The following is a 72,089-nucleotide window of genomic DNA, read 5'->3' on the forward strand; positions in this document are numbered from 1 at the left end:
AAAAAATTGTTCAATATTTCTCCATCTCATACGGTTCCTGAAATAGTTCACTAGTCCCATCATCCAGTGGACCTATTCTATGTTTAACCTTCCTTTTTCTGTTCAAATATCTGAAAAAACCCTGAGGATTCACCTTTGCCTTATTAGCTATGGACACGTCATCCCTTCTTTTTGCCTTTCTAATTTCCCTCTTCAAGTTCTTAAGAGTATGTCAAAATGATCACTGGATCCGAAGTTCTCCCTAACGCTCACCTCTGTCACCTGCTCCATTGCATTCCCAAACAACAGATCGAACGCTGGTCCCACTCTAGTTGGCGTCTCAACATATTGAAGCGAAAAGCAATCCTGAACACAATGCATAAATACTAAGCCATCCTGCCATTTTACTGACTTTCCCAATCAATATTTGGAAAATTGAAATTCTCAACCAACACCACCCTATTTCACCTGCATATCTCACTTATTTCCTTGCACATTTGCTCTCCTCGTTCCCTTTCCCCATTTGGAGGCCTATAATATACCCCCATAATAGTAACCTCAAACTCAGCAATCCCTTGTCGGAACACAACTACCCCCTCCTTACCTACCTCTACCAGCCCTTAGTATCCTCATGACTTCTTATTTTTCAGCTCTAGCCGCACTGCCTCTCTTGACGAGCCCTCCAGTCTATCTTGCCTCAGCACTGCTGTAACATCCTCCCTGACATGTAATGCCACACCTCCCCCTCTTAATCCACCAACTCTGTCACATCTGAAGCAGCAAAATCGTGGAACATTCAACTGCCAGTCACAACCTACTTTCAACCATGTCTCGCTAATGGCCACACATCATAATGCCACATGTCAATCCACATTAATCCTCGCATTAAAATAAATACAACTCAGGGATCTCCTACATCCTACCTTCTGCATATCCTCCTATCTACCATTCTCACAATTTTCACTGCAGTATCTGTTTACTACTTCCTGCTTTTCCTCCCTCAAATTATCTAAACTTGTCTCTTTCCTTATCCTACTAACCCTCACCCTACCATCCTGCCTAACTTGAAACCCTGTCCCCAACCATACTAGTTTAAACCCCTCCTGACAGCCCTAGCAAATGTCCCCGCCAGGAGACTGGTCCCTCTGGGATTAAGATGTCACCCATCATTATGGTATAGGTCCCAGCTTCCCCAAAAAAGGTCCCAGTTGTCCAAGAATTAAAACCCAGTCTCTGACTCCACCCCTTGAGCCACATGTTTAACCTCCACCTAATCCTAGGTGCTCGCTGGAAGAGCTAGCTGCCTGATGTTACTCTCGGAATAAGTGAAACAGGAAGGACCACAATGCTAGCCTGAAAGAAAGAAGTTATCATCTGGAGAACCCTGATGGGCCAAGTTTTATCAGCGACACATTGAGCTGACTAATGGTGGTAGCTCAGTTGTGAAAATCCTGGAACAACAAATCTCTCTCTGCAAACCCTACAAAACTTTCCTGAGTGGCAAAGCCTGGTGAACTTTATACATGTTCAATTCCACGCACAGTATCACAATTGCCTACAACCAATGAATTTGGAAGAATGAGAAGTGAGATTGAACTGTGAACCAAAAAACTTTTCTTAAACTTACACACACATCATATACGTGCACTTAGACTTAGAAGGGGATTAAGGTTAGTTAAGTTAATAGAGATAAGTTAAAGTTTGATTCTGTTTTCATGTTTAAAGATAATTAAAAACAACTTATCTTTATATAACTACTCGTCCTGGTGAATGTCTATTGCTGCTGGGTTTTGGGGTCCTTTGGGCTCATAACACCATAGTCTGGTGACGTACATGAACCTCCTTCTCACTCCATCCATTTTGGATCCCCACATGAAGAGGGAAACTGCTCTGGTAATAGCCAGGGCAGAGGTGTGTGGGATGGGCCACGCCTGCATCACACGCAGCAGTACCGAGAGCACCTTGCACCTGATGACCAGGTTCTTCCCCATTACTGAGAGGGAATGTCATTCCCACAGACCCAGTTTCTGGTGGACCTTTACAATCGGCTCTGACCATTTTTTTGTTGCATGCCTCGACCTCTCCAAGCCAGATCCCCGACACCTTCAGCTAGTCAGATCTGACTGTGAAGAGGACAGCGGACTGATTTACCAAAGTGCATTCCTCGCTTTTGTTCCAGTTTACCCTGGAACATAGCATTGTATACTTCCGGGCCCAGCCACTTCCAGACTTGTGTTCAACTCAGCCGTTCTCCAAGAACTGGGGGTCTCGGTGCTGGTCCATGTCTCCTGGAGCTGGGGGTCTCTGCACTGTTCCCCATCTCGCAGAGCTGTGGGTCTCTACACTGCTCCCTGTCTCCTGATATTGCTGCTTTGTTCTCTACCAGTCCCACAACACAACCATGACACTTGGACGAAATGTAGAGGTACAGAGGGATCAGTGAAAATATGGGTAGTTTTGTCAGGGTGGGGTCCATACAGGAGCCTGATAACAGCAGGGAACCTGTGGAAGGGGGATGGAGGGCATTCGATGGTGCACCAGTAGGACATTGCTGAGGGTGCGGATTCCCTCGGGCTCTCGAGGGTAGAAGGCGCTGGTTATTCCAATATTTTAGGTGAGGCAGGGTCCAAATCAGAGCTGGCGCAGGTCATCTAGGGTCAACTTAACAGGTGCCTGGAACAGGTGCTGAGGATACTAAGGGCTGGTAGAGGTAGGTAAGGAGGGGGTACTTGTGTTCCGACGAGGGATTGCTGAGTGAGGGGCCACATGGATGGGACTTCGAGACAAGGGGCTTCTGATTGTCCAGGGATGGGGCCTGTAAATAGACCCGCAGACATCCAGCACACAGCATCTTTGACCCAGTACCATCAGGAAGGAGATATGGAGGAACAAAATCAGGCTGCCAGACAGGGAAATAACTTCTTCCCACAGGCCGTGAGATTGACAATGTAATGTGAGTTGAATGGGTCCTTGGAATGAAAAGGTTGAGAGGGATATGGACTGTTTGCAAGCAGTTTGGCCATCAGAAAAGAAGGGCCGAAAGGACTGTTTTGGACTTGTCTATCTGGACCACACTTTTGATTTGAATCCTTAAAAAAATTCATGACAGGCTGGACTATTATTTTAGATGGAGATTTTAGATTGACACATGCAGCCCGGGAACAGGCCCTTTCAGCCTCTGAGCCACAACCACTCAATTACACCAATGACCTACAACCCCCGGTACGTTTTAAATGGTGGAAGGACCAGGAGCACCTGGTGGAAACCCACGCAGACATGGGAATAACGTACAATTCCCCACAAACAGTGTCAAATTTGAACCCGGCTCGCTGGCCCCTTAACAGCGTTGTTCTAACCGCGGCACTAACCTCGCCACTCTCAATGATTCCCAGGGTTCTTCATCCTACTCTCCATGAGCTGTGATTGCTTCCAATACCAGTGCCCTTGTTTCCCTGAGGCTCTGACCCCTGCCCAGTGACTCTGTCCCCAGTGCATCTCCCTGGCCGGATCATCACCGCTCTCTTTCCCAGGTCTCACCCAAATTTTAATACCCCAATTCCACCACCTAATAAAACCCCTTGTCATGTCCACCCACTCATCCACAGGGCCAAGGGGAATGAGGAGGGGGCAGCTCCTGGCTGTGGTCACATAGCTCGTTGAAGGACGTGGGAGCAGGAGTCCTGGGGCAAGAGATGAAAGGCAGTGTGTACTGTAGCAACCAGCTGAACTGGGCTACATTCTCCGGGGTGGGGGAAGAGAGAGGACTGGCTCAGATGGGACAGATATCCCTGTGCCAAGGGTCAGGGGATTCCCTAGCTTGGTGAAGGTATGGGACACTGCCACCGGGAAGGAGATGGTCCACTGCCCTCCCCACTTCTCCACTGTCTGGGGGTCCCAGGAGCAGCTCAGATTCCAAGGCCTTTAGGTGGGGTAAGGGGAGGTTCAAGAACCGAGGTGGGGTAGTGTCGGACTCTGGCTTTACCCTACCCTTAATTTAGTCTATGTGTCGTCTGAGTCCAACGTGTTTGTTAAATGAAGTGATAGGAAAAGGTATTTGGTTCAACAATCAGTTTATTACACAGCACAAGAATAAAGCTTAACAGAGCTCTGGTTCAGTTGTTAGTTCATAGATCGCCTGCACAGTGAGCTATTCCCCAAGACTGACCCCTACTGTCCAGTCTCTTCTGTTTATATAGATCAACATTATTACACTGAAAAAAAGTTGGCTTTCTTTGATAGTCTCCTTGCATAAGATTTATCTCAACCAATTTCCTGCTCTGCAATTATCGATTGTGTAGACCTCCCATCTTAATCCTCAAGGCCAGAACATCCTGATGGCTTGATCAGAAATCAATTCATACCCCAGATATTTCTAATTATTTCTTTGTTCTTGTCTGGTCATCGTCTTCTCTTCTACTCAACACCTCCTCATGTCTTAGCATTCCTTCTAAATTGGTTCATACATTTTCTCTCTTTGTATTTGGAGGCAGCAAATTCTACACATACTATAATCAGCCAACTTTTCTACATACTGTGGCTGTTACTTAATTGCATTAATAATTCCCTTAAACAGAAAAATTGAAGTAAATAGTAAATTGTTACATAGTACTAGATTAATGAATACACAACAAATAGTACATAGGCATATTTTCTACTTAACCCCTTGGTTCCAACAGTAGTTGTGATGGGTGATAGATTGGAGAGGGTCCCAGTGAGGGAGCGGGTCTGGTGAGAGGACAGACCTGATGGGGATGGGCCTTTGGGTATAGGCCAATTGGGGTGGGGGTGCGGACAGGGACATTGGGCTGGGCATGTTGGGGGAGAGGGGCTTGTTGAACACCCTGGTGGGAGGCAGGAGCTCTTGGGATGGTCCAAGCAATGGGCAGAGCATTGGGGAAGGGCCCAGTGGGGGACAGAGGCTATGGGGATGGGATTGGTGGGGGAGAGGGTCTTTTTTGGCAGGCCCGGTGAACAGGGTCTTTTTTGGCAGGCCCGGTGAACAGGGTTTTGGAGATTATCTCAACAGGGGAGGAGTTTGGGGACAGGCCTAGTGGGAAATGGGGGCTTTGAGGATAGGCCTGGTGGGTGACAGGGGACAATATTGGGAATGGACCCAGAGGTCGGCGACCACCTTTGGAGCTCTGGTTCACCATCGTGTGAGAGATGAGTAAAATTAATATGAAAATATGAGAGATGAAGAAAGCTAGTATGGATATATGTGTAATGAATAAAGCCAGGATGAATAGGATAAGGGTAGATAATAGAATGTAGGGAAGTAAAGTTAGTCTGAATAAGGTAAGGGTCTTCTAGCCTGAGAGAGAGTCAGCAAGTTCCGCATATGTAATTAGTAAGCCTTAGACAGAATTAGCAAGTTCTGCATATAAGAGTTAGTAAGCCCTGAGGGTTGGGAAGGTGTGAATAAGGACAATGACATGATGGGACTGTAATGGAAGATTCTAACCTATTTTTTAACCTGTTTTTTTCTTAATTTCCAGCTCTTGGTTCTGCAGAGCTGAGAACCTTTTTTTAAAAACTTGCAGCTTTGGGTTCTGCAAGGCTGAGAACCTAATTGTTTTTAGACTCAGCAGACATAAGCAAAATTCCACCGAGGGGCCAGTGATGCTGTTATCTGAAGAAAGGACATCTGTGTACCAAGAACATTTAATCTTCCTGTTTGTTTTGGTCACAGACTGTCAGAGGCCTAGCCTTGATGTAGAATAAACCATTGTATTACAAATGATAAGCTGAAAATTATGTTATTCGTTAATTAACCTAACATGCTAGCTTACTCGCTTATCTTTCTTGCTGTGCTGGGAATAGGTGCTTGGGTAAGCAGTTTTTGTTTAATATAAGCCATGGTCCCACTGCTGAAGTTTGAGACTCTCCGAGAGGTGGCAACATCTCTCAGCAAGAAGAAGAACTTCTGGAGTCCAGCCAACGTCCCAGTCAGGGGAGGTGGAGAAGCTGCTACCGGCGTCCTGACAACCTACTACAAGTGTGCAGACGTTGCCTCGCTTCAGCAGTTGGGACCAGTCTAGGCGTTGATAAGTATAGTTGGGAAGGGCTTGTATATTGTAGTGTGAAATCAGCTTTTGAATTTGTAATAAACCTTTGTATAATCTGAACTGCTCTTGGTGTGGGTGTCTATTTTCTTTCGGTTGTTCAAACTGTTAGAAATTAAAGTACCTTTAAAGAAATTGCTCGAGACAAAAATTGAGAACAAAGAACATTTATTACAACAACAATGCAAAGTTGGGTGCTTCCCCTTACCCTGGGAATACACACATACACTGGGGCTCACCCAACTTTTATACAGTCAATTTCAGTATCAGAGTGCCCTCCCCCTTACATTCTTCTGCCCCCTGGATGGGTTTGGCATAGGTAATCCTTCCTGCCTACGTGCAGTTTCAGTATACTTGGAGGACCAGGGGGTATCCTGTGGGTGTCCCATCATGTCATTGTCCTTATTCACACCTTCCTGATTCTCGGGGCTACAATCTCTTGGTATGCGGAGTTGACTCATTCTATCTAGGGTTGGCTAATTTCATATGTATAAATCTGTGTATGGTTAGCTAATTAGATATGTAGGACTTGGTACTTCTGTCCAGGGCTAGGAGACCTTTATCTGATCCAGACTACCTCAACTTCCTACATTCTATTGTTCCTTACCACTCCTTATCTTAGTCTTATGGTCTTGTCACAAAGACTAGAAGATTCTTATGTTAATTGTGCTGACTCTGCTTTCCTGCATCCTAATCCCCAAGTTCATCCTGTTTGTACTGGTTACAGCCATTAACTGATGAACTTTAGTTTCTTCCATGTTCATAATTTTAGATCAATTTTCCCATCTCTCACAATCCTCACTTTTCTTTTAGATCAGTAATACTGATCTTTCAAGTGTAAGGTGTAGTTTTACCCAGCTGGTCAATAACCGAATTGTAATACCTGTGTAAAGTCTTTAGGTAGGGGAGCACCATGAAGGTCAGAGTAGCGAGTCCAGCTGCTTATTAGGGTTGCGAGTATCAGGCTGCAGTTCTCAGTAAAGAGTCTAGTCCATCCCACATCAGTCCGAAGTTGCCACGTCTGAACATGGGCATGGGCAGATTCACGTTGAAACATTGAAGCAGTGTCTTTTAACCACCCGACTTTTGTAAGCATTGTCCTGACGAAGTCTGTGAGAGACGCTGCCTTCAGCAGCGAACGAGTAGTCAGGCGGTTCCGTTGAATTGTGGCTAGTATCTGATGTCCTCTTCAGCCCCGAACCCTAGGGCCACCGATCTCCGAAGGCTGTCTGGAGCCTGATATTAAAGTGTCAAGCAGCTCACGTTGTTGGTAACTGGTGCTCCCCTTCACGGGATGATGAAAAGAGACCAAGCTGGGGGGGGGGGATTGTTTCTTGTGATTTAACTGTGTGTTGCAGCTTGTCTGATAACATTAGCATATGTATTAACTCTCTCTCTCTGCGACATGTACAATCCTGACTACCATTCTGTCTGTCTTTGTCCCACCATGTCCTTTGTGCTATCGCTTTAAAACTCCTGTCTTTAATACCTGTGTAGGCTAAGATACAAATTAGATGTACTCCACTAAAGCTGTTCAGTTCCCCTGGTCCGTATTGGAATCCCTTGTTAACCCATATCCCATTATGACTATACATTAAATCTATGCTCTGTCTACATTCTAAAGGAGCACAATTGTAACCTCTGCTGCCCCTATTCCAGGAGGACTTAAAACATAGCGAGTAATGAAGTGACATAAACAGTTAACAAACAATACCCTAATAAATGAATAAACAGTTAAAAAAATAAACAGTTAAAAATACAACAATAAATGTATAAACAGTTAAAAAAAATACAACAATAAATGTAACATTACGGCACTTTGTCACGGCGCAGTGTAAGTTTCAGGTCTGAAGGATGAGGAACTGCACGCCAGGTTGAGGGTTGAATCTGTGTGTCGTGATGTTGTGGTTCAGAATCTGGTTTAATTCTTTGAATGTGGGTCCAGCCTTTTTCTCTTGTTCGTACTGCGGTGTCTGTAATTAAAAGTACACAGAAGGGACCATCCCAGGCAGGTTTTAGTTGATCCTCTTGCCATGCTTTTACATATAACCAATCACTAGATTTTAATAAAATGAATAACAATCTGACTTTCCTTTGTGTTAGTGTAAAAATTGTAAAATGAAACACAAACCATATTTGCATGGGTTTTGAATATGTTAGACCTTATTAAAATGCAGTTGGAGCTGCTTGTCTGTATGGGGCACAACCCTCCAATTTGTTAGAGTACATAACAGACATTGTAGCACAAGAGCCTCTGCAAGAGAACTTGAAACATATTCAACCTTCAGTTCTGCCTTAAGTAAAATGCCTTGTGCCACAGCTCACAACCATATTCCATATAATAACCATATAGCAATAACAGTACGGAAACAGGCCATATTGGCCCTTCTAGTCCGCACCGATTTACATGAAACTCCAACTAGTTCCACCTACCTACTCCCTGACCATAACCCTCCAACCCCCTCACATCCATCTACTCATCACTGCCACTGTAATATAGTTGAACTAACCGCTGCACTACCCAAAGTGAGACAAGAGCCCATGCATTTTCTGACTAAAGGTCACAAGTGCAGCCAACAGATTACTTCAAGGCATTTTCAGCCTTGCTCCTCTGTGCAGCCATGTAATCTTTGAGAAGAGGCAAACATAACCAAGGGCATTAAAAGGGTAAAAATCTGGCAATTTTCTCTCCACAGAGAGCATTGGGGAGCCTGGAACCGATTGTTGATTTTGTAAAATGAAGTTGAACAGGCTTGTACACATTTTCAGACTGCTTGTGCAGTGAGTGCCATACACCATGGTCTCCTGATTCATTGGTGAGGAGGTGATCAGTAAGATGCAGCAGTGGAAGCGCTTGCTCAAAGGCTGGAGGAAAATTAGACTTAGACCTGGATTTGTCAGAATGATAAGAGTTTATCTAAAGCTGGCTGTAGATAGAAGAACATCACAGGTGCTCCTCAATTTACGATAGGGTTGCGTTCCAGCAGACCCAGCTTAAGTTGAAAAAAAATCTTAATTGGAGAGGTACCTTGTCTAACATTAACAGCACTGTATCAGTCCTCATACTGATCTCACTACCCTGCTCTCTCCCAACAGTCCCTGTAAGCTTTCCGAAAATGTGATTAACCAACGAGGCTACAAAAAATTCACCTTAGAGAAATTATCAAAGTTTATTGGAAAAATCAATGATGCTTGTGATGACCTTTAACACATTATATGAAAGTAAATGACAGTCATGCTATTGTGTCATCGTAAAATCATAAGTAGGGGAGCACCTGTATTACCTTTCATATTTTTGCAATGTTGATTGCACACACAATCATTTAAGTACCGGCTAGTTTCTATAATATTGCACTTAAAGTTTAGCTGCATGAATCCTGGAGCTTGTGGAGTCATTAGTGAATCAAGAAATATTGGTGCCATGCCAATTTCTCTGTACCATGCCAATTTCCCAGTCCTGAAGCCGGGACGTAGTGAATAGTATCAGGTACAAGATCTGTGAGTAATTAATGCTATTATTATTCCTATGCGCCCAATTGTTCTGAACGATGCCACCAATGTAAATCATATTCCACCTATTGCAGTACTCACACACCACCATAGACCAGTTCGCAGGTTTATTTCTCCATTAAGCTGAATCCAGTCGCGCAGGGTTTACCTCCGTGATTATTTACAATGTAACTTCCGCACTACCGGATTTAAATATAAACCTGATGAATGGGGAAAGTTATCATGAATTAAATAACAGCGGCAATACAGAGAAATTGTGCTGAGGCATTAATTTCACTCTGGAGGAAAATGCACCAGAGAAATGAATGATTAAACTTATAGGAATCCCCATAGGAATCCCCAGAGGTATCTTTATTCTCCAGAGGTGGGTGATCTTTAAACTCACGGACCTTGACTGCTGAATGTGTAGAAGAAATACCTCTAACTGCAAGACAAGAGCCTGGAGCCTCAGTTTCAAGTGCCACAGTGCACTTAAAGGGACATGCACACTCCCCCTTCAACTGGCTGATCCAGCCACTTTACACATCAGATCCTTTCTTTATCTCACATACACTTAAAGTTAAGATGTATAGAACTCATCCTATTTGTGCAAACATTTCTCCCTGCAAATGTTATAACATCACTCAACTCTCAGGTACTCCCTGTGCAAAATCACATTTGAATACAATTTATTTCATAAATTGGAATTAACTGGTAGTTAAATTCGCTAATTCTACACTATTGAAAAATGATCATTTATGACATTTAATTTTTAGCATGAATTTTAATCAATATTGGTCAGTGACTGAAGTGGGAAGTCGTGATTTATGAAATTATCTCTGGTCTCTACTCTCCCACTCCCGACGCTTCTCCCAACATTGAGGAGCTGGCACACAGTCCCTGCCTTTTTCATGTTACTCATCTACTATTCCTTTAACTGCTTGCATCAAAATGTTAGCCTTTGCTTTCTGCTTATCCTCAGATGTCTGGACAAATGCTTTTTGTGTGATCTGTAGAAGCTGGGTTATTCCCTGCTCATGCCAATTTTCTGTCTTTTGTAATTTTCTCCTAATGTCTGGGGCTGAGTTGGTAACAAAACCTGTTAGTACCAATTGTTCCCCTGCTGGGGATTCTATGTCGAGACCCCCATATTATATATATATTTGGTCCCAAAAATTGGTCTAACTGTTCGGCACATCCCTGGGGATCTTCTATCAGGGAGATTAATTCTTTCTTGAAATTACGTACTTCAGTGCTGGTCAGGGGCACATTTACGAACCCCAGACCTTCTCCCACGGGAACCTCCCGCAGGGGTCGCATCCAGCTAATTTCTGGTTTCTTAGATTTGTGTTCCTGTTCCCTGAGAAGTGAATCGCAGGGTTCTGCCACTTCTTCCTGAGGGATCTCACGCTGTTCTGAATTACAATGTTCTACCTCTACTGTCAACGGAGGTGGTAATCGAGCGCTTTGTGAGCGAGTCACCATACCACTCCGGTTCTCCTCTTTCTTCTCTAGTGGTGGGGGAGGAGGGGGAGGTGCAGAAGGGTAGGTCATAGGAGGGGAAGGAAAGATAGGAGCCGGCATAGGAGGAACATAAGGTGGAGGGAGGGAATGTAACACATCCCAACCCTGTGATTCAGGGACAAAAGGTTCCTCCTCTCTCTTATCCATGAATTCTTTCTCATTCAAAACCAGTTGTTCAATGGGTCCCTTGAGCCAGCAGGCTGCATATTCCCTGCTCTCAACATTGTCTTTCTGGTTTTGATAGAGCCAGATGTTCAAAGCTTGACACATCCATTCATCCTCGGATCCGAACTTTGGCCAGTACACGGAGCTCCCTTTAACCGGGTATTTAACCCATTCAATACAACAATACCCGACCATTGTCAGTTTGTCTTTCCCACGGGTCTTTCCCGTGCCCCACTCAGATAACATCAACCCAAGCGGGCTATACGTAGCTATCTGGTGTTCACATCCTGAACCAGGACTCTCTTCCTTGCTACTCATTATTCCCATACTTATAAACAAGTAAAATTACTCTTACCGTGTTCCAGTAGCAATGCTCTAGCGCGCTTCCTTCCGTCGTTTGTTCTCAATGCCTCTTCTCGGATATCACTCGCTTCTTCCACTGACCAGCCACCCGTCGCCCGTGAATCCAGCTGAATCAGCCGGGGTGCACCTACTCTCGTCGTCGGGGTACTCTGTCAGTGGAGGGAGTGTGATCCCGGACGAGACCCCATTTGTTAGAAATTAAAGTACCTTTAAAGAAATTGCTCGAGACAAAAATTGAGAACAAAGAACATTTATTACAACAACAATGCAAAGTTGGGTGCTTCCCCTTACCCTGGGAATACACACACATACTGGGGCTCACCCAACTTTTATACAGTCAATTTCAGTATCAGAGTGCCCTCCCCCTTACATTCTTCTGCCCCCTGGATGGGTTTGGCATAGGTAATCCTTCCTGCCTACGTGCAGTTTCAGTACACTTGGAGGACCAGGGGGTATCCTGTGGGTGCCCCATCATGTCATTGTCCTTATTCACACCTTCCTGATTCTCGGGGCTACAATCTCTTGGTATGCGGAGTTGACTCATTCTATCTAGGGTTGGCTAATTTCATATGTATAAATCTGTGTATGGTTAGCTAATTAGATATGTAGGACTTGGTACTTCTGTCCAGGGCTAGGAGACCTTTATCTGATCCAGACTACCTCAACTTCCTACATTCTATTGTTCCTTACCACTCCTTTTCTTAGTCTTATGGTGGCTCTTGTCACAAAGACTAGAAGATTCTTATGTTAATCGTGCTGACTCTGCTTTCCTGCATCCTAACCCCCAAGCTTATCCTGTTTGTACTGGTTACAGCCATTAACTGATGAATTTTAGTTTCTTCCATGTTCATAATTTTAGATCAATTTTCCCATCTCTCACACTACCCTAACCTAGGGGAAGGAGTGGTAGGGGAATGGGGGTAGGAGAAAGGGGGTAATGGAAGTGGGGTGAGTAAGGGGTAGGCTTGGGGGTGTGGGTATGGGATAGGGGTAAGGGGTATGTTTTGAGGAAGGAGTTAGGTGTAGGGGATAGGGGTAGGGTTTAGGCTTGGGTTGGATGAGAGTAAGGGCAAGGACCGGGATAGAGGTAACATTGTGAGAGATGAGGAAACTTGACATAAAATATGAAAGATGGGGAAACTAGTGCAGACATGTGGAGTGATGGATTAAACCAGTATGAACAGGCTAAGCATGGAAATTAGAATGCAGGAAGCAGAGTCAGCCTCTGTCAGATAAGAATCTTCTAGTCTTTTCGACAGGATCAGTGAGCCCACCGTATGAATAAGATAAGGAGAGGTAAGGAATAATAGAATGTAGGAAGTAGAGGTCGTCTGGATGAGATAAGGGTCTCCTAGCCCTAGACAGAAGTACCAAGTTCTACATATATAATTAGTTAACCTTACATAGATTTACAAAGTTATACATATTAAATTAGTCAACCCTAGACAGGATTAGCGAACTCTGCATATGAAGGGACTGTAGCTCCGAGAATCAGGAAGGTGTGAATAAGGACAATAACATGATGAGACACTGACAGGATACTCCAAGTGCACAGAAACAGCACGTAGGCAGGCAGGATTGCCTTATGCCAAACCCATCCAGGGGGCAGAAGAATGTAAGGGGGAGGGTATTCCTATACTGAAATTCACTGTATAAAAGTTGGGTGAGCCCCAGTGTGTGTGTGTATTCCCAGGATAAGGGGAAGCACACAACTTTGCATTGTTGTTATAATAAATGTTCTTTGTTCTCAATTTTTGTCTCGAGCAATTTCTGTTAAGGTACTTTTATTTCAAACAACATCATGGTTAGGGTTAGGAGACATGGGCTAGGATTAGGTCTAGGTTTAGGGTTAGGTTTAGAGTTCAGGGAAGTGGGTTTGTATTAGGTTTAGGGGAAGGGGGTAGGAGTAGGAGGTAGAGGTGGGGTGAGTGTTTGGGGTAGAGGAAGGTGGGTAGTATTAGGGTTGGGGTTAGGGGACGGAGTAGGGGTAGAGATAGAGTTAGGGGACGGGGTAGGGGTAGAGTTAAGGGACGTGGAGTAGTGATAGGGGGTATCGGTAGTGTTAAGGTTAGGGTTTGTTAGGGGTTAGAGTTAGGAGTAGGAGAATGGGAAGAGGGAGAGGAACCGGGAGGTGAGCGGGGGAAGGAAATGGGGAGGGGAATTGGGAGGGGAATGTAATGGAAGATTTAAACCGTGTTTTTTTTTTACTTTTGCAACCTTTGCTTCTGCAAGACTGAGAACCTGCTTGTTTTTTAGAATCAGCAGACTTAAGCTAAATTCCACCGAGGGGCCAGAGATGCAGTTATCTGACAAAAGGACATCTGTAGACCAAGAACATTTAATCTTCCTGCTTGTTTTGGTCACAGACTGTCAGAGGCCTAGCCTTGATGCAAAATAACCATTGTATTCAAAGTGATAAGCTGAAAATTATGTTATTTGCTAGAAGCCTAGCATGCTAGCTTGCTCGCTTATCTTTCTTACTGTGCTGGGAATAGGTGCTTGGGTAAGCAGTTTTTGGGTAATATAAGCCATGGTCCCGCTGCTGAAGAGAGAGACTCTCCGAGAGGTGGCAACATCTTTCAGCAAGAAGAACTTCTAGAGTCCAGCTAACGTCCCGGTCGAGGGAGGTGGAGAAGCTGCTATCGGTTCCCCGACAACCTATGACACGTGTGCAGTCATTGCCTTGCTTCGGCAGTTGGGACCAGTCCAGGCGTTGATAAGTATAATTGGGAAGGGCTTGCATAATTTAGTTTGAAATCAGCTTTTGAATTTGTAATAAACATTTGTTTAAACTGAACTGCTCTCAGTGTGGGTGTCTATTTTCTTATGGTAGCTCAAACACTGTGACCAATCTCAAACGAACAAAGTGAGAGGTACAAGTTTACCCAGGACAGGGAACAGGGTGGAGGAAAGGGGAGGTGAATGGAGGAAGGTATCTCTACCCCCTCCCTTCCCCACCCCTTCCCCTACATTATCCCTGCTTCTCCTCTCCTCCTTCTAGCAGAAGTCGGGCCTCATTCCAGCCAGAATCTCCCTGTGGTTTCAGAGCCTCCGTTTCAGAAAGTGCCTTCGATGCTTGCTGCTGGACAGACATCTTGTCTCTTGATTCATTCTGTACCATTATTATTAAATTAAAAAATGGTTGGGTTTTTTAAGCTTGAACTCAAAATGCTGGTCCAGATAGACAACACAGAAACAGGCCCTTCAGCCCCTCTCTCCTGCTGGCTGAGCTGTTGTAATCAGTCCATATTCCTCTCCCCCTTTTCATTCTTTGCTCCCAGCCAGCTCATGTTGCCTTGTCAATCTCATGGCCTGTGGGAGGAAGCTGCCTGGCTGTCCCGATTTTATTCCTCCATATCTCCTTCCTGATGGCAGGGGGACAAAGAGGCTCTGTGCTGGATATCTATTTACAAATCCCATCCTTGCAAACAATCAAGCGTCCCTTGCCTTGAGGTTCCACCCATGTTGCCTCTCCCTCAGCACTCTCTCGTCAGAATACTACTGCACCCTCCTTCCCCTCCTCTCCCAGGTCTCAGTAACCCGCTGACAATTCCAGTCAGCTGCCATGTCTATACCCTGCCCCACCTAAACCGATGGATCGATCCGCACCTTCTCCCCTCAAGAGTTCGAGGAATCCATTCTCTCACAATGTCCTGCTATCGAATGCCCTGCATCCTCCTTCCCACTTAGTTCTGACGTCTGTGGTGGGTAAGTTAATGGTAAGTGTTCTGAGGGATGGCATTTACAAATATTTGGAAAAACAGGGATTGATAGGTAGTAGTCAGCATGGTTTTGACAGGGGTAGATCATGCTTAACAAACCTTATAGAGTTTTTCTAGGGGCTTACAAAAAAGGTTGATGAAGGGAAAGCTGTGGATGTTGTCTACTTAGACTTTAGTAATGCTTTTGACAAAGTTCCCCACAGGAGGTTAGGTGAAAAGGTAGAGGCATTAGGTATAAATAAGGAGGTAGTGAAATGGATTCAGCAATGGTTGGATGGGAGGTGTCAGAGAGTAGTGGTAGAAAATTGTTTGTCAAATTGGAGGCCAGTGACTAGTGGAGTTCCTCAGGCATCGGTCCTGGGTCCACTATTGTTTGTTATATATATTAAAGATCTGGAAGAGGGGTGGTGAATTGGATAAGTAAGTTTGCAGATGATATAAAGATTAGTGGTATTGTGGACAGTGAGGAAGATTACCATAGCTTAAAAAGAGATGTAGGAAAGCTAGAGGAATGAGCTGAGAAATGGCTGATGGAATTTAATACAGATAAGTGTGAAGTGTTGCATTTTGGAAAGGCAAATCTAAATAGGTCATATACATTGAATGGTAGACAATTGAGGAGAGCAGAGCAACAAAGGGATTTAGGAGTTATGATAAATAGTACCCTCAAAGTTGATACTCGGGTAGATAGAGTGGTGAAGAAGGCATTTGGAATGTTGGCCTTCATAAATTGGAGTATTGAATTCAAGAGTTAGGAAGTTATGATGAAATTGTACAAAGCATTGGTGAGGCCAAGTTTGGAATACTGTGTGCAGTTTTGGTCACCAAATTATAGGAAGGATATAAACAAAATAGAGAGAGTGCAGAGAAGGTTCACGAGAATGTTGACAGGATGTCAGGGTTTGAGTTACAGAGAAAGGTTGAGCAGCCTGAGGCTTTTTTCTCTGGAGCATAGAAGATTGAAGGGGGGATTGATGGAGGTGTTCAAGATTTTAAAAGGGACAGAGTCAACATGGCAGATGGAATTTAATGTTGACAAGTGTGAGGTGCTGCATTCTGGAAAAAATAATATAAATAGAACATATGCAGTTAAGGGGAGGGGATCGAGGAATGAAGAGATCTTGGGGTTATGGTACAGAGTTCACTGAAGGTGGGTTCCCAGGTAGACAGGGTAGTTAAGAAGGCATATGACATGCTGGCCTTCATAAATCATAGCATAGGCTAGAGTGCAGCTTTTTAAAGCATTGTGTTCCGTTCTGGTCTCCAAATTATAGGAAGAATATAGATAAGGTGGAGAAGGTGCAGAGAAGATTTATAAGAATGTTGCCTGGCTTACAGCATCTAGATTACAGGGAGAGATTAAGGAGACTGGGACTTTATTCATTGGGACATAGACGAATGAGAGAGGACAATACAGGTATTTAAAATTATGAAAGGAATAGATAGACGAGACAGGGACAGACACTTTCCCGTGAGGGAAGGGAAGGTTGGAACAAGAGGCCATGAGTTAATGGTAAGGAGGAAAAACTTCTGGAGAAATTTTAGAGGATGCTTCTTCACTCAGAGAGTGGAGGCAGAATGGAATGATCTTCCAAATGAGCTAGTTGCGGCAGGGTCCCTCCTGTCATTTACGAGAAGGTTGGTTGTGTGCATGGAGGTGAGGGGGTTGGAGGGATATTGGCGGAAATCGGGAGGATTGAGCTAGTGGTCCCTCCTGTCATTTACGAGAAGGTTGGATGTGTACATGGAGGTGAGGGGGTTGGAGGGATATTGGCGGAAATCGGGAGGATTGAGCTAGTGGTCTCAAAAGGCCGACATGGCCTGTTTCCACTCTGTAAATGGTTATATGGTTACATGGTGACACAGTTTTAATTTCAATGTCCCATCTCTCGTTACACAACTCTCTGCTCTCCACATTCATGCTGCACATTTCTTCACTGCTGAATGGCTGGACTTAGAAAGTGTGTTTGATATTTATTCAACTTCAGTTTTGTATCTGCTTCATATCTCTGACCAAGCAGAAATATTCTCACATCCTTTTGTATTTTAATCTTCATAATTTGTCCTAATAATTTGTCCTCTGTTCATCGGCAATAACACATTTTGACATACTTGGCTTTCCCTCCTCCATTGTTGTCAGATTCGTGTGGGTCCCACAGATTAAGAACCAGACCAAAGCGGAGGTACAAAGCACACATTTATTTCGGGGATGGAAACAGGACAACAGGGTTGATATGTTAGGCAAGCCTCTACACTTCTAATTAGGAGGGAGAAACCGACAGAGACGGGGAAATTACATGAACATACACATTCAACATTCAGGATCAAGGTGATAAAAGGTGAGGAGGAATGCAGTGGTCATTGGGGAGTCCATTGTCAGAGGTACAGACAAGAGATTCTGTGAGCCAGATAGGTATACCCGCATGGCATGCTGCCTCCCTGGTGCAAGGGTACGGGAATATCTCAAATCGGGTCCAGAGTATTCTGAAAGGAGAGGGTAAGCAGCCTGATGTCTTGGTACATGCCTCATTGGGTACCAATGACATAGATAAAAAGAGGGAGGAGGTACTAAAAAAGGATTACAGCAAGCTGGGACGGAACCTAAGAAAAAGGAATGCCAGGGTGGTGATCTCTGGATTGCTACCTGTGTCAAGTGCAACTGAGGACAAAAATGGAAGGTTAAGATAAATGAATGTGTGGCTGAGGGGCTGGTGTAAAAGACAGGGTTTTGGCTTCTTGGATCATTGGGATCTCTTTTGGGGAAGGCATGACCTTTACAAGAAGGATGGGCTACACCTAAACCCAAAAGGGGTCAATATATTGGCAGCTAGGTTTGGTACAGCCATCGGATGTGGTTTAAACTAATTTGGCAGGGGGATGGGAACCTGTATGATAGGGCAAAGGACAGGAAAGATAAAATAGGAAAAGTTAGGTTGGGCAGTGAAAGTAAAAATATCAGAAAGAGCAGGGAAGGTAAAAAAAGTAAATTTGAAGGCTTTATTTCTTAATTCAAGAAGCATTCGGAACAAGGTAGATGAATTGGCTGTGGAAATTGAGACAAACAAATACGATTTGATTGGGATTACAAAAACATGGCTGCAAGGTGGGCAAGCCTGGGAACTTAACATCCCGGGGTATACAATATTTAGAAGGGATCGGCAAGAAAGAAAAGGGAGTGGGGTAGCATTGATGGTGAGAGAAGGGACCGACACGATTGACAGAAAGGATATTAACTCGGAAGATACCGAACCTATATGGGTAGAACTGAGGAATAGCAAGGGGCGGAAAACGTTGGTGAGGGTGGTATATAGGCCTCCAAATAGTAATGTAGAGGTGAGGGAAGGCATAAAAAGAGAAATTAGATAAGGGAACAGCTGTCGGAGACTTTAATTTACATATTGATTGGACTAGCCAAATTTGTAAAAATACTGAGGAGGAGGAGTTCCTTGAATGTTTACGGGACGGTTATCTAGACCAATATGTCGAGGAACCAGCTCGGGAGCAGGCCATTTTAGACTGGGTATTATGCAATGAAAAGGGGCTAATCAGCAATTTTGTTGTACGAGGTCCTTTGGGTAGGAGCGATCACAATATGATCGAATTCACACTCGACATGGAGAGTGAAGAAATTAAAACCGAGACTAAGGTCCTGAATTTAAATAAAGGGAATTATGATGGTATGTGATGGGAGTTGAGTAAGATTGATTGGGTGGTGTTTATGGGGGGGGGGGGGGGATTGACGGTGGATAGACAATGGAAAGCATTCACAGATCTAATGGAAGAATTGCAGAAATCGTTTATACCAGTTTGGCATAAAAATAAACCAAAAAAGGTGACTCAACCGTGTATAACAAGGGAAATTAGAGACAGCATTAGGTCCAAAGAGAGAGCATATCAATTGGCCAAAAAAGTACCAAATCCGAAGACTGGGAACAGTTCAAGATGCAGCAAAGGGGGACAAAGGGATTAATCAAGAGGGCAAAAATAAATTACGAGAGTAAGCTTGCGGCAAACATAAAAACCAACTGCAAAAGCTTTTATAGATATGTCAAGAGGAAAAGATTGGTGAAATCCAGAGTAGGTCCCTTGCAATCAGAATCAGGGGAATATATAATGGGGAATAAGGAAATGGCAGACCAATTAAATTCTTACTTTAGTTCTGTTTTCACAAGAGAGGATACAGATAACCTCCCAAGGATTTGGGAAACATAGAGCTGAAGGAAGGGAGGAGCTGAAAGAAATCAATATCTCTAAGGACATGGTCTTGGGGAAATTGAAGGGATTGAAGGCCGATAAATTCCAAGGGCCTGATAATCTACATCCTAGGGTTCTTAAGGAAGTGGACATTCAGATAGCAGATGCTTTAAGAATTATTTTACAGAACTCAGAAGACTCAGGATCAGTACCCATGGATTGGAGGGTAGCTAATGTTACCCCACTATTTAAAAAGAGGGGTAGAGAAAAAGCAGGGAATTATAGGCCAGTGAGGCTTACATCAGTAGTGGGCAAAATGATGGAATCCATTATTAAGGATGTAATAGCGGAGCATATGACTAGCAGAGAAGGGATCGGACAGAATCAACATGGATTTACAAAAGGTAAATCGTGCTTGACAAATCTATTGGAATTCTTTGAGATGGTGACAGGTAATATAGATGGGGGAGAGCCAGTGGATGTGGTGTACCTGGACTTCCAAAAGGCCTTCGATAAGGTCCCACATAAATGTCTGGCATGCAATATCAAGCCTCATGGGATTAGGGGAAAGGTATTGATGTGGAGTGAGAACTGGCTGGCAGATAGAAGACAGAGAGTTGGGATAAATGGCTCATTTTCTGAGTGGCAGGTGGTGACCAGTGGGGTGCCACAGGGATCTGTATTGGGACCCCAACTGTTCACAATTTACATTAATGATCTAGATGAGGGGATTGGATGTAATATCTCCAAATTTGCAGACGACTCCAAGCTAGTGTGCACTGAAGAGGGGGTCAGGAAGCTCCAGTGTGATTTGGATTAATTGGGGACTGGGCAGTTACATGGGAAATGCACTACAATGTGGATAAATGTGAGGTTATCCACTTTGGTAATACAAACCGGAGGGCAGATTACTATTTGAATGGCAATAGATTGGGAGATGGGGAAGTGCAGAGAGACCTAGGGGTTCTTGTGCACCAGTCACTGAAGGTGAGCATGCAGGTACAGCAGGTGGTTAAAAAGGCAAATGGTATGTTGGCCTTCCTATCAAGAGGGTTTGAGTATAGGAATAAGGATACCATACTGCAGCTGTACAGAGCCTTGGTGAGACAGCACCTGGAGTATTGTGTGCAGTTTTGGTCACCTTATCTAAGGAAGGATGTTCTTGCAATGGAGGGAGTGCAGAGGCGATTCACCAGGCTGATACCTGGAATGGCAGGAATAACTTATGAGGAAAGATTGCGCAATTTGGGATTGTACTCGCTGGAGTTTAGAAGATTGAGAGGGGATCTCATAGAGACATATAAAATTCTGGCAGGACTGGACAGAATGGATGCGGAAGGGATGTTTCAAATGGTGGGGGAGCCCAGAACCCGGGGCCATGGTTCGAGGATAATAGGCAAACCATTTATGACAGAGATGAGAAGGAATTTATTTACCAAGAGGGTGGTGAATCTGTGGAATTCATTGCCACAGAGGGCAGTAGAGGCAGGTTCATTGAATATATTTAAGAGGGAATTAGATATATTTCTTCAGTATAAGGGTATTAAAGGTTTCGGAGAGAATGCAGGGACGGGGTACTGAACTTTAAGATCAGCCATGATCTCGTTGAACGGCGGAGCAGGCTCGAAGGGCTGAATGACCCACTCCTGCTCCTATCTTCTATGTATCTATGTAAGCTATATGGGGAAAACACCACTGTCAACTCTTCCGCCTTAAAGGAGTAAATATATTGAAATGGGCAGTAGATCAAGAGATGGAAACAGTGAAATCAGACAGAGGTGAGTGGCTGCTTGAATTAGAAACATTCGTGTTCATGCTATAGAGTTTAAGGCTGCCCAGGAGGAATATAATGTGTTTTCTTTAAGATTGTTTGCCCTCACCTTGGCGACGGATGGGGCCAACAGACATGTTGCTGGAAGGGTTCGAGAATTGATATGGTAGGTCACAGGAAGCTCAAGTTTAGATCCACAGAGCACATGTATTTAGCAAAATGGCCACCCAGTCTGTATTTGGTCTTGCTGATATTGAGGTCAACTGAGTCTACTAAATGTATTAGATTAGGTTGGATGGGGTGCACATGAAGCTCTGCCTCACCTGGAAGGCCTGATTGTGGCCTTGGATGGAAGTGAGAGGAGATGTAGGAACAAGTTTGGCAATTTCTGCAGTTCCAATGGGGAGTGCGTTAGGTGGTGGTGGGTGGAGAGGGAAGTGCCGTTGAGGGAGTCACAGAAAGACGTGCACCTATGAAAAAAGGATATGAGTGGAGCGGGTTAGATGTAGCAGGTTAGAGGATGGTGCTGAAGTTGGAAGTGTCCAAGGATAACGTGTCAGATGTGGCAGCTGATGGGTGGTAAGTGAGAAACCTGAGGGATTCTGTCCGTGTTCTGCCGGAAAGGAGGTGGGTTAAAGGCAGAAAGAGAATTGGAGATATGGGTGCAGGTTTTATCAATGACAGTATGGGGGAATCAGCAATTATTGAAGAAATAAGACATTTTGGGTATCCTCGTATGAGGACCTAAACTTGGGGTTGTTACAGGCCCAGAGGACCCCAAAACCTAGCAGCAATAGAAAATCACCAAGATAAATGGATACTTCAACAAATGTCTTTTTAATTTCCTTGAAACAAAAAAACAGGATCAAACTTTAAACTATCACTATTAATGTAACTGCCTAACATTAACCCTTTCTAATTCTAAGCACAGGTGTATTTAATGTGTATAAAGTTCTTTGACACTCCTACAAGTTTACCGGTATCTATCAATTCTTATACTTTGCACAGAATTCAACATTTATGACTTTTCACCAAGCTCTGGTGCTTAAAAGTAAATGGTTACCCTCCAGGAAGGCTCTTGTTGGTTTCAGAGAGGGATTTCTTGCTTATTGGACAAGTAAAAACTGATTCCCTCTGATCAGCCACTTTGGTGTCTTGCCAAAGAAACTTTCACCATCAGAGTTTTCCAAATGATAACCTCTTCTGCAGGTCACCATTGAGTTCCTTTTGTTTCCCTTATTTCAGGTGAAACACCATTTCTAGCCAGCCATTTCCTCTTGTATGTAGAACAAGGTTTTTCAACAGGCTGAACTGAGAACTCACAACCCGTCTTCAAAATGGGGTTTCAACAAGATGCCAGCTTGCCATCTCTCTCTCTCTCTCTTTTAGCAAAAAGCCTATTTGGTGTCTCCTCTCTGCCTGCAAAAGCAGATGACCTTCTTAGAACAGTAAACTTCTGAGTACAATAATATGTTGTTTTAAAAACAATATTCCATTTTGCACCTGCTTTTGAAATTATTTAGCAAAACAGACTTTGCAAAGGCTCTCGACGGCTCTCGGCGCCTGCATGACTCACTCTTGGCAAAGCTCTTGCATTTTAAGTAAGAGCTGTTTTGCAAAGTGTTTGTATTTGTTTCTGACCTACACGACTCCTACAATCTATCCTTCAAAAACATATCTACATACAATATAACATATAGATAATCTGTCACAGGACAGATGCAGCAGAGGAGTTGTGATAAAATCAATGGTGTCCTTGCAAAAAAATAAGTGGGAAGCGGTATAATCCAGGTAGAACTGGTGAGTGGAGTTTGTAATAGTTAGAAACTTGAACCTCTCTCTCTATTTCAGGAGACAATTTACTGTCATGTATTTAAAATGTGTCAATTAAAAAATTGCTTTTTTCTTGCTGAAAGACAGACAGATTCGCCATTGGCAGAAATTGCCTGAAATGCCTCTTGCAGTCAGAGAAGGAAGGAAAAGAGAGTCACTCTCCCCCACCCCCACCATCCCGAATCCTGGGCCAAGTCACTGAGGGTCTGTGGATTCTCTTTCAATGCTCACAGACCAATCCAAGCCATTGGTAATGCGAGCTCCAGTTTTGAAACTCTGACACGATTAGGAACCCTTCAGCACTCATATCCCAGGTCTGACACCCTTTTAGCCAGTCTTGAACCAGTCTCTAGGAATCCACGGCCTGGTGTGAGTTCCTTGACTGCTTTATCCAGAAGCCCACAGCCTGCATGGGTTCCTCTCCTCAAGTCACCAACAGCCTGTCACCTGTGTGGGTCCTTCAGCTGCAGAACCCCTCATTGGTCTGATTCCATTGTCACTGACCTGTGGATTGACTCCTCTGCTTCTAAGATGTTGATGGGGTTTGGTCTTCTTGTTTTCTGGTGCCCTGCGCTAGTCCTGCGCTTCCCTAGAGTTTGCGGTGCCGAGGAAATTTAACACATCTAAATTAAAATTTTACAACTTAGAGGAGAATCTCCCATGTCTAGAGGGATGGAAAGGGCATTATTAGAAATTGAAGCCTAATATTTGAATATTCATGTGCCAAATTTTCAAAAGCATAGAGTATATATTTCTCAAGATATATGTAATTTTTTCCAAAAGAATACAAATTTGAATGTTTGCATGTCATCTTGGCATCCCTAAAAATATATCTGATTTCCAAGTAAGTGCAATACATTTCCTCATCACCACTAAGGCTAATTTAACAAATTTCAGTTGATATACTAATAGATTTAATTTGGGCCTTGTTCCTTCAATATTTTCTAATAAAAATAAAGTTTGATTTTGCAGAAAAACAACTCCTGTGGCTTGTTCCAAAAAATTTATAATTCTCCCTAAAAAGATCTTACATTAGGACAAAGATAAGTTGAATGCAAGAAAGTTGCTACATCTTCACCACACCTTAAACATTGATCTGATAATTCTGATTTTATTCTAATCAATTTCTCTAGTGTAAGAAGTAACTGTAGAAGAAAAACTAGTTGTGAATTCCTTCCTCACTGCTGCAGCGTGGAACTCTGGTCAATAGTTCCAGACTGCTGAGTTGAAGTGAATTAATACATCTCCCCTGGATCAGGTGATCTCTATTGCCAAATCAGCTTCCTAGAGTGCTTTTCATATCCAACTGCGTGAGTCACCTGATTCTAGGTGTACACTGTGCACCTGGAGTCACATTATCTCCCTCAACATACCATACATCACCGTTAAATCTGATCCCCCTGTGAACCTGGTGTCACAATATCTGACACAGTTCATAGTATATCACTGTTAAACCTTCTCACGAATGTGAATCCTACTATAAAATAATGCTTCCCTTCTAAGTCTCGCTGTATTCGAATCCCCACCTATTTTAAAAATTCCAAAAAAAAAGAGAAAAATCAATCCCAAAACAAGCTACTCAAAAGTAGTAGCCCCCTAAAAATCTGGGTGTGGTGAAGTCCACAAGTGACTAAAGGACTCAGTGTCACCCACCCCGTCAGACTTTCACAAAGTACTGAAACAAAAACATTCAACCCAATGATTCCAGTCCCAATTATTGTTCCGGATCTTCAATATCGAGAAGACTTTGCATCAATTCAACTTTTTTCTCATTCTTTCTATATTTTCCAATCCCATTCCCATTGACCCTTCTCTTCGGTGACAATGGTGACGATCGCCCATTTCCTTGTACATCTGGCAATGAATTAGCAAATATTAAAGCATCATGGTCATTTTCAAAAAACTGAGATTAAAAATTCCCATAAAAATCTTTCAATACTGCCGCATAACGAAAAGCAAATTTATATCCCTTTTGCCACAATACTTCTTAGGCTGAATTAAATTCTCGGTCTCTTCTGATAATTTCTTGACTCAGATCTGCATTTTAAAAAACCCTATTATTTTGAACCATCAGTGGAGCCCGATTTTGCCATGTTTTCTGCACCACCAATCGAAGGATCATCTCTCTGTCTTGATATTTAAAACAGCGAATCAAACCTGCTCGTGGTAATTGGCCTGGAAACGGTTTCTTCCTTAATGCTCTGTTCGCTCGATCTAATTCCAGTCCATCTGGAATGAATTACCTGCCCAACACTTCTGAGAATCATTTCTTCAAAACCTTCACCGGATCCGAACCTTGCATATCTTCCGGAAGACCTACTATCTTAACATTATTTCTATGACTTTAGTTTTCTAATGAGTCAAACTTCTTCAATAATTCCTTCTTCTGAATCCCCCAATCTACAAAAGGATCATCCACTATTTCCATTTTTTCTCTATTACGCTCCACTTGACTCTTGCATTAAAGAAAGCCTCGTCAATCTTTTTAAAATGATCTTGCACAGTATCCACTGATCGTGTCCATCTTGTAACATCACTCTTAACGACATTAATATCTTCCTTCATAAAAGTTATTTCTTCACACACAGTGTTCATTTGAGTTTTCATTTCCAGAAATCCTTGAGTCATCTGATGAGTCATCTGCATTGATTTATTTGCCATATCTTCCATGAGCTGAGCAATCCCTTCCAGAATTGGAAACACAGAATCCAGTCCAGGATCCATCACCTCCCTTTGAGGCCGACCGACTTTTGCCTCAGTCCCCAGTTCTTCAAACTCTAATGAAGTTGAGCTCTCTTCTTCCTCCAAAGCCGTAGGTCCTCTTCCAGTGCGGCTGTGGGTCTGGACACCCGACAACAGCATGCCTACCTCGTCAACTGGCCATCGTTCGGGTTCCCCCATAGCCCACACCTTCTCCAAAGGTTCGTGGACCTTCAACGCATGGCGCATGCCTGGTCGGGCCACCCACCGCGCAGGTGCATCTTCCGACGCTACACTGCGCACCCCCGGACCACCAGGCAAAGCTGCAGGCACGCAGGCCTGTCCTCACTCAGCTGGCCCGCCCTCATGCCCGAGTTAACGAGTGTATGAGTTGAAACCGGCCAAAGTCATCGCTGAGCCTGCACCATCTTGCGATTTCACAAGATGGCGGTGCTGTAATACTAAGCCGGGCAGGAGTCTTCTGTGGTTTGGGGACTCCAGTCAACGACTCCATTGCTTCAACTTGAACTTGGCCTCGATTCTTCAACACTTTTGTAAGGTAATTTCTTCTGTAACTGAGTTTTCACTTTTTTTCACATTTGCAGCTATTTCAATCCTCCACTATTCAAAAGTCTATAAACAGTATTTTTAATCACTTTTACAACTTTTTAAATTGAGCATTTAATAGTCTAACTGGGGAAGGGTCGAACCACACGTCTACCCTCTGCGCCATCTTGTCACAGTATCTGACACAGTTTATAGTATATCACTGTTAAACCTTCACATTACTGTGAATGCTGTCTCTCAGTTTCTGCCTCAGTCTACCTTTAATCAACATTAAACATTCTCCCCCTGTTAACTTGGTGTTAAAGTATCAGCCTAAGTTTACGACACATCACCATTAAACCTTCTCCCCAGTGTGAGACCGTTTTAACTGTATCTGCCATAGTTTATCGTAAATAACTATTATACCTTCTCACTACTGTGAACTTGGTGTTACAGAGTCTGCCAAAGTCTACTGTACATCATCAGTAAACCTTCTTCCCAAAGTGAGCCTGGTGTTATTGTATCTGCCACAATTTATTGTACATCACCGTTAAGCATTTTCCCCCATGTGAACCTGGTGTCACTGTGTTTGCCAAAGTTCCCCACTATGAACCCAGTGTCACAGTAACTGCCTCAATTTCCCATACATCACCAATAAACCTTCTTTTCCCACTCTGAGCCCAGTATCAACATATCTACGTAGTCTCCCGTACATCACCATTAACCCCCTCCCCATTGTGAACCAGATTTCACAGTATCTGCCACAGTTTATTGTACATAATTTTAAAACCTTCTCACCACTGTAAACCAGGAGTTATATTATCTGCCTTATTCTACCACACATCTCTGTTAACCCTTCTCAATACTGTGAACACGGTGTCACAGTATCTGCCAATGTCGATTGTACATCACCGTTAAACATTCTCCCCATGTTGACCAATTTTTCACTGTTTTTCCCACCATTTATCGTACATCAGAGTTCAACCTTCTCCCCACTGTAAACTTGGAGTCACAGTATATTCCACAGTTTTTTGTACATCACTGATATACCTTGTCCTCATTGTTAATGTGGTGTCACCGTATCTGCGTCAGTCTTCCATACATCACCATAAACTTCTCCCCAATGTGAACCTGGTGTCACTTTATCTGCCACAGTTAATATTTCATCACCTTAAAACCTTCTTCTAACTGTGTACCTGGTATCACGGTATCTACCACAGCTTATTGTGCATTACTGTTACACCTTCTTACTACTGTGAACTTGATGTCACAGTATCTGCCAAAGTCTAACGTATATCACTGTTAAATATTCTCCCCATTGTGAACCTCGTGTCATAATATCTGATACAGCTTATTGTACATTACTGTTAAACCTGCCGGATAAGCTCCAGATAGCGAAAGAGGAGTTCTCGCATCTACAGGAACTGGGGCCTCGCCACTCCACCTGGTCCAGAGCCTCTGGTGGCTGGTGCCCTTACAGAGATTATCGATGGCTTAATGACATGACAGTACCTGACCATTACCCCATCCTTCTCATTCAGGATTTTACGGCCAATCTGCATGGCGCGAGCGTATTCTCCAAGGTCGATCTGGTGCGCATATTTCATCAAATCCCATCGTAGCCTGAGGACATCCCCCTTCAGCTAGTTCAAATTTCTACGCATGCCTTTCGAGCTCAAGAACATCACCCAGACCTTCCAGCACGTCATGAATACGGTGCGCAGGGATTTGAATTTCATGTTCATTTATCTGGATGACATTCTTGTCACCAGCAGAGACTGGGCACAAATCAAGTCTCACCTGCACACCCTCTTCTCCCGACTGGCCGAATCTGGCCTAACAATCAACCTGGCCAAATGCCAGTTCCGGAAACAGTCCATGCAGTTTCAGGCCCACATCATCATGGCCGAAGGAGCTACACCAACTGCTATGAAGGTCACTGCAATCAGTGATTGTCCTTGCCCGGACAACCTCAAGGGGCTACAAGAGTTCGCAGGTATGGTCAACTTCTATAACCGATTCATTCCAGGAGCTGCACACATCATGCAGCCACTCTTCGCCAAGGACATGATACTCGCCTGGACTCCAGGGCATTCAAAGCCACGAAGGTTGCCCTCGTGAAGGCTACCCTGCTCCTCCACCCACGTACCGACCTTCCTATGGTGCTCTCCATCGATGCCTCTGCCACTGCCATTGGTACTGTCTTGGAGCAGCAGGTTAATGGACAGTGGAAACCACTGGAATTCTTTAGCCAACTTCTTCATCCGCCAGACCGCATGTATAGTGCTTTCAACCGTGAGTTGCTGGGCATGTACCTTGCTGTGCCTCATTTCCCCTCCCAGAAAGCCTTTCACCATTTAAACCGACCACAAACCCCTCACTCAGGCTCTCGCTATAGCTAGAGATCCCTGGTCGGCCCACTTACACCATCACCTGTCCTTTGTATCGGAGTTCACCACCCACATTCAGCACAAGGCAGGGAAAGACAATGTGGTCACTGAAGCCGTCTCCCAACCGGCCATTTGCTCGCTGATACCCAGCCTAGACTACAACCTGCTTGGCCCAGATCAGAAGTCCGACGAGGAGATGCAGGCCTTCAGGACTGCCATCTTGGGCCTGCGGTTCCAGATCCTCCCGAATCCTCTCAGTGATGAGTACCCTGCGTCCAGTGGTTCCCCAGCAGTGGCGCAGGCAAATCTTCACCATATCCATGACCTTTTCCAGCCTTCCATCAGCTCCAAGGTTCATATGGTGGCAGAATACTTCGTTTGGCACGGGCTTCGAAAGAAGATTGTGGACTGGGCCAGAACCTGCACCCATTGCCAGCTTTCCAAGGCACACAGCCACACCAGAATGCCCGTGCAGGATTTTGAACACGTCCGAGAACGTTTCAGCCACATACATGTGGACATTGCCAGCCCCTTACCCGTTTCCTGAAGTAACTGTTACCTTTTCACAGTGGTAGACTGCACCACTCGTTGGCCTGAGGTGATCTTGATGCCAGATGCCTCTACGGACTCCTACTCCCAAGCAGTTTTGGTCGGTTGGGTTACCTGGTTCGGCGTCCTGGCCCACCTCACCAGCGAATTTGGCACGCAGTTCACCTCTGCACTCTGGGCACAGCTCACCAACAGACTGGGAATTGGGCTGCATCACACAACGGCCTATCACCCACTTGCCAATGGACTGGTCGAACGATTGCATTGCCACCTTAAGTCGGCACTTATGGCCTGCCTCACCGGCCCCAACTCGGTGGATGAGCTGCCTTGTGTACTCCTGGGAATCTGCTCGACACCCAAAGAAGACCTGCAGATGTCATCTGCTGATCTGGTCTACGGTAAACCACTAGCCCTACCTGGTGAGTTTATCAATGCACCTCACAACCTGCAACAGTCACTGCACAGTTTACTTCTCCGCCTCTGGGCCCAGTTGGACTCCTTCACACCTTCATCACCGCCCAGACATGGCACACACGCCTCTTACATCCTCAGTGAGCTGTATTCCGCAGAGGATGTATTTATCAGATGAGGCCCTTCCACAGCACTCCTTCAAAGACCATATGAAGGGCCGTACAGAGTCATCTAGCATTCCGGATCCACCTTCACACCAGACATCAGTGGTAAGAGGGAACTGTTTACTGTGAACAGATTAAAGACAGCACACCTCGACCCAACGAGCCAGTGGTCACGGCTCAACCCAAGAAGCGAGGCCGCCCGGCAAAAAAGGCCATTGGCGCCGGTTCTGGGGGGGCTGTGTGGCGGCAAGCCATGAAGCAGGCGATCTAGCCCCTCATGTCACGCACATGGCGGGGCAGCCAGCCAAAATGGCACTGTCAGGGGATTCTCCCCGACCTCGGCACCAGACTCAGAAGCCCGCAACCTGCGGCCCACATGACCCCCCAACGAAGTCAGGGCCCCCAGTGTGCTTCTCAGCCAGGTCCGGGATGGGAGCATAAGACCAGCCAGACAGAACTGAATAAAGGAGTTTTTGCTCACTGAACTCAACCCGTCTGGTTGTGAGGTCATTCAGAAACAGAGTAGCCACCACGACAGTCGTATCTTAGTTTCTTTTCCTTTCTTTTCTTTTTTATATGTTATCAACATATATTTGTAAACACTGTAACATTGTGATTTGATATTAATTGTTATAATATTTGATTTAAAGAAGGCTGGTCCAAAAAAGGCATATAAAACATTTTAATATGGGGACAGGAATAAAAGAAAAACAGAGGGTACTCGTGTGAGGGAGGGAAGGGTAATATTGTTGTGGGGTTGGTTCAGATGGGTCAGCTGAAGGGACTCGACTGATCCATCCATGATTTGTCCAGCATCTTGCTGCCATGTAGTGGTGAACCAGGGTGTTGCCTGATGGGGACACGGTGCTCTGAGCTCTGCACAGATAGATTGTGCTTTTCTCAAAAACACACTTCCTCAGGCAAAGCAGAGGAAGTGGAAAGGCCCTAGTGTGTAGGGGTAGGGAGGGTGGTGATGTGGGAAGAGTTGGGACCCTCCAAAATCATTATGATCAGGCCTCGGAGACAGCATCTCTATCACTCGTATTTCTCTTCCCAGAAGGAGTGATCTCAGAGACAAGACACGAGTACTGAAGAACCTCGCATCCCAGCTGAACAGAGGATGGACAACATCATGATGGCCTGAATCTCTCCCCTTCTTCTCCCTCTGGCCCTGCCAACCCAATTCCCTGCATCTTCCATGCCCCCTTTCTCTCCCACACCTCCTCCATCCCAACCCCCTTACCTCACACCTATGCCCTAACCCCAACCCTCCTCCCTTCACCTCCCCTTCCCCCTCCCCCTTTCCCCTTCCTACCCTAACCTAGGGGAAGGAGTGGTAGGGGAAGGGGGATAGGAGAAAGGGGGTAATGGAAGCGGGGTGAGTAAGGGGTAGGCTTGGGGGTGTGGGTATGGGATAGGGGTAAGGGGTATGGTTTCGGGAAGGGGATATGTGTAGGGGATAGGGGTAGGGTTTAGGCTTGGGTTGGGTGAGAGTAAGGGTTAGGGCGGGGATAGAGATAACATCAAGGTTAGGGTTAGGAGACATGGGCTAGAATTAGGTCTAGGTTAGGGTTAGGTTTAGAGTTTGGGGAAGTGGGTTTGTATTAGGTTTAGTGGAAGGGGGTAGGAGTAGGAGATAGGGTTTGTTAGGGTTAGGTTGGGGAGGGGAGCGGGGGAGGCGAGCGGGGCACGGGAAATGGGGAGGTGATGGGGGAGTGGAATGGGCAGGGGAATTAGGAGGGGTACAGTGTAGAGGAAATGGGAGGTGAACGGAGGCAGGCATCTCTACCCCCTCCCTTCCCCACCCATTCCCCTACATTATCCCTGCTTCTCCTCTCCTCCTTCTAGCAGGTCAGACCTCATTCCGGCCAGAACCTCCCTGTGGTTTCAGAGCCTCCGTTTCAGGAAGTGCCTTCGACGCTTGCTGCTGGACAGACATCTTGTCTCTTGATTCATTCTGTACCGTTATTATTAAATTAAAAAATGGTTGGGTTTTTTTAAGCTTGAACTCAAAAGGCTGATCCAGATAGACAACACAGAAACTGGCCCTTTGGCCCCTCTCTCCTGCAGGCTGAGCTGTTGTAATCAGTCCATATTCCTCTCCCCCTTTTCATTCTTTGCTCCCAGCCAGCTCATGTTGCCTTGTCAATCTCATGGCCTGTGGGAAGAAGCTGTCTGGCTTTTATACCTCCATATCTCCTTCCTGATGGCAGGGGGACAAAGATGCTCTGTGCTGGATATCTATGAGTCTATTTACAAATCCCATCCCTGCAAACAATCAGGGGTCCCTTACCTTGAGGTTCCACCCATGTTGCCTCTCCCTCAGCACTCTCTCGTCAGAACACTACTGCACCCTCCCCTCCTCTCCCAAGTCTCAGTATCCCGCTGACAATTCCAGTCAGCTGCCATGTCTATACCCTGCCCCACCTAAACCGATGGATCGATCAGCACCTTCTCCCCTCAAGAGTTCGAGGAATCCACTCTCTCGCAATGTCCTGCTAATGAATGTCCTGCATCCTCCTTCCCCCTTGGTTTCCTCCTGTTATCAGGCACCTGGATGGACCCCTACCCGTGTTCTCACTGATCTCTCTGCACCTCTGCCCTCCATCCAAAGGTCTTGGTTGTCTTGTGGGGCTGGTGGAGAACAAAGCACCAACTCAAGGAGATGGGGAGCAGTACCGAATCCCCCAGATCCAGGAGACAGGGAGAAACTCAGAGATGCAATCAGGGGTCAATCGGATAAAACCTGATCATCAGTTGAAAGGTGCAAGGAACTCTCAGTACTGCTGCACGTGGGGCAGGTGTGGCCCATCCCCACACCTCCACCCTGGCAATTCCCAAAACAGTTTCCCTATTCATGCGGGGGTCCAAAATGGATAGAGTCTGGAGAAGGACCACGTACGTGGTCAATCACTGGGGGCAAGGGTGTAACCAGCATGGCCATCATTGTGTGTGGCTGTGCGTGAAACCAAAGTGCAAGGGCACCAAATGGCGCTATGTGCTGAGATTCTACCTGGCTCAGGTATTGCAAAAGATTGGTCTGGCTGTGGTGCCTCTCAATGACCCAGTCAGCAGGACTTTGCCCCATTACCTTCCTGGGAATGGTTTCATAGACAAATACTTTTGACCACAAGGCTGTCAGGCAGTGGTCAGCAGAGCATTGCTGACACAGAGACTCCAGGACTTGATGGGATACTGCGGGGTGGTCCACGGAGCAGAGCATCCAGACACAGACATCCAGAACTGCTGGAAGGCCAGAAACTCAGTGAAAGATGTCCTTCGGTCTGCCTGAAACCCAAATGGGAGTTGCAAACACTAGAAGGCATCTGACAAAAGCAAAGGGAGGAAGGATTAGGGCAATATGAGAGGTACTTGTTTTTACACAGAGTTGTGGGTGCCAGGAATGCCTTGCCAGGAGTGAAGGCCAAAACATTAAGGGCATTTAAGGGGCTCTTATTCACATTGACCAAGAAATATATTCTCCAACAGCAGAGGGTAGCAGTAACCACAAGATATCAAGCTGGTGGCAATGAAGCTAAACAGAGACCACCTAAGGCAACTGTGCGCCCGGCTGCAGGAATTTGGACTTACTATAAACCTTACTTAGTGCCAGTTCAGTCTGGAAATGTTTGATTTCCTGGGGCATCAAATCAACCGGCACGGAACTAAGCCCCTGCTTGAAAAGGTAGAGGCTGTTCAGTGCTTACCCAAACACACCATAAATTCACCAGTACAATTAATTTTTATAACCAATTCATACCAGTAGTGGCCCACATCATGCGGAGAAAGGTAAAGACATTACCTGGGACAATGAGGATTTGGAGGTGTTCCAGAGGGCCAAAGATGCACTGGCCAACACAATCCTTCTGGTAGACACCAGGCCAGAGACACCCACCACTCTCACAGTAGGTGCTTCCAGCACAGCAGTAGGGGGCGCAATGGAGCAATTCATTGAAGGGCAATGGCAGCCCCTGGCCTTCTTGAGCAGACACCTCTGGCCACACGGACTCAACTACAGCACCTTTGGCTGAGAGCAATTGGTGCTGTATCTGGCAGTCTGAGGCAGGTAAACTGACCCCAGCTTCACAGTGGGGAGAATGTTTCACAGAGATGTACGAAAAACTGTCACAAACACTGTGACACTGGGTTAACAGCAGTGAGAAGGTTTAACACTAATGCACGATAAACTGTGTCAGATAAAGTGACAGCAAGTTCACAGTCGGGAGAAGGTTTAATGATAATGAGATAGATACTGAGACAATGGGTTCACAGCAGTGAAAAGGTTTAACTGTGATGTACGATAAACTATGGCAGAAGCAGTGACAAATGGTTCACATTGGGGAGAACGTTTAACTTAATGTATGGTAGATATGGCAGATATTGTGACAATGAGTTCACAGTTGTGAGAAGGTTTAACGGCGATGTACGGTGGACTGTGATGGATATTGTGAAACCGGGTACACATTAGTGAGACAGTTTAATAGTGAGGTTCATTGAACTATGGTAGGTACTGTGACACCGGGTTCACAGGGGGGAGAAGATTTAACTTAATGTACGATAAACTGTGTCAGATACTGTGACACCAGGTTCACAGTGGGGAGAATGTTTAACGGTGATGAACAGTTGACTTAGGTAGGTACTGTAACACCAGTGTCACAGTGTCACAGTATCTGCCTCAGTCTACCGTACATCACTATTAAACCTTATTCCCCACTGTGCACCAGATGTCACAGTATCTATCTCAATTTACCGTACATCATCGTTAAATCATCTTTACTATCTTCTTCAGCATGATGCTGAAAGAAGCCATGAAAGACTTCAACAATGAAGACGCTGTTTACATCCGGTACCGCACGGATGGCAGTCTCTTCAATCTGAGGCGCCTGAAAGCTCACACCAAGACACAAAAGCAACTTGTCCGTGAACTACTCTTTGCAGATAATGCTGCTTTAGTTGCCCATTCAGAGCCAGCTCTTCAGCGCTTGACGTCCTGTTTTGCGGAAACTGCCAAAATGTTTGGCCTGGAAGTCAGCCTGAAGAAAACTGAGGTCCTCCATCAGCCAGATCCCCACAATGGCTACCAGCCCCCCACCCCCCCCACATCTCCATCGGGCACACAGAACTCAAAACGTTCAACCAGTTTACCTACCTCGGCTGCACCATTTCATCTGATGCAAGGATCGACAACGAGATAGACAACAGACTTGCCAAGGCAAATAGCACCTTTGTAAGACCACACAAAAGAGTCTGGAAAAACAACCATCTGAAGAAGCACACAAAGATCAGTGTGTACAGAGCCGTTGTCATACACATGCTCCTGTTCGGCTCCAATTCATGGGTACTACACCGGCATCACCCACAGCTCCTAGAACGCTTCCATCAGTGCTGTCTCCGCTCCATCCTCAACATTAATTGGAGTGACTTCATCACCAATATCGAATTACTCGAGCTGGCAGAGTCTGCAAGCATCGAATCCACGCTGCTGAAGACCCAACTGCACTGGGTGGGTCACGTCTCCAGAATGGAGGACCATCGCCTTCCCAAGATCGTGTTATATGGCGAGCTCTCCACTGGCCACCGTGACAGAGGTGCACCAAAGAAAAGGTACAAGGACTGCCTAAAGAAATCTCTTGGTGCCTGCGACATTGACCACCGCCAGTGGGCTGATATCGCCTCAAACCGTGCATCTTAGTGCCTCATAGTTCGGCGGGCAGCAACCTCCTTTGAAGAAGACCGCAGTGTCCACCTCACTGACAAAAAACAAAGGAGGAAAAACCCAACACCCAACCCCAACCAACCAATTTTCCCTTGCAACCGCTGCAACCATGCCTGCCTGTCCCGCATCGGACTTGTCAATCACCAACGAGCTTGCAGCTGACGTGGACATTTACCCCTCCATAAATCTTCATCTGCGAAGCCAAGCCAAAGAAAGAAAGTAACACCAGGTTCACAGGGAAGAGAAAGTTCAATGTTTTTTTTAATTTTTTTTTAAATTTTTTATTTTTCACACCATAAATCACATTAGCCATGATACACACTTTTTCCTTTTCACACATACACAGTGACATTTTCTCCCCCCCCCCCCATCCCTCCTCCCAACCCATCCCCCCACCCCCCCCTCCCATCCATTTAAGGTATACAATCTAGGTTACATTAAACCAGTCAGACAATGTCATTCAACAAAAATACACCAGAAATTCTACTGAGTCCATTCTTTTCTTTCCTTCTCCTTCCATCAACTTAGGTAATGATTGTCCCCGGTAGGTTTTCGCTATTGTATTTAATGTAATGCTCCCATATTTGTTCGAATATTTCAATATTATTTCTTAAACTATATGTAATTTTTTCTAATGGAATACATTTATTCATTTCTATATACCATTGTTGTATTTTCAGATTATCTTCCAATTTCCAGGTTGACATAATACATTTTTTTGCTACGGCTAGAGCTATCTTAACAAATCTTTTTTGTGCATCCTCCAAATCAATTCCAAATTCTTTGTTCTTTATGTTACTTAGGAGAAAGATCTCTGGATTCTTTGGTATATTGTTTTCTGTTATTTTATTTAATATCTGATTGAGATCTTCCCAAACTTTTTCTACTTTCTCACATGTCCAGCTTGCATGAATTGTTGTTCCCATTTCTTTTTTACATCGAAAACATCTATCAGATACTGTTGGGTCCCATTTATTTAACTTTTGAGGTATAATGTATAGTCTGTGTAACCAGTTATATTGTATCAAACGTAGCCTCGTATTTATTGTATTTCTCATCGTTCCAGAACATAATTTCTCCCATGTTTCCTTTTTTATCTTTATATTTAAATCTTGTTCCCTTTTTGTTTAGTTTTACCATTTGTTTCCTCATTTTCCTTTTCTTGCAGTTTAATATACATATTTGTTATAAATCTTTTGATTAACATTGTATCTGTAATCACATATTCAAGGTTACTTCCCTCTGGCAAACTCAAACTGCTTCCTAATTTATCCTTCAAGTAGGATCTCAATTGGTAATATGCCAGCGCTGTATATCCAGTTATATTGTACTTATCTCTCATTTGTTCAAAGGATAAGAATCTACTTCCTGAAAAACAATTTTCTATTCTTTTAATCCCTTTTTTTTTCCCATTCTCTAAAGGAAAGGTTATCTATTGTAAAAGGGAGTAACTTATTTTGCGTCAATTAGTTTTGGTAATTGATACACTTGACTGAGGCAGAAACTGTGAGACAGGATTCACAGTCATGAGAAGGTTTAACAGTGATGTTCTATAAACTGTGTCAGATACTGTGAAAACCACTTTCACATTGGGAGAAGGTTTAACGGTGGTATACGGTAAACTGTTGGAGATAAAGTAAAACCGAGTTCACAGTCGGGAGAAGGTTTAACTGTGATGTACGATAAACTGTGGCAGAAACAGAAACAAATGGTTCACATTGGGGAGAATGTTTAACGTGATGTACACTCGACTGAGGCAGAAACTGTGAGACAAGATTCACAGTCGTCAGAAGGTTTAACAGTAATGTACAATAAACTGTGTCAGATGCTGTGACACCAGGTTCATAGTGGGGAGAATGTTTAACTGTAATGTACGATAAACTGTGTCAGATACTGTGACTCCAGGTTCACAGTGGGGAGAATGTTTAACATGATGTACAATAAACTGTAGCAGATACTGTGACACCAGGTTCACATTGGGGAGAATGTTTAACAGTAATGTCCGATAAACTGTGTCAGATACTCTGACACCAGGTTCACAATTTGAATAAGATTTAACGGTGATGTAAAATAAACTGTGGCAGATACTGTGACACCAGGTTCACAATGGGAATAAGGTTTAACGGTGATGTAAAATAAAATGTGGCAGGCAAAGTGACACCAGATTCACAGTGGAGAGTGTTTTAATGCTGATGTATGGACGACTGAGATCGTTACTGTGACATTGGCTTCACAGCAGTGAGTAGGTTTAACAGTAATGAACGATAAACTGTGGCAGATACTGTGACACGAGGTTCACAGTAGGGAGAATGTTTAACGGTGATGAACTGTGTCAGATACTGTGACACCAGGTTCACAGTGAGGAGAAGGTTTAACAGTGATGAACTGTGTCAGATACTGTGACACCAGGTTCACAGTGAGGAGAAGGTTTAACAGTGATGAACTGTGTCAGATACTGTGACACCAGGTTCACAGTGAGGAGAAGGTTTAACAGTGATGAACTGTGTCAGATACTGTGACACCAGGTTCACAGTGGGGAGAAGGTTTAACAGTGATGAACTGTGTCAGATACTGTTACACCAGGTTCACAATGGGAATAAGGTTTAACGGTGATGTAAAATAAAATGTGGCAGGCAAAGTGACACCAGATTCACAGTGGAGAGAGGTTTAATGCTGATGTATGGACGACTGAGATCGTTACTGTGACATTGGCTTCACAGCAGTGAGTAGGTTTAACAGTAATGAACGATAAACTGTGTCAGATACTGTGACACCAGGTTCACAGTGGGGAGAAGGTTTAACGGTGATGAACTGTGTCAGATACTGTGACACCAGGTTCACAGTGAGGAGAAGATTTAACAGTGATGAACTGTGTCAGATACTGTGACACCAGGTTCACAGTGAGGAGAAGGTTTAACAGTGATGAACTGTGTCAGATACTGTGACACCAGGTTCACAGTGAGGAGAAGGTTTAACAGTGATGAACTGTGTCAGATACTGTGACACCAGGTTCACAGTGAGGAGAAGGTTTAACAGTGATGAACTGTGTCAGATACTGTGACACCAGGTTCACAGTGGGGAGAAGGTTTAACAGTGATGAACTGTGTCAGATACTGTTACACCAGGTTCACAATGGGAATAAGGTTTAACGGTGATGTAAAATAAAATGTGGCAGGCAAAGTGACACCAGATTCACAGTGGAGAGAGGTTTAATGCTGATGTATGGACGACTGAGATCGTTACTGTGACATTGGCTTCACAGCAGTGAGAAGGTTTAACAGTAATGTACGATAAACTGTGTCAGATACTGTGACACCAGATTCACAGTGGGGAGAATGTTTAACGTGATGTACAATAAACTGTGGCAGATACTTTGACACCAGGTTCACAGTGGGGAGAATGTTTAACGAGATGTACATTAAACTGTGTCAGATGCTGTGACACCAGGTTCATAGTGGGGAGAATGTTTAACAGTAATGTACGATAAACTGTGTCAGATACTGTGACACGAGGTTCACAGTAGGGAGAATGTTTAACATGATGTACAATAAACTGTAGCAGATACTGTGACACCAGGTTCACATTGTGGAGAATGTTCAACAGTAATGTTCGATAAACTGTGTCAGATGGAGGAGTCACGTGATGGTGTAGTGGCCAATCGGGGAACTCCAGCCCTCTCCGGAAAAGTTTTAAAAAAACCAGAAAACACAAAGGCACAAACACGAAAATTAAAATAAAGTGAAAGTAAAGGTGTGAAGAAAATGGCAGCGAAGAGAGAAAAGTCAAAAGCAACGGGAAGAAGAGAAGGAGAAAAGAAGGTGAAGGCCTTACCTGTCCAAGGAAGCCCGCTGTGGAGAGATAAGCCCACTCTCTCAGGTCAGTCGAAGTCCCAAGCTCGGGAGTACAAAAATGGCTCGCGGAGCCAAGCAAAAGTGCGCAAGTCAAAAAAAAACACTGACGGGAGGGGGGACCAGCTGAGGAGTCAATCTCCACAGCTGAGAATGACAGCTGCAACACAGCAACAGGAAGAGAACACAGAAAACAATGAGAACAAGAAAGAAGAGAGTAAAAAGAAAACAAGGGAACAACAGATGACCAACCCAGAGGAAGAAGAAGAAGAAGAACATAGAGAAATGGAAGAAGAAGGGAAAGGCAAGACAATGGATATATATTTTTTTAAAGAATATATGGAATCAGTAAAAGAATGGCAATTACAAGAATTTAGTGAAATAAAAAGAAGAATTAAAAGTACAGAAGAAAAAATGAATAGATTAGAGATGGTCATGTCAGATATAGGAAAAAGAGTGGACAAGGTGGAAGAATGAGAAACAGCCATAGAAATGGAAGTAGAGGACTTAAAAAAGAAATTAGAAGAATCTAATAAAAAAGTTAAAGAGACACAAGAGCTGTTAGCTCAGAAGATAGATATAATGGAAAATTATCATAGAAGAAATAATATAAAGATAGTGGGCCTTAAGGAAGATGAAGAAGGCAAGAATATGAGAGAATTTATAAAAGATTGGATCCCCAGGGTCCTAGGAAGACCAGAATTACAGGAAGAAATGGAAATAGAAAGGGCACATAGAACATTAGCCCCTAAACCACAGCCACAACAAAAACTAAGATCCATTTTATTAAAATTCCTAAGATATACAAGAGAAAATATATTGGAGAAACCAATGAAGAAAATAAGAGAAGACAAAAAGCCATTGGAATACAAATGTCAATTTTTTTTTTATCCAGACATAAGTTTTGAACTCCTGAAGAAGAGAAAGGAGTTTAATACAGCAAAAGCGATCCTATGGAAAAAAGGATATAAATTTATGCTAAAGTACCCAGCGGTACTTAAAATAGTTATTCCAGGGCAGCAAAATAGAGTATTCTCGGATCCGGAGGAAGCACAAAAATTTGCAGAACAACTACAAAATAGACAGAGAGATGAAGACATGTAACGAGAGCAAAAATGACCACAAACTATATGTATGCGTGTATGTGGGTAATATATGTGTGTGTGTGTGAGTGTGTGTGTACATGAGTGTATGTGTATTTAAAAGAAAATATATAGAGTATAGATAAGAATTAATAAGGGAAAGAAAGGGAAGAGAGGAAGTAAAGAGGGAATTAAAAGAGTGACCTTTGCTGTAAATGAAAATTGAAGTCTTTTCTGGGGGGGGCTGGGTGGGGAGGAGATGCGGTCACTGCGAAATCAGTTGACGCTTGCGATTGAATTCGCAAATCCAAATGGAGAGGGGAGATGTGGTTGCCCATCAAGGGATAAAGGGCAACTCAAGAAGGGGAGGGGATAGTGGGGTTGAAGAAATTTTAGATAGGAGAATAAGGGAAATGTTTGATGTTTTAGAAATGTTGTCTTATAAAGTGTTCAAAAAAAGAAAGCAGAAATGGATAAGAAGGAAAGGTGATGATGAGGAAACGGAAAGGGAAGATAAACAAAGTATGAAATGGCTATGTTGAACTATATGACTTTAAATATTAACGGAAAACATAACCAAATCAAAAGGAAGAAACTACTAAATTTACTGAAAAAAGAAAAAAATTGATATAGCATTCGTGCAAGAAACACACTTAACTGAAATGGAGCACAAGAAATTAAAGAGAGATTGGGTAGGACATGTAACAGCAATGTCATATAATTCAAAAGCTAGAGGAGTAGCTATATTAATCAGTAAAAATGTACGAATTAAAATAGAAGAGGAAAAAATAGATCCAGCAGGGAGATATGTAATGATAAAATGTCGGATATATTCGGAGTTTTGGAATTTACTCAATGTATATTCACCTAACGAAGAAGATCAAAAATTTATGCAAGATATTTTTTTGAAGATAGCAGACACGCAAGGGAACATACTAATAGAAAGGGATTTCAACCTTAATTTGGATTCAAACATGGATAAAACTGGGAAAAAAATTAACAGAAAAAACAAAGTAACCAAATTTATAATTAAATCGATGCAAGAAATGCAACTTTTGGATATATGGAGGAAACAACACCCAAAGGAAAAGGAATATTCATATTATTCGGGTAGACATAAAACATACTCAAGAATAGACCTATTCCTGTTATCAGTTCACATGCAAGACAGAGTTAGAAAAACAGAATATAAAGCTAGAATATTATCGGACCACTACCCCTGATATTGACAATAGAGTTAGATGACATCCCTGCAAGAATGTATAGATGGAGATTAAACTCCATGCTACTTAAAAGGCAGGATTTTAGAGAATTCATTGAAAGACAAATTAAAATGTACTTTGGAATAAATACGGAATCAGTGAAAGAAAAGTTTATACTATGGGACACAAAGAAATCGTTCATCAGAGGGCAAATAATAAGTTATGTAACCAAGATGAAGAAGGACTACAATCAGGAAACAGAACAGTTGGAAAGGGAAATAGTAAATATAGAAAAAGAATTAGCAATGAAGGAAGACACAACTAAAAGAAAAGAATTGGCAGATAAAAAAAATAAAATATGAAACACTACAAACATATAAGGTGGAGAAGAACATAATGAAGACCAAACAGAAATATTATGAACTAGGGGAAAAAACGCATAAAATTCTAGCATGGCAGCTTAAGACAGAACAAGCTAAGAGAATAGTATTGGCATCAAGGAAAAAAGACAAACAAATCACATATAATCCAACAGAGATTAATGAAAACTTCAAAGAATTCTACGAACAATTATAACAAACTGAAAACGAAGGGAAAGAAGACAAAATAGATGAATTTTTAACTAAAATTGAACTACCGAAATTACAAATAGAGGAACAAAGTAAATTAACAGAACCATTTGAAATAGTAGAAATACAAGAGATAATAAAAAAACTACCAAATAATAAAACACCAGGAGAGGATGGATTCCCAATAGAATTCTAAAAAACATTTAAAGATTTATTAATTCCTCCCCTCCTGGAAGTAATCAACCAAATTTATAAAAAACAAAGCTTACCAGATTCATGCAAAACTGCTATAATTACAGTAATACCAAAGACAGGGAAAGATCCACTCGCACCAGCGTCATATAGACCAATATCTTTACTTAACACAGATTGTAAGATAATAGCTAAACTATTAGCAAACATATTAGCCGACTATGTACCAAAAATAGTAAATCTAGACCAAACTGGATCTATTAAAAAAAGACGAACAACAGACAATATTTGTAAATTTATTAACTTAATTCATGCAGTCGAAAGAAATAAAACTCCAACAGTAGCGGTTGCTTTAGACGCAGAGAAGGCCTTTGACAGAGTAGAATAAAATTATTTATTCAAAATATTACAAAAATTCAGTTTACCAGAGAAATATATTAATTGGATTAAAGCATTATATAAAGGACCATTGGCGAAAGTGACAGTAAATGGATATATATCAAAGCAATTTTACTTAAGCAGATCAACAAGGCAGGGATGCCCACTATCACCCTTATTGTTCGCGTTAGCTATAGAACCACTAGCAGAATTGATAAGAACAGAAAATAAAATAAAAGGGATAAAAATAAAAGACAAGGAATATAAAATCAGTTTATTTGCAGATGACGTTATAGTATACATAACAGAACCAGAAATATCAATAAAAGAATTACAGAAGAAATTGAAGGAATATGGAGAAGTGTCGGGTTACAAGATTAACGCAAATAAAAGTGAAGCAATGCCAATGAATAATGTGGATTTCTCAAAATTTAAGAAAGAATCACCATTCAGATGGCAAAAGCAAGCAATACGATACCTAGGTATACAAATAAATAAAAACCTCGGCCATCTATATAAACTCAATTATTATCCACTAATGAAAAAATTACAGGACAACTCAGAGCATTGGAAAGACTTGCCACTAACACTAATTGGAAGGATAAACTGTATTAAAATGAACATTTTCCCAAGGGTACAATACCTATTTCAGGCATTGCCAATACACTTGATGGAGAAATTCTTCAAGGAGTTAAAGAAAATAATAAGGAAATTTTTATGGAAAGGGGGGAAACCGAGGATAGCACTAGATAAATTAACAGAATGGTATAAACAAGGAGGCTTACAACTGCCAAACTTTAAAAATTATTATAGAGCCACACAATTAAGATACCTATCAGATTTTTATCAAACAAGGTAAAAGCCAGATTGGACTAGATTAGAACTAGATAAAATAGGGGAGAAGATACCCGAACATATATTATATAAATGGGAATATAAATTGGTACAACTTAGGAATTCTCCAGTATTACATCATCTACTCAATATTTGGAAGAAGATTCATGTCGAAAGGAATAAAACAAATTACCAACTACCAAAACTAATACTGACGCAAAATCAGCTAATCCCTTTTACAATAGATAACCTTTCCTTTAGAGAATGGGAGAAAAAAGGGATCAAAAGAATAGAAAATTGCTTTTCAGGAAATAAATTATTATCCTTTGAACAAATGAAGGATAAATATAATATAACTCACGATACAGTGTTGGCATACTACCAACTGAAATCCTACTTGAAGGACAAATTGGGAAGCAGTCTGAAGTTACCAGAGGGAAGTAATTTTGAATATGTGATTACAGACACAATGATAATCAAAAAAATTATAACAAACATGTATATTAAATTACAAGAAAAGGAGAATGAGGAAACAAATGGTAAAACTAAACAAAAATGGGAACAAGATCTAAACATAAAGATAAAGAAGGAAACATGGGAGAAGTTATGCTTAGGAATTATGAGAAATACAATAAATACGAGGTTACGTATGATACAATATAACTGGATACACAGGCTATACATTACACCTCAAAAGTTAAATAAAGGGGACCCAACAGTATCTGACAGATATTTTCGCTGTAAAAAGGAAATGGGAACAACAATTCATGCAATCTGGACATGTGAAAAAGTGAAAACATTTTGGGAAGATCTAAACCAGATATTAAATAAAATCACAAAAAGCAATATACCAAAAAACCCAGAGATCTTCCTCCTAAGTAACATAAAAAAACAAAGAATTTGGACTTGATTTGGATGGTGCACAAAAAAGATTTGTTAGGATAGCCCTAGCTGTAGCAAAAAAATGTATTATGTCAGCCTGGAAATTAGAAGATAACTTGAGAATACAACAATGGTATATAGAAATTAATAAATGTATTCCATTAGAAAAAATAACATATAATTTAAGAAATAATATTACAATATTTGAACAAATATGGGAGCTATACATGAAACATAATAGAGAAAACATACAGGAGACAGAAGGAGAAGAGAATGAAAAGAATTGACTGAGTGGAATTTCTTGTTTATTTTTATTGAGTGACAACATTGTTTGATGGGTTTAATGTATCTTAGATTCTGAACTTCAAATGAATGGGAGGGGAGGTAGGGAGGGTGGGATGGAAAGAGGGAGGAGGGGGAGAAAACGACACTGTATATATTTGAAAAGGAAAATGTATGTATCTTGATCAATGTGGTTTATAGTGTGAAAAATAAAAAATTCAAAAAAAAACTCTGTCAGATACTGTGACACCAGGTTCACAGTGGGGAGAATGTTTAACATGATGTACAATAAACTGTAGCAGATACTGTGATACCAGGTTCACATTGGGGAGAATGCTTAACAGTAATGTGCAATAAACTGTAGCAGATACTGTGACACCAGGTTCACAATTTGAATAAGGTTTAACGGTGATGTAAAATAAAAAGTGGCAGGCAAAGTGACACCAGATTCAGAGTGGAGAGAGGTTTAATGCTGATGTATGGACGACTGAGATCGTTACTGTGACATTGGCTTCACAGCAGTGAAAAGGTTTAACAGTAATGTACGATAAACTGTGTCAGATATTGTGACACCAGGTTCACAGTTGGGAGAATGTTTAGCGAGATGTACGATAAACTATAGCAGATACTGTGACACCAGGTTCATATTGAGGAAAATGTTTAACAGTAATGTACAATAAACTGTGTCAGATACTGTGACACCAGGCTCATTGTATTGTTCATTTATCTTAATTACAACATCTAATTTATATGCTCCATTTTTTTGTGGTAACTTCCAAACATTCCATAAACTTCAATTCTAATCAGAGTTTTTTCATTTTAATAGGTCACCACTAAAAGCCCAAATCATTTGATCTCTTAAGTACACAGCACAAAATTAAATTCTTTACCTGGGTTTGGGTTCAATGTCACTTCAGTCTGCTTCATTATTTTTTCAGTCCCTTGTTTTGTGCTTTCTGCTTTGCCCAGCCGATTCGCCAAATGGGCATCCAACTCTGTCTTCTCAGCTTGACCCAACGTCTCCTCTGTAAACTTAAGGAAATTTTCACATCTGCATTTTCAAAAACAAAAATGACGCTGTGACTTGCAATTTCACATCATAATCCCACTTGCTAAACTTGCAAGCAACTGCAACACATTCTACAGCTGGAAAATTGCAAGAGAACTGCTTGGTTCAAGCAAAGATTCCACTCAGTCACCCCATTAAAGGCCTCCAAGTTAACAACAGATAGCAACCTGCAAGTTAAATACAAAGATCTGTATCAGGAATATTATCGGGGTTTTTAAAAAAAAAATCATTTCAAGTATTGAAAGAAAACACCTCAGGGAACACCAGGCTCTTGTTGAACAATTCTTGTTGTATTCCTCAAAATGGTTTGAATCTTGATTTCAAGCAGTGTCATTTGGTGAGATTGTTGGTCCAGAACAAACTCTGCCCACACACTCCCTTAACTACCTGCAAAGTCCTGGTTCAGGTCTGCTCCATGCTAAAGCTATCAGAACTTTTTTGAAGAGATAATGGAATTCAGATGCAGGTACGTTGAGTCAAAAACACCGTAATACTTCCCTGAACAACACACCTCTCTCCGAAAACCAACAAGAACCTTCCTGAGTGGTAATCATTTACCTTTCGAGCACCAAAGCCTGGTAAACTATATACATGTTCAATTCTGTCCACAGTATAAGAAAGGCCTGCAACAAGTGGACTTGGAGGAATGAGAAGTGAGATTGGACTATGAACCAAAGAACTTTTCTGAACTTAAACACACGTGCACTTAGAATTAGAAGTGGGGTAAGTTAAGTAAATTAAGTTAAAGTAGTAAAACAATGATAAGTTAAAATGTAAATCCGTGTTCACGTTTAAAGATAATTAAAATCAATTTTTGTTTCAGTAACCATTTGTCTTGGTGAATATCTATTGCTGGTTCGTTTTAGGATCCTCTGGTCTCGTAACACAGCACCAAGCTTCCGGTTATGATAATAGTCCAAAAAAGGACCCGGCATCTTTTACAAATTATTAATTGACTCTTCAATAATTTTTTGTAAATATCAACAAAACATAATATCATTTAACTGTTGTGTTTGTGTCATTGGAGAATTCCCCTTCCATTCAATCAGAATTAGAGTTTTGGGTGCTGTATTTGAGAAAAGATGTGTTGGTGTTGGAGAAGGTCAGAGATGATTTATTGGAATGATATCAGGAATGATATCAGGAAAGTCGACTCTTTGACTGTACTAGTTGGAGTACAGAAGGATAAGGGGGACCTCAGAGGCATTTCAAATGCTGGAAGGCCTGGACAATTAAAAACAACATTTGTTAAAGTATCGCTTTGTCTTGGTGATTTCCTATTGCTGCTAGGTTTTGGGGTCCTCTGGGCCTGTAACAGTCCCAAGATGTGGTCTTCTACTCCAGGACACCCAAACTGTCTTATTTCTTCAATAAATGCAGTTTCCCCCATACTGTCTTTGATAAAATCTGCACCCGTACCTCCAATTCTCTTTCTGCCCTTACCCCACCTCCTCTCCAGCCAAACAAGGACAGAATCCCTCAGGTTTCTCACTTACCACCCATCAGCTGCCACATCTGACACGTTAACCTTGAACACTTCCAACTTCAGCACCATCCTCTAACCTGCTCCACTCAGATCCTCTTTTCACAGGGGCACATCTTTCTGTGACTCCCTCGACGACACTTTCCTCTCCACCCACCACCACCTGATGCACTTCCCATTGAAACCGCAGAAATTGCCAAACTTGTCCCTTCCTATCCTCTCACCTCCATCCAAGGCCACAATCAGACCTTCCAGTTGAGGCAGTGTTTCACATGCACCCCATCCAACTTAATCTCCTACATTTGGTTGACTCAGTTGACCTCGATATCAGCAAGACCAAATACAGACTGGGAGGCCATTTTGCTGAACACATGCGCTCTGTGGATCTAAACTTGAGATTCCTGTGACCTACCATATCAATTCTCAAACCCTTCCAGCAACATGTCTGTTGGCCCCATCCTTCGCCAGGGTGAGGGTAAAAAATCTTAAAGAAAACACATTATATTCCTCCTGGGCAGCCTTAAACTCTATAGCATGAACACGAATGTTTCTAATTTTAAGCAGCGACTCACCTCTGACTGATTTCATTGTTTCCACTGCCCATTTGAATATAATCACTCCTTTAAGGTAGAAGAGTCGACATGGTGTTTTCCCCATATAGCTTGCCATTGAACAACTGGCAAAATTAAGCGGCAGTTATTGCAGAATGAATGGGGTTATTGATTAAAATCTGCCTGTGATTGAAAGTATTCTTGGACTGAATAGACATCTGGGACAAATGGCTATTTAAAGATAATCTGTACATGATTGTACATCCTAAAGTACAATGACTACTTCTATCCACTAAAGATTGTTAAAGAGCAAGAATAGACAATACAATCACGTAAAATTCCCATCCATACAGCACACGTATTAATACACAAAACAATCACACCTCCTTATTTGTCAGGAAGTGCCTACACTTCCCAAGGAGACTGAGGAAGTCTAGGCCAACAGCTCTCATCTTGAGATTTTACAGGAGCACAGTTGAGTCTCCTGTCTGGCTGCATCATTGGATGGTCCAGTAGCTGTAAAGCATCAGACAGGAATGATGCAAAGAGTTCTGAGGATTACTGAGGTATCCTTTTCTTCTGACGATGACATTAGTGGGAGTGTTGTTCAAATAGGGCTCACGGAATTGTGCAAAGACCATGACCATGCAGTGCACAGCATCTTTAACCATGTCCATCATCAAAATCAGGACTGCCAGGCTGGGGAATAGCTTCTTCCCACAGGGTGTGAGACGGGTATCTTGTAAGTGGGATAATCATCCAAAATATTTATATATGTAGCAGCTACTTTGATAGAGCTACTAAAGGAACACACATACACCAGATTAGTCAACACAAGACTGCTTTATACAGACTTTACAGGCTTCTTTTATTTACAGCTTGTCCCGGGCTCCATGGGTCAAGGTGGGACATCATTATGAGTTTGCTGCCGATCCACGGGACCCTGTGAATGTTCTGCGCCTTCCGGCAGGAGAATCCACAGATCAGCATTCCATTCTTTGGCACGCAGCACCACGCGAGGTTTGTCAATTAAATGGATGTGTACCCAGCTCTCTGCCTTATGATTTCACGCAACCGCCAAAGAACCTTGCCCACTCGGCCCACTAGTAGACAGCTGCTACACCAACCCCCCATCCTCACCCAGAACCGTCGCCAGAAACTAAACCACCAGCTGCATGCACCTTAGGTGGACCCCCTCGCCGTCTGGGCTGGGGGCACTGAAGAGGTGAAGCAGGCTTGAGTCTGTCCACACTAAACAGCTGTGAATGCCCACCAATGTCCAAAGTATAAAGAACCCATCTATCTTCACCACGTGGAAAGGGCCCTCATACGGTCATTGTAACGGGACTCCTGGGATAAAAACAAAATCAGTATCCAGGAGTGGTGGGGGAACATTCTGTTTAGGGGATCCAAGCCAGTGGTTAGGAAAAGGTTTGCTGATCGCGACACCATGTCGGATCTGCTGAAGGATGTTCAGATCAGAGTTGGTTGTGAAAGTCCAATGAAACTGTAAGGACCGTACCATAAACCATCTCTTCGGACAATGCAGACCTATCTTCCTTTTGGAGCCGTGCGCACTCCCAATAGAACCCAGGGCAACTCATCAACCTAATTGAGACCGGTGAGTTGGGCCTTAAGTGCGGACTTCAGTTGCCGGTGGAAACATTCCACAAAGCCGTTGGACCGTGGGTGAATTGTGTTCCGCGATCTGAAGAAATGTGGGTCGGGAAACCAAATCTAGCCATCCAATTGACGATGAATGCTCTGGCCTTTGTCTCAGTGTCACTGGATGTCAAAGGGACGGCCACTGGCCAGCGTGCGAAACGTTCTACGACTGTTAGAATGTTTCTCATGTTGTGAGATACTGGCAATGGTCCAAGCAGGTGCACATGCACGTGTTCCAACCGCCTGCGTACCGCCAGGAAATGTTGAAGAGGTGCCTTAGTGTGCCGCTGAATTTTGGCAGTCTGGCAGGAGATACATGTGCAGACCCATTGTGTGACACCTTTTTTCAGACCGTGCCATACATATTTATTTGACATGAGCTTGAAAGATGTTCTGATGGATGGATGAGACAAGCTGTGTATCTGGTCAAAAAGACGTTGACTCAAAGATGGTGGAATCACTTGTCGAGTGTAGCCCAAAGACATGTCACAAAGTAAGGTTGGCCACCCAGCTGTGTCGCCCCCTGCTGTATGTCCAGGTTAGTAATGGCCGTACTGTATTCCTGAACATCGGGGTCCATTGCCTGGACACTGGCTAATTCCGGAATATCAATGTCACCCTGAATATGATATACAGTCAATCTGGACAGAATATTCGGGATCCCATTGTTTTTACCAGAAATATAGAGCACATCCGTGGTAAATTCTGAAATATATGATAGTGACCCTGCTGTTTTGCCGACCATGGATCCATTATTTTGCTGAAGGCAAAAACGAGTGTCTGGTGGTCTGTGAACAGAGTGAAATGCCGACCCTCCAAAACTAATCAGAAGTGCCATGTGGCTTGATATAATGCACGATATTTCATCTCCAATGGCCAAAGATGTCAGGAAAAGAACACGAGGAGTTGGCAATGGCCATCGACGTACTACTCAAGAACCACACCCAGGGCCGTACTCGAGGCATCAGGACTAAATGTCAAGGAAGTGTTGGGGTTAGGATGGGGGAAGCATTGCTGCATTGACTAAAGCGTCTTTGGCATTGCAAACTCAACCTCTGCCTCTGTTGTCCAGGGATCATCCCTGTGCTTTGTGGTGAGGATTGGAAACCATGGTCGAAGAATGTCAGCAGCTGCTGGAATGAATCGGTGACAGAAGTTTTTCATGCCCAAGAATTTCTGCAGGCCCTGAACCGTGGTAGGTGTTGGAAAAGCACAGACTGCCTCTACCTTGATGGTTAAGGGAAAGACACCATTGACCATGATCTTGTGTCCCAGGAAGTCGATGGTGGACTTGCCAAATTGACATTTGCTATGGTTGATTGGAATTCCTGCAGCCATTGGAACAGACAGCCCAAATGCAGTTGGTTATATCCTGTTCAGTTTGACTGGATTTGAGGACGTCATCCAAGTAGATGGAAGTGAACTCTGCCCAAAGCATCTATAAGATGTTGGAAAGTTTGAGCGGCATTCTTCAGCCCAAATGGTATCTTTAAGAAATTCAAAAAGCCTGAAAGGGGTAACAATGTCATCCTTATAGACCAGGATCTGACGGTATCCCTTGACAAGATCAACTTTGGAGAAAACATGGAAAATGTGCAGATGGGCAGCGAAATCTTGCATATGAGGGAGAGGGTAATGGGACACACCCTTGTCTGTTTTGGAGGTGTTGAAATTAGGAGATAATGATGGGAAATTCATTGAGCAGGACAGCATACGCATCTTTGTGCGGGGTATGCATCCCGAGGTAGGAAATTCTCCCTTTGCTGCATACCAGTGGGTATGGTTTCAAAGTGGTGGAAAGACCAATTTCCTCCACTTCACGTCTACTGGCAAATCATAGGACCTTCAAAAATTTGCACCCAAAATGACCTGTGCAACGGAAGACAATACGCAATTCCAACGGAATGTCACACCTCCTTTCCAAATCGTGACCTCTCCTTTGCTAAAGCAGGGAATTGTAGCCTCATTTGCTGCTTGAAGAGCCAGGTGTTGTTATTTATGTTTTTTTTTCAAAATAGGTTGGTTGGATATTTGCACTTACTAGCGTCGTCTTGAAGATACAATAGGCCGGTCAGTACTTGTGCCAGATGCTGAGGCCCCGACTGGCAGCCGGCCTTTTCATTTCCTGCCTTTTTTCTCTAATAGGTAAATGGTTTTTTATGGGCTTTTTTCCCCATTGGAGATGGTAAAAACACCATTCTTGGTGCCCATCAGTAGGTTGATCCTTCTTTGACGGAATTGCAGATATAGGAGGCTTGTAGGACACGGTAGATGGATCTACTGATCAAAGAGGCTGTTTGTGAGCAGACACTTGCGTTGGAGAATGATCGAGCCTGTCAGCCTCCCATGCTACATCATGGGGATGGCAGAAATCCATGTTAACGATTGGTATTGCGACACGACCTGGGAGTTTGGACAGGAATAGAGTCTCAAAAAGTAAACAATCAGAATGACCATCTGCTAATACGAGCATCTCATTCATTAGATCAGATGATCCCTGTCACTCAGGCCCTCCATATTTAAAAGCTCATGTCTAGTCAATTCCAGGAGAAATAGGCAGAACCTGGTTTAACAGCAGCCGTGGTGGCGGCATCTGCTGTCGTTGTGTCCATGATCACTGGAGATTCAAGCTTCGGCTGAATCTTGCATTCGGGGGGTCACCATTTCTGGCGGCAACTTTGGTACAGCTACTAAAGTCATATACATACCCACGTTAGTCAACACAAGACTGCTTTATTCAAACTTTACAGACTTCTTTTATAAACCGCATTACTTGTCAGGGAAGATATTACAGCGGTGCTCAGGCAAGAGACTGGAGATCTCATCGAGGGAGGCAGTGTGGGTAAAACTAAAAAATAAGAAGGGTGAAGTTACTATTATAGGGGTATATTATGGGCCGCCAAATGGGAAGGGAGAACTTGAAGAGCAAATGTGCAAGGAATTAGCTGGAATGTGCAGTAGGAATAGGGTGGTGTTGGTTGGGGATTTCAATTCTCATAACATCAATTGGGAAACACAGTCAGTGGGAGGGCAGGATGGCTTAGAGTTCATACAACGTGTTCAGGACTGCTTTTTGCAGCAGTATGTGGAGATGCCCATAAGAGGGGGGGCAATGTTCGATCTGTGGTTGGGGAATGAAATGGGGCAGGTGGCTGAGTGAGTGTTGGGGAGAACTTCAGATCTTGTGATCATGGGTCCATTAGCTTTAGTTTAATTATAGAAGGGGATAGGTCAGGTTCAAAGTCGAAGGTCTTCGAGTGGGGGAAGGCCGTATTTGAAGAAATGAGATGAGATTTGCAGAGAGTTGTGTGGGCTGATTTTTTTGCCGGAAAGGATGTAGAGGAAAATTGGAGGGTATTAAAAGGTGAGATTTTGAGAGTACAGGATCATTATGTTCCAGTCTGGCCGAAAGGCAAGACCAAAAGTTCAAGGGTTTTCTTCGAGATAGTATGTACAAATATCTGGATAGGCAGGGATTGGTCAGTAGCACCCAGCATGGGTTTGTGAAAGGAAATTCACGTTTGACAAACCTTGAGTTTTTTGAAGAGGTGACAAGAAAAATGGATAAAGGTAGGGCGGTTGACGTGATCTCTTTGGATCTTAGTTAGGTTTTTGATAAAGTTCCACACGCAAGGTTAGTTAGAAAGGTTCAGTCACTAGGGATTAATACAGAGAGAGTGAGATGGGTTGAGAGGTGGCTGTAAGATAGACAGCAGAGAGTCAGGATGGAAGCCTGTGATGAGAGGTGTGCCTCAGGGATCGGTGCTGGGTCTCGTTGTTTATCATTTATATTCATGATTTGGATGAGGGGATGGTTAATTGGGTAAGCAAATATGCAGATGATACAAAAATAGGGGGAACAATGGATAGTGAGGAAGGTTTTCTTGGATTACAGGATTTGGTTTGTTTGGAAAAGTGGACTGAAAGATGGCAGATGAAATTTAATGTTGACAAGTGTGAGCTGCTGCATTCCGGAAAAAAAATAACCAAAATAAGACATATGCAGTTTAGGGGAGGGCGTTGAGGAATGCAGAGGAACAGAGGGATCTTGGAGTTATGGTACAGAGTTCATTGAAGGTGGATTCCCAGGTAGACAGGGTGGTTAAGAAGGCATATGGCAAACTGGCCTTCATCCATGTGTACATGGATATGAGAGGGTTGGAGGGATATGGATGGAGAGTGGTGGGGGGGAACTAGTGAGTTGTTCAAGTGAACCAGCGCGAACTCAAAGGGCCGATATGGCCTGTTTCCATGCTGTAAACTGTTAAATGGTTAAATGTGCCTGGTTCCATGAGACATGGTGAGACATCATTAAGAGTTTGCTATCGATCCATGGGACCAGCAGGTTTAAATTAAGCCCTGTGAATGTCCTGTACCTACCTGCAGGCAACTCCACAGATCAACATGCCATTCCTCGGCATGCAGCACCATGTGCATGTGATCCATTAAGTGGGTGAGTACCCAGCTGTCTGTTTTATGGTTTTGCACGACGTCGGAGAACCGTGTCAGCGACGGTTCACAATGTGGGCTGTGCGCCCTCTTGGCCCACTACATTTATTTATTTAGATTATTCATGTGGTCATTACGTGCTGCATATTGTGTGTTTTTGTGCAGACACCATGGTAGTTTTGTCGGGTTGCAGATGTACGACCAAGTGCATCACTCCATAGATTCACAGAACATTACAGCACCGATACAGGCCCTTTAGCTTTTCTAGTCTGTGCCAAACTCTTATTCTGCCTCGTCCCACTGACAAGCATCCAGTTCATCGCCCTCCATCCCCCTTGTATCCCAAATTCTTCAATGCTAACATTGAGCTCACATTTCCTGATGAAGCTGGCAGCTTGTTCCACTCTCCCACCACCTTGCGTAGAGAAGTTCCCACTCCTGTTTCCCCTAAACTTTTCCCCATTCATCCTTTGCCCATGTATTAACGATTTCTCCAAGAGGTGGAGTCTCAAGAAAACAACCTCTACCCTCAAGGACCCTCACCACCCAGGCCAGGCATTCTTCACCCTGCTATCACTAGGGAAACAGGTCCAGGAGCCTCAAGATGAACGCCCAATTGTACAAACGCAGCTTCTCTCCTTCTGCCATCAGATTTCTGAATGGACAAGGAACCACAGATACTCCCTCACTTACTCTTCATTTTGCACAAATGGATTTCTTTTTTTAAAATGTAATTTAGAACAATATTTGCCCCTATATTGCTGCCACAAAACTACAAATATTGTGACATATTCATCACAATAAATTTTTAATTCTGAACACTGCGCGTACATCAGAAAACAATCATAGCTCAAAAAACAATTTCAAAAGATGAATTAACTATTTCCATGCACCCTTCCCTTTTATGTCTATTTTTCTCAACCCACTCCATGATCGAGACATCTCCACTTAACCCAACCCACATTTCTTCTCCTATTCAAAGCACTCAGTAATACACCAAGGCAATAAAATAAAAACTCGATGCTGAGAATACTCAGCAGATCATCTACTGGAAAAAATAATCGGAGTTAAAACCTTCAGGTCGATAACCTTTCACTGGGATTCAGAAAGATGTTCAAATAAACCTGATTCTCTTTGCTGAGAAAAAGAAGAGGGGAAATAACAAATTGAATACGTGGGATGAAAAGCCCGAGTAGCAGAAATGGCAGTGGTGCTGGATGAGTGGAGTCGACTCGTTGATCAGCACATCTGTCTGGATGGAGGGGTAAAGGATAAACAAGACAAACACGATGCCGTCACTGTGAGGTTCAATACGACAGCTGCAGAGAATCTGAAATGAAGGAATGGTGAAAATACTTGTTTTTGGATCAATGTGACAAAATTTGACCTGACAAAAGAAAACAAAATTGTTTTGTTCTGCCAGAATTCTCTAGATCAAGGGGCACAATAAAATAGTTCAGAAGCCAACATTACGAAATTGAACAGTGAAGTTAAAGAAATCGGCAGCAAGGGATAAAGCAGAGTTACATAATTCCCTGAAAATGGTAATAAATATGAAGGAAAGTTTGATAATAAATAGTCTCCTTTGCAGTTGGGGTACAATGTGTTTCTTGAGATCAGAGGAATCCTGGAGCCAGGACCAAGAGATCTTATGAAACCCAAGGATTTGATTGAGTTGTTGGGCTAGTTGGATGTGGAAGGGCTGAAGGGTCTCCTGATCCTTCCACTGCCTCTGTTTTCTGTATTGCGATGCTGATTGGGTGCGCCTGTGTGTTTGCTCGCTCGCTGATTGGTTGCTTCAGTTGCGCAAGCCAATGGGTTGATTCGGTGTGTCCGCTATTGGATTGGACGCTGAAGTCAGGTTGGATTGATGGGCGGATTCATGGGCTGATTGGCTCTTGCTGTGAGGAGGCGGGATGTTGGCGGCGGCGTCGTCTGCTCGGAAGGAAGACAGGGTTCTAAAGACATCTTTTGTCATCTTGGCCTTTATTAATTAACATACTGAAAATAGGAGTTGGGAAGTTATGGTGAGGTTGTATAAGATGTTGGTGAGGCCACATTTGGAGTATTGTGTGCGGTTCTGGTCGCCTAGCTACAGGAAGGGTATTAGTAAGATTGAAAGAGTGCAGAGAAGATTTACTAAGACGCTGCCAGATCTTCAGGAGTTGAGCTACAGGGAAAGGTTGAACAGGTTGGGACTTTATTCCTTGGGGTGTCAAAAAATGAGTAAGAAATTGCTTAAAGTGGAATATGAATGGGATAAAGGCTGAGAAAGACTGCAGTGGACACAATTGTGAAGGAAATATTTTGCTTGAGAAAAATTGTCATTGGCCCATTTCCTCGGGAGTTATGAAACCATGCACAGAACAAGTCAATGAGGTACGATTAAAAAAGTGGTTTTCAAACTTTCTTTCCACTCACATCCCACTTTAAGTAATCCTCTACTAACAGAGCACTTCTGGCATAGGGATTAAGTAAAATATGAGCTGGGGAGGGTGGGGGGGGAGTTTGAAAATCACTTCTCTCGATGAAAAGGTTTCTCCATCTCCGTATTAAGCAGACATCCTTTTATTATGAGGTTGTGCCCACTGGTCCTAAACTCTCCCACTCCTGGCAAAATCCTCTCTATCCAGCCCTTTCACTATTCATAAGATTTCAATGAGGTCCTGCCTCATCCTTCCAAACTCAGGCAAGTCCAGGCCCAGAGCCATCAAATGCTCCTCAAACATTATTCCTCTAATCCACAGGATCCTTCTTGTAAACCACCTCTGGGCCATCACATCCTCTCTTAGAAATGGGGCCTAAAATTGCTAACAACACTTACAAGATCAGGACAACCAGAAGGTGGTCACGGGAGGGGAAGCCAGCTGCAGGACTGCCTTGAGTCCCTGGATTGGATCGTGTTCAAGAACTCACCTGAGAAACTGAATCACTGTACCAGGACCATAGCGAAATTTATCAAAACAGCTGTGGACGAGGGTGTCCCCACCAAATTGTTCAGGGGATTTTCTCAACCAGAAATCCTGGATGAACAACAATATCCAGAAATTGCTGAGAGCCAAATCACAGTTTGGAGATACAGATACACAAGGAGCCAATACGAACCATGGAAACCCATCTCGCAGATGGTGGAGATTCACACGAGAATGGAAACAACAAAGGATACCCGTCAGCTGTGACAGGGGCCTAAATGACATAAAGTGCTGCATAAACAAATCTGGTGCAGTGGGAGGCGGCAAAGCCTCACTCCACATGAACTCAATGCCTTCTACACCTGATATGACCACTAGTACAGGGAAGAACAACTGCACACCCCCCCCCCCCCCACCTACATCTCTTGATGATCCGCTGCTATCAGTAACCAAAGATGACAACATGGGCTGCCTTCAGGAGAGTGAATCAAAGGAAAGGATCAAGCCTGGATGGAGAACCCAGACGAGGAATGATAACGTGTGTTAACCAACTGGCCATGGATATCTTCAACATCTCACTCAGACAGGGTGTGGCACCCACCTGTTTCAAATAGGCATCAAACATACCAGTTCCAAAGAATGGGGTAACCTGCCTAAATGATGATTGACGAGTGACACTCACATCCAGTGATGAGGTGGATTGAGGGGCTGGTGTTGAAGTACATCAGCTCCTGTCCAAGGGGCGACATGGATCGATTCCAATTTGGTTAATGCAGTACCAGACCTATGGCAGATGCCATCTTCACTGGCTCTGCCAAAACCCTGAAACACCCAGACGACAAAGGTGCATCCATCAGAATGCTCTTTATTGACTAGAGTCTGGCATTCCAAACCATCCTCCCATCAAAGATGATGAGCAAATTCCAAAGTCCTGGGACTCCATAACATACTGTGCAATTGGATCCAGAATTTCTTCATCTCCAGGCCCCAATTAGTGTGGATTGGCAAGAACAACTCTTCCAAAATCTCCATTAGCTCCCAAACACCAGAGGGTTGCATATTTCACCCCTGCTCGACTCACTTTACATCTACAGCTCCATGGCTTGGTATGACGACACCATCTACAAATTCACTGACGATAGCACAGTCATGAGCTGCATGAGGAGGGCAACGAGTCAGCATTCAGGAGGGAGATTGAAAGCAGGGTTCAATCATGGACCAACAACAACTTCGCACTCAATGCCACCAAAACCAAGGAGATGATTGTCGACTGTAGGAAGAAAAAAAGATGGACACTGCCTGAATTGGAATGGTTTTGGTTTTGATACACACACACACACACACACACACACACACACACACACACACACACACACACACATATATATATATTTGTGCAGAGTGGAGTTAGAGTGAAGTAAAAAGTGTTGTTATTAATCTTTACCAATTAAAATTATTGTTTGAAGATGCCATTGTCCTGTGAATTATCATGGACCATTTTGTGCGAATATTAATCTTTAAAGTTACAATAGTTTATATATATTATCAAGTTATTTTGTGGGTTGGATTCAGGGTCACACACACAATCCTTTGAGATGCCAGAAGGCAAGCCATGTACGGAGATGAAACGTCTGCTCATTCAGCATCTGAAACCGAAAGAGGAAAACCTTCATGATGGTCCTTGAGATACTGGAGTGTTTGCTTTATTAAAAACGGAAGAATTTGTGTAATCAGGAAAGACTGCTGATCAAATCGAGAGACCATCTGTTGATTATCTGTGTTCTTAAAATTGAAACTAAGTCAATAGAGTGCTGAGAGATGGCAACTGTTCGAATAAGCGAGTTCTTGATTCAAGGCTGGAGTCCATTGGCTCATGATTCATACTTTTGAAGAGGCTGAATGGACTTCAAAGGCAGAAATGACGGCACGTGTCATGGGATGAGCCATTCTGGAGAAACATTACAAATGAGAGGCAGAAGATGTTGTCCATGCTGTGGGGAAGAGAGGATTGAAGGTACAGTCATCAGAGAAGGTACAGATACATCGTCTTCTCCTTTCACCAGGAGTAACAAGTGGATTTTGAAGGAGGAAGACCATTTCTAACCATCTCTTTCAGATCAAGAGAGCAGCCTCGTTGAGACCGTGGAAATGGTCACTTTTGATGAATTAAGCCAAAGTAATCTTGCATTTGCAACATAACCATTTTTAAATGGAGACTTAGTTCAGCCCTTGACTGAGTTGATGAAATCTTGGTGGAAGAAAATAGCCACTCCACTGTCTCTTTGAAAAGACAACAGATTCATCATGTGGAACAGATTCTGAAACCTCCCTGCAAGAGAGGAAAATAAACTCTCGCAGAGTAAGTTTCAGAGCAATGATTTTTCATCCAAGAAATTCAGACGAGTTTGAAAGAGGACCGATGACGAGGTTTTGAAATCCTTCAGTTGCTTTTGCCACAATTTAAAGAAATCGACATGGTGTCAAACGACTCAAATCCAGATACAACCCTTCACAAATTGAGCTCTTCCAGCTCCATTGGGTTCAACCAGCGAAAGATGAGGGGGTAAAGCCACAGGGTTAGAGAGAGTCAGCAGGTCAAACAGACATAGAGCAAAGAGAAAGAGACATCAAACACATTATGGGTTTCTCCCTTCATCAAGGAAAGATGAGGAAGAGAAGGTCAGAAATGGGACCATTAAATTGTGGGGGTGGAGGGCAGGTGGAAGCCAACACACACAGAGAGGGGACTTGGGTACCTGGGGAAAACAGGCGGTTCCCTCCCCCTGCCCTTCTCCCCCCGCCCTTCTCCCCCCGCCCTTCTCCCCCCGCCCTTCTCCCCCCGCCCTTCTCCCCCCGCCCTTCTCCCCCCGCCCTTCTCCCCCCGCCCTTCTCCCCCCGCCCTTCTCCCCTCGCCCTTTTTCCCCAGCCCTTCTCCCCCCGCCCTTCTCCCCCCGCCCTTCTCCCCCGCCCTTCTCCACCCGCCCTTCTCCCCCCGCCCTTCTCCCCCCGCCCTTCTCCCCCCGCCCTTCTCCCCCGCCCTTCTCCCCCGCCCTTCTCCCCCTGCCCTTCTCCCCCTGCCCTCCCCCTCCTTGCCCAGCCTCCCCCTCGCCCTCCAACACCCACTTCACCCTCCCCCTTACCCCTGCCTGGCCCCGCCCCTCCCCTCCTTGACCTGCCCCGCCCCCTCCGCTCCCGCCCCTCCCATCCCCCTCCCTCTCCCTCATCCCCCTCCCCTACCCGACCCCTGCACCGACGCCTCAGCTCCACCCAAACACCCCGCCGGTACCGGCCACTCCCGGGTGGGGCCCGGCAGGCTGCGGGTCGCCCGCTTTCCCTGGACCGTGTGGCTGAGGAAGGTCCAGGCGCCGCCGCCAACTTCATCCCATTCGCGCCCGCGGCGACGCGACGGACCCCGATCAGACGCCGCCGCCGCCAACGTCCCGCCTCCTCACAGCAAGAGCCAATCAGCCCGCGAACCCGCCCATCAATCCAACCTGACTTCAGCGTCCAATCCAATAGCGGCCTCACCGAATCAACCCATTGGCTCGCGCAACTGAAGCAACCAATCAGCAAGCGAGCGAACACACAGGAGAACCCAATCAGCATCGCAAGACAGAAAACAAAGGCAGTGGAAGGAGCAGGAGACCTTTCGGCCCTTCCACTTACAACTACCCCAACAACTCAATCAAATCCTTGGGAAACACAGGATCACTTTGTCTTGGCTCCAGGATTCCTCTGATCTCAAGAAATACATTGTACCCCAACTGCAAGGGAGACTATTTATTATCAAACTTTCCTTTATATTTATTACCGCTTCCAATTTAATGGAGGACACAAGTGGTAGTGTCAGCCAGCTGGACTGCCTCGGGGAACCTCATGGAGCAGGCAATCATGGTGAGACGGTAACTCATCCCGTGGGAGGCCGGTAGTGACCCTACAATGTCATTGTAGATATGGCTGAACCTATGTGGTGCTGGCTCGAATGTCTGGCATGGTGCCTTCACGTATGTCTGTATTTTGGTCATCTGGCAGAGTGTGCAGGCCTTGGCCCACTGACAACCTGTTTCTGGAGGCTCAGCAAGACCAACCGATTGACCACCATTTTGACAGTACTGATGGCCGGGTGCGTCAGATTGTGCACCTCATCATAAAACTGCCATCTCAATGCTGTCGGCACGATGAGGTGGGGTTTGCCATTGGAATGTCGCAGAGGAGCGTCTACTTACCAGGATCGATGTTAACATCCTCCAGCCTGAGCCTGGACATTGCAGTCTTGCTTGCAAGGATCTCAGGGTCATCCTGCTGTCCCCTGCCGAGGGCTAAGTAGTCTATTCACTGGGACAGGGCCTGGATAGACTTGATTGCGGGGATGGGGCAGTGCGTCACCCACGATGTGTTGAATGTCTGTAGTGAACTCAGACTCATATGAGAGGAGTCGCTGCTGCTTGGCCGACCACAGGTCTAACACTTTATGGAAGGCAAATATTAATGGCTTCTGGTCAATGAAGACACTGAATTGTCTACCTTCCAAAATTACCTTAAGTGCCTGACTGCCAGGTACAGCACCAATTGTTCTCAGTCAAAGACGCTGTATTTGAGTTCAGGTGGCCAGAGGTGTCTGCTAAAGAAGGACAGGGGCTGCCATTCCCCTTTGATGAATTGCTCCAGTGCACCCCCTACTGCTGTGCTGGAAGCATCTACTGTGAGAGTGGTGGGTGTCTCTGGCCTGGTGTGTACCACAAGGGTTGTGTTGGCCAGTGCGTCCTTGGCCTTCTGGACGCCTCCAAATCCTATTGTCCCAGGTAATGTCTTCACCTTTCTCCGCATGATGAGGGCCACGGGGGGCGTGGCAAGATGGCGTAAGGATCAGACGTGCCTTCCAGTCCTCTCCTGACTCTATCTTAATGTTTTGTCTAGAAATGCCCGTTAAAATTCTTTAAAAGTTTAGATAACTTCAGTGCTGTTAATTTAACTTATGATGGTAAAATTGGTGGAAAAGAGCAAAAAAAAACGACAACAGATTATCAAAAAACTACATTTTCCAAAAGTTCAAGTTTTGGAGCCTACCTACAGGAAAGACATCGAGACTCAGCCTGAAATGGATCCCAGGAGAAAGGTACAGCTTTCGGATGTAGAGTTCAATATTACATCGGTAGAGCCCTCTAAAGTGGGCGCCAAACAGCCTTTAGAACAAAGAGTTACTCAGGTTCGCACATGTGCAGTTATATCTAACGGCAATGTTATGAATGAACCACTTGTAGTAACATCAGTTGAAGTACCGGCTGGGGAAAGGCATTTGTCAACTGTAGCGGTGGCACTGCAAACTGCACCTTTTGAGATAAAAGAACCTATACAACTTGATGGATGGGGAAAACCCCGGCCAGCGTCCTCCAGTCATTGCTGGAGAGGCTGTGGCTGGGGTTCCACACGCAGCTATACTACAAGGAAGGCAACCAGAATGAAGGAAGCAAAAGAAGACCCTTTGGTTATGCAGAAGAAGCAGGAATCTGTTGAACCAGAATCTCTTCCAATTGAAAAGATTCTTGTGAATCTTGAATCTAAATTATCTTATACAATGCAGGGATTATCCAAGATTATGACTGAACTTGGTACTAGGTTTAATACTCTGTGGTGAAAATACATTCTCAACAGATGGCTGAGTTTGGAGCTTTTAAGCTTGAAGTGAGAGATAAATTTAATTCGTGTGAAGAAGATATATACGAAATACGAGATCATGTTTCAGATGTGACCAAAATGGTCAAAGACTTACAAACTCAAAATAAAGATTTGGTGAAAAAGATTGATTATTTGGAAAACCAATCCAGACGGAACAATATAAAGATTATTGGTTTGCCGGAAGGAATGGAGGGACCAGACCCAAGAAAATTTTTTACTGAATGGATTCCGCAGGTGCTGGGTCAAGAACATTTCCCGGAAGATATAATACTGGAATGTGCTCACAGAGCCTTGCGTAGAAGACCTATTTCAGGTCAAAGTCCAAGACCTGTTTTGGTTCGTTGGTTGAATTATTACGACAGAGAAATAATTTTACGAGTGGCTATTAGAAATGCACAACAGAGAAAATCACCCTTGATGATTCAAAATAATCGAGTTTTCTTCTATGCAGATTTGAGTCAAAAAGTTATGTTCCAATGACGGGAATTCAATTCTGCTAAAGAGTTGTTGTGGAAGAAAGGTTATAAGGCAACCTTTAGATATCCAGCTGTTTTGAACGTTTTTCAAGGTGGTTGCCAACCAAAGTTCTTTGATTCTCCAAAGGAAGCTATAGCATTTGCTCAAGTGCTGCCAATTACTCGGTTTCAACAGAGACGTAGTCGCCGCGATCTCTAAGGAGACAAGAGATGGAAGAAAAGAGTCGTGCTCCAAGAAGGAATGGTTGTAATGGTGACTCGGCAGTTGGAGCTGATTAAAAGAAGAGTTGTTCTTTTTTTTTATTTTTTTTAAAAAAATGAATATTAAATAATGATGATGTTAGTTTAAGATGAAGTGAGAGTTGGGGGAGAGAACTGGATGGGCACTATTTCCTGAAAGTCATCTGCTACGTGTGAGTTATCTCACACCCATTTTTTTTGGGAGTTACCGCATTGCGTGGTTTAGACGGGAGGGGGTATTTTTAACCTCCTACCTGTTTTTTTTTTCTTTTTTTGTATTATTAGATTAAAGAGTTAAGGGTTTTCTTTTGTGTTGAAAAAAAAAGCATAAGAAAGTATTTGATTGTTTAAAAAACTAAAAATTCATGTGGTTTTTTTTGTAAAGTTTATTCAGTAGATCAGGAATTTTTGAAATTTAAATGTGAATGGGATGGATAAATTTTTTTTAAATATTTTTTCTTTAACTTTAAGGTGAAAGGAGTGGTAATTCCGGTGTATATTATTTTGCTATTTTAGTTATAGAACGAAGGGAATAATGGTGAAAGTTATAAATTGAATTGTACAATTCTTAATGAGGCTTGAATTTTGTTTGTGGCTTATGCTCTATTTGTTGAAGATATAGATTTCGTTGTAGATGTATTTTTATTATTTGGATATCTGAATTTTAACGTAATGATTGGGGATATTTAAATGTGGTATTGGAGCTTTTATTGGGTAATTATTCAAGGTTAAAAGGGAAAAATGGTGGAAGAGTACCAAATTTGAATTCTACAATGTTTAATGAGTTTGGAATTTTGTTTTAAGATGGCAGTTTATGTGACTAATATGATGTTAGATGTGAAGTTAGTTGATATTTGGTGAAGGTTTATCTCTATAGAGAAAGTTTTATTTTTCATCTTTTTTTTTCTCATGCTACAATTTTTTTTAAAGAATTGATTATTGTTTAAGAATTTTTGATAGACAATGTTACTAATTTTACTAATTTTTTATATTAAGTTTGTTAATTATATGTTTCATCTTAACTCTGTTAAATATATGCATTTAAGTTTGATTTAAATATGTTTTTTAAGTCTGATATCTTAGTATTAATTACTTTTCTTTTTGTTAGTATTTTAATCGGTTATGTTTTTGTTTTTTTTTGTAAGTGGGTTTTTTTCTCACATATATTATTAACTTTATTAATTCTTCACTCTCTATATTGGGGGGAAGGGGGGGTTGGAATTATTGGGGAGGGTATACTTTATTTAGATTACTGATACTGTATTGTAATTTTATTATTTTGTTCTTAATTTTTTAAATGTAATTCTATATGTTATTCATGTTATAAATACTTAAATAAAGTTTAAAAACAAAAAAATGATGTCGGCCACTACCGGTATGAATCGGTGATAAAAATTAATCGTACCAGTGAATTCTTGCAGCCCCTTCATTATGTGGGGTTTGAGGAAGCACTTAACAAACTCTACCTTTTCAAGCAGGGTTTAGTTCCGTGCCTGTTGATTTGACCCCCAAGGAAGTCGAACGTTTCCAACCTGAACTAGCACTTAGCAAGGTTTATATAGTAAGTCCAAATTCCCGCAGCCAGGCGCACAGTCACATTAGACGGTCTCTGTTTAGCTTCATTGCCACCACTTTGACATCTTGTGGTTACTGCCACCCTCTGCTGTTGGAGAATATCCTCCTTGGTCTCAGCCCCTCAATGTAACTAAGAACCCCTAAAATGCCCCTAATGTTTTGGCCTTCATCACTACTCCTGGCAAGGCATTCTTGACACCCACAACTCTGGGTAAAAGAAAATACCCCTGATATCTCCCCTAAATCTTCCTCCATTTGCTTCAGACAGATGTCTTCTAGTGTTTGCTACTCCCATCTGGGTTTCAGGCAAACTGAAGGGCATCTTTCACCGAGTTTCTGGTTTTCCAGCAGTTCTGGATGTCTGTCTCTGGATGCTCTGCTCCGTGGACCACCCCGCAGTATCCCATCAAGTCCTAGAGTCTCTGTGTCAGACATTCTCTGCTGACCACTGCCTGATGGCTTTGTGGTCAAATGTGTTTGTCTATGAAACCGTTCCCAGGAAGGTAAAGGGGCAAAGTCTTGCTGACTGGAACATTGTGCAGCACCAGGGCCAGGCCAATCTTTCGCAACACCTGAGCCAGGTAGAACCTCAGCACATAGCAGCATTTGGTGCCCTTGCACTTTGGTTGCAAGCACAGCCACACACAATTATGGCCATGCTGGTTACACCCTTGTCCCCATTGATAGACGATGTACACGGTCCTTCTCCAGACTCTATCCATTTTGGACCCCCACATGAATAGGAAATTTGTTTTGGGAATTGACAGGGTGGTGGTGTGGGGATGGGCCACACCTGGCCCACGTGCAGCAGGACCGAAAGTTCCTTGCACATTGCACTTGATAATCAGGTTTTACCCGAATGACAGAGATGGGTATCTCTGTGGTTCTCCCTGTCTCCTGGACCTGGGGGTCTTTGTACTGCTCCCCATCTCCTTAAGTTGGTGCTTTGTTCTCCACCACCCCCACAAGAAATCCAAGACCCCTGGATGGAGGGCAGAGGCGCAGAGAGATCAGTGAGAACACGGGTAGTTTCAACAGGGTGGGGTCCATCCAGCCGCCTGATAACAGGAGGAACCAAATGGGAAGGAGGATGCAGGGCATTCGATAGCAGGACATTGCAAGAGAGTGGATTCCTCAAACTCTTGAGGGGAGAAGGTGCTGGTCGATCCATCGGTTTAGGTGGGGCAGGGTATAGACATGGCAGTTGACTGGAATTGTCAGCGGGTTACTGAGACCTGGGAAAGGAGGGGAAGGAGGGTGCAGTAGTGTGCTAAGAGTGCTGAGGGAGAGGGAACATGGGTGCCACCTCAAGGCAAGGGTCCCCTCATTGTTTGCTGGTATGGGCTCTGTAAATAGACTCATAGATATCCAGCACAGAGCATCTTTGTCCCCCTGCCATCAGGAAGGAGATATGGAGGAATAAAAGCAGAGCAGCCAGGGAGGGAAATAGCTTCTTCCCACAGGCCGTGCGATTGACAAGGCAACATGAGCTGGATGGGAGCGAAGAATGAAAAGGGTGAGAGGAATATGGACTGATTACAACAGCTCAGCTAGCAGGAGAGAGGGGCTGAAGGGCCTGTTTCTGTTTTGTCTATCTGGACCAGCTTTTGAGTTCAAGCTTTAAAAAACCCAATCATTTTTAAATTTAATATCAACGGTACAGAATGAATCAAGAGACAAGTTGTCTGTCCAGCAGCAAGAGTCGAAGGCACTTCCTGAAACGGAGGCTCTGAAACCACAGGGAGGTTCTGGACGGAAAGAGGCCCAGCTTCTTCTGGAAGGAGGAGAGGAGAGGCAGGGGAAATGCGGGGGAAGGGAAGGGGAGGGGAGGGGCTAGGGATGCCGTCCACCGTTCACCTCCCCTTTCCTCTACCCCGTTCCCCTCCCCTTTCCACTGCCCGTTCCCCTCCCACATCCCCTCCACCTTCCAGTCCCCAGTTCCCGTCCCCCGCTCGCCTCCCCCATTCCCCTCCCCCTTCCCTTCCTCCTACTCCTAACCCTAACCCCTAACAAAATCCTAAACCTAACCTTAACACTACCGATACCCCCTACCACCACTCCACGTCCCCTAACTCTACCCCCACCCCGTCCACTAAACCTAACTTTATTCCTACGCCTATGCCGCCCCCTAACCCCAACCCTAATGCTACCCACCATCCCCTAACCCCAAACCTCACTCCTCCTCTACCCCCCTGCTCCTACCCCCTTCCCCTATACCTAACACAAGCCCACTTCCCCGAACTATAGACCTAACCATAAACCAAGATATAGCCCTACCCCATGTCTCCTAACACTAACCCTAACTCTACCCAACTTCCCCAACCCTAAACTAAACCCTATCCCTATCCCTTACAACCTACCCCCTTCCCCTAACACTACCTCCTACCCCTTCCCCATACCCGCACCCCCTACAACTTCCCCCTTCCCCTAACCATACCTCCTACCCCTTCCCCATACCCACACCCCCTACAACTACCCCCTACCCTATCCCTTACAACCTACCCCCTTCCCCTAACCCTACCTCCTACCCCTTCCCCATACCCGCACCCCCTACCACTATCCCTACCCTATCCCTAACAACCTACCCACTTCCCCTAACCCTACCTCCTACCCCTTCCCCATCCCCGCACCCCCTACCACTACCCCCTACCCTACCCCTTACCACAACCCCTACCCTTACCCCCTTCCACTACCCCCTTTCTCCTACCCCCTTCACCTCCCCCTCCTTCCCCTAGGTTAGGGGTAGGAAAGGGAAAGGGAAGGGGGAGGGGAAGGGGAGAAGGAGAAAGGGAGGGGAAGGGGGAGGGTTAGGGGAGGGGATGGGGAAGGGGAAGGGGAGGGGGAAAGGGGAAGGGCAGGGTGGAGGGGAAGGGGGAGGTGAAGAGTGGAGGGCTGGGGTTAGGGCATAGGTGTGAGGGCAGGAGAAGGGGAAGGTGAGCAGGAGGGGGTTGGGATGGAGGAGGGATAGAGGAGAAGAGGGGAAGTGGGTGAAGGGACATGGAAGAGGCAGGGAATGGGGTTGGCAGGGCCAGAGGGATACGACGGGGAGGGGTTCAGGCCATCATGATGTTGTCCGTCCTCTGTTCAGCTGGGATGCGAGGTTCTCTGGACTCGTGTCTTGTCTCTGAGATCACTCCTTCTCCTGGGAAGAGAAATACGAGTGATAGAGATACTGTCTCTGAGGCCTGATCACAATGACTTTGGAGGGTCCCAACTCTTCCCCCATCATCCCCCCTACCCCTGAACACTGGAGCCTTTCCCCTTCCTCTGCTTTACCTGAGGAAGTCTGTTTTGGCGAAAACCACGATCTCTCTCTGCAGAGCTCAGAGCAACGTGTGTCCATCAGGCAACACCCTGGTTCTCCATGATATGGCAGCAAGATGTTAGACAATCATGGATGGATCAGTCGAGACCATTCAGCTGATCCATCTGAACCTACCCCACAACAATGTTACCCTCCCCTCCCTCACACCAGTACTCTCCATTTTTCTTGAATTCCTGTCCATATTAAAATCCTTTTCATGCCTTTTTTGGACCATCCTCCGCTACTACCCCGACAATGCATTCCAGCCACCCACTACATTCTGTGTGAATAAAATGTACCCCTCACGTCTTGCCTAAATTTCCCTCAGCTCACCTTATTTAGATGTCCTCTGGTATTCTCGCCCCAGGAATGCACACAATATTCCAAGTGTGGTCTGACGAGAATTTTATACATCTGCAACGATACCTCTTGGTTTTTGAACTCAATCCCCTGACTCCTGAAGGCCAGCACACAATACACCATCTTAAACTCCCTCTCAATTTGCACAGCAACCTTGAGTGATATATGGAGCAGGATCTAAATATTTCTCTGTCCTGCACACTGTTCATAATCCTGCCATTAACCAAGTGCTCTGCCCACACATTCTTGTAATCCGCATTCAATGAAGATATTGGTCAATATGAAGCTACTTTTAATGGGTCTCCAACCTTCTTTGGAATAACAGTTATTCGTGCCCTTGAAAATGACTCTGGAAATAAACCTGGACCAGTTGCTTATTTAAGAACATCTGATTTACAGGATTGAACTCCATCTGTCACTTCTCTGCAAACTGGATGACCTATGACAACCTTCTACACTGTCTACAACATCTCTACCTCTGTGTCATCCCCTGACGTACCCACCCTTCCACTCCCATCATCATTCATAAAAATCACAAAGAGCAGGGGTCCCAGAGCAGATCCCTTTGGAGCGCCACTAGTCATTGTTCCATCTACTACTACCCTCTGTTTTCTGTAGACAAGCCATTTCTGAATCCACACAGCCAAGGGTCCATGGATCCCATGCCTCCAGACATTCTGAATGAGGCCTCCGTGGGGACCTTGTCAAGCACCTTACTAAAATCCTCGTGCAGCACATACAGACTTTGACCTTCATCTATTTCCGTTGACACCTCCTCGGAAAACTCAATTTGACTCGTGAAGCAGGACCTGCTCCTCACAAAACTATCCATGAGTTTCCCCAGCATGTCTGGGCATTGCCCTCGGCCCCAGCATCTGCAGACTTCCTGGCCAGTCCCTCCCTTACCCCTTCCCAGAGCTTCCGCATCCATTAGAACATCAAGCATTGCTGCCCAGTACAGGCCCTTTGGCCCATAAAGGCTGTACTGACCTTTGTAAATGTTCTCCACAACCTTTACCTGTACCACACCCATAGGAACATAGGAAGTGGGAACAGGAGTAGGACAAAAATGGCCTATCGAGCCTGCTCCGCCATTCAATATGATCATGGCTGATCTAATTTATGACCAAACTCGACCTACCCTGCCTTCTCGCCATATCCCCAAATTCCTCTATCATGTAAAAATTCTGTTCCCTTACATCCACATGCTCGTCTCAGAGACTTTAATATGTACCTATTCTACCAACCGCTACCACTTTCTCCGGTGACGCATTCAAAGCTCTCACAACTCTCTGCATAAAAAAAATCTCCCCTCACCTGAAGCGGATGCTCTCTGAGAATTGCACCTGACACTTTAGGAAAGGTTTCTGGCTGTTCATTCCATCTAAGCCCCCCACAATCTTATTTAGAATAAGTTATTAAGCTGTGGAAGGGGCAAGTTGGGAGAGGGAGGAGGGGAGAGAGCTGGTGGGGGAGGGGTGAGAGCTGATGGGGAGGGGACAAGGCCGTGTTGGGGAGAGGGATCAGCACCCCGTTGAGGTGGTGAACGGACAGACATGGGTGAATCTACCTGCCGAAATAAAGGAGCAATAAGAAGGCCATCTCGGGATCTACCAGCATCTTCTGGGGCTTGATGTCTCAATGGAAAACCCCCTGAGGATGGAAGTAGGCCATGCTCTGCTACAGCTGGTACATGAACATCTGGCAACACAACGATATAACATGACCAGCTCTGCCTCCACACTGGCCGGGTCTATATCCTGAGGGTAAGGGGAGGTGGGTGAAGGGCTCCTCCCTGCCAATCAACATCCATCCTCATCATCCTCTCCGCCCCTCTCCCCTCACTACCCTTTCTCTCCTCACCAATACCCATTGAGACCCTCATGCACCCTTCATCGATATCCAGTCCCCAGCGAGACTCAGCCAGTAAACTCCTTCATATCCTCCAACCCCACCATCCAAGCTTGCCCCAGTGGACAATTTGACCACCCAGACCCACAACCACCTTGATGTAGATCATGGGAATGGGCTGCTTGGCCTTGTTGAAGTGCTGGGCCATGCAGTGAACCGTCTCGGGAACATAGACCAGACCCAGATTCAAATAAACCTCCTCTTTCTCTTGGACACAATACAAACATGTCAGCTGGATTTACCCTCCAACACCCAGTGCCTCTCCCAACTGGAGTGCCAGCCCCTCCTGATCTCAGTAGACCTGATGCCCCCACTGCTCAACACAACATGGCATGAATCCAAGGGCTCAGCGAGCAGAGCGTCAACAGGCCGTAGTGGACCCGTCCGCTGCCCCATCATTCGGCTTCTGGTGAGGCTGCACAAAATGTGCAGCTCTGACCGCCCTCCCTCGTGAGGCAAGGATTCACCGGGAGAGAAAAACCATTGACGTTTCGAGATGAGAAATGTTTGCAGCCGGGTGTTGTCTGGGGTCGAACATGTGGAGGCTGAGTTGTTGGGACGATTCAGAGCAGGCGTTGATTTGGAAGGGCACCAAAAGGTTCTGGGGAAGTGAGTTATGGGGCAAAATACATTCGTGAAATGAATTGGGGAAACAGACTGGAGGGGCTGAGTGGCCGAATTTGGCGACCTTGTCTTGTGGTCTTGGCTGCTGCTGTCTGGAGTTGAAATGGGAAGAGGTCATGAGTTAATGGGTGAGGAGCAGGGCAGCCAGTGTCAAGGAGTCGGCACTGGTCAGAGGGGCAGGATGGAGGCAACAGAGAGGCTGCAGCGAGACAGATCAATTGAAGGAATGGGGAAGGTAGCAGCAAATGATATGCATCAGAGTGGGGGTGGGGTGGGTGCAGGTGGATCTTACCTTGACTACAGAGGAGTAGAAGTTGAGAAGAGGGACGATGACGGTGTGATCCAACTTTCGCACGATCTGCAGTTTGCGGTTCTATGGCGAGAGAGGAACATCAGCAAGGCTGGGCGATGATTCGGAGCCCTGAGGGGCGACTTGTCCAAGTTGAGGGGGGAGGCGGGGAGGAGATTCGTCAAGAGGTCAGAGGTGGTGAACTCCAAGGGAGGCCGAAATGGGGGACTCGTCGAGAGTCGGTGGGGGGGACTTTTTGTGTTGCTGGAGCGGGGACTCGTCAGGGGGTTCAATGAAGTATCACTTCCGTTTTTATGATTGTTTTCCCAGCTTCTACTAAACAATGAATTTGCAGAAAATCTTTGATATTTGCCAGGTGTGTGTGTGTGTGTGTGTGTGTGTGTGTGTGTGTGTGTGTGTGTGTGTGTGTGTGTGTGTGTGTGTGTGTGTGTGTGTGTGTGTGTGTGTGTGGGGTGGGGGGTTGTGTGTGGGGAGGGGGGCTGCTGTTGTGGGTTTGTGTGACTTTCTGTTTCCAAACCCCATGGCTGCTTTGGTCTCTGTCAGATGCTCCTCTTTCCACCCACCCTTCAAAAATGTGTTTAGGGTGTTTGTCAATTGGGTGTAATTGTGTGAAACGGGCTCATGTGTCGCAAGGGCC

General features: G+C 44.2%; 1 protein-coding gene across 1 annotated transcript; it reads right to left on the minus strand.

Annotated features, from left to right (window-relative positions):
• Positions 1 to 24,254: 24,254 nt before the first annotated feature.
• LOC138745248 (endophilin-B2-like) lies at positions 24,255 to 48,058 on the minus strand. The gene is made up of 3 exons (XM_069902310.1): positions 47,972 to 48,058; positions 45,738 to 45,898; positions 24,255 to 24,956 (listed from the first exon to the last, which is right to left on the minus strand). The coding sequence occupies exons 1-3, from the start codon at positions 48,001 to 48,003 to the stop codon at positions 24,817 to 24,819; spliced, it is 333 nt and encodes a 110-aa protein (XP_069758411.1). The 5' UTR covers positions 48,004 to 48,058; the 3' UTR covers positions 24,255 to 24,816.
• Between the last annotated feature and the right edge of the window lie 24,031 nt (positions 48,059 to 72,089).

The sequence above is a fragment of the Narcine bancroftii genome, chromosome 11 (genome assembly GCF_036971445.1).
Source record: "Narcine bancroftii isolate sNarBan1 chromosome 11, sNarBan1.hap1, whole genome shotgun sequence".
Lineage (NCBI taxonomy): Eukaryota > Metazoa > Chordata > Chondrichthyes > Torpediniformes > Narcinidae > Narcine > Narcine bancroftii.

Coding starts and splice junctions, on each gene's coding strand:
- LOC138745248 (XM_069902310.1), bottom strand. CDS start 48,003: ATGGGCAGTGGAAACAATGAAATCAGTCAGAG. Junction 45,899..47,971: donor AACAATGAAATCAGTCAGAG/GTGAGTCGCTGC, acceptor TTGAAAATGCAG/ATGTGAAAATTTCCTTAAGT. Junction 24,957..45,737: donor GACATTGAACCCAAACCCAG/GTAAAGAATTTA, acceptor ATTCATTGCCAG/ATGTACAAGGAAATGGGCGA.